The sequence below is a fragment of the Bufo gargarizans genome, chromosome 5 (genome assembly GCF_014858855.1).
Source record: "Bufo gargarizans isolate SCDJY-AF-19 chromosome 5, ASM1485885v1, whole genome shotgun sequence".
In the NCBI taxonomy this organism is placed as follows: domain Eukaryota; kingdom Metazoa; phylum Chordata; class Amphibia; order Anura; family Bufonidae; genus Bufo; species Bufo gargarizans.
The window spans coordinates 386,925,496-386,997,584 of record NC_058084.1 but is presented as its reverse complement, the minus strand read 5'-3'; the positions used below and the strand labels follow the sequence as shown (position 1 = coordinate 386,997,584).

The 72,089-nt window shown below is 45.4% G+C and overlaps 1 protein-coding gene across 1 annotated transcript; it reads right to left on the bottom strand.

The window, feature by feature from the left end:
* Positions 1-21,138: 21,138 nt before the first annotated feature.
* Positions 21,139-53,920, bottom strand: TRA2A (transformer 2 alpha homolog). The gene is made up of 8 exons (XM_044293630.1): positions 53,692-53,920; positions 44,021-44,148; positions 35,836-36,001; positions 35,549-35,737; positions 25,918-26,033; positions 23,193-23,276; positions 22,719-22,786; positions 21,139-21,488 (listed from the first exon to the last, which is right to left on the bottom strand). The coding sequence occupies exons 1-8, from the start codon at positions 53,725-53,727 to the stop codon at positions 21,478-21,480; spliced, it is 798 nt and encodes a 265-aa protein (XP_044149565.1). The 5' UTR covers positions 53,728-53,920; the 3' UTR covers positions 21,139-21,477.
* Between the last annotated feature and the right edge of the window lie 18,169 nt (positions 53,921-72,089).

Genomic DNA, 72,089 nt, shown 5'->3' with positions numbered 1-72,089 from the left:
CGGGCTTAGGTCTTGGGCGGGGCTTCGGGGGTGGGTGGGGCTTAGTGGGTGATGGTCGGCGCTGACTGATTCACGCGCATAACAAAACACAAGGTTCATGTTAAAATAGATAACTATTACATTTATTATTAAAATGTGGCTCAAAACTGACTAGGGTCTCTGCTGCACTGCTGATATTTTCAAGGTGACATGGAAAAGGAACTGCAGGTCATTCTCCCACTCACTCCCTCAGATACTATCTGAAACTGGATGCCGACAACCCCCCCCCCCCCCCCTTCATATTAATTTCCATTGGTGGGGCAATGAGACCTAACCAATCCCTCCCTCACTAGCCCTTTTCAGCTTTCATATTGGTGGCAGTGGCTGGCCGCAGTGGCGTACATACAGGGGTCGCAGGGGTCGCACTTGCGACCGGGCCCGGCACTCCAGGGGGCCCGGCCGCCTGTGGACCCGCCCTGCAGTAGTACTGTGCCTGTATAACCCGGGCGGGGCCCGCCCCCCAGTGTTGAGTTTCCCTGCTGCCAGCCCTACCCTCCCTTGAGTCTCCTCCCCCTAAGTCTCCTCCCCGGCCGCCTGTGGACCCGCCCTGCAGTAGTGCTGTGCCTGTATAACCCGGGTGGCCGGCCCGGGGCCCGCCCCCCCAGTGTTGTTTCCTTGCTACCAGCCCTACCCTCCCTTGAGTCTCCTCCCCCTGAGCAGTGGCTACCTACCATATAGGCAGACGGGGCCCCGAAGTGGAGGAGAGGCCCCGCCCCCTAATTGCTCCTATTTATCTTTCTAAAGCTAAAGGACCTTTGATGATGTCATCAGAGGTCCTGTAAGGGAACTGCACAGTGTAAAGTGTAGTTCCCAGGTTAGAACAGTGCATCTGCCAGGACCTGTGATGACATCATATTCAAGTAATTCAACATCACAGGTCCTGCAGAATCTAGCAAAGGAACTGCACCAAAAATGGTGTAGTTCCTAGGTTTCAAAGGTATATCTGCCAGGACCTGTGATGACATCATCCCAGGTCCTTCAACCCCTAACAGCAAGTATTAGAAGTTCACAATCAGCTCTGCGTTAATTCATACAGACTGGACTGGAGTGGTAAGAGGAGGTCCTCCACTTTTCATCATTTACCCCCCCTCCATGCCCTGTTTTTACTCATTGCTCACTCATATATAATACTTCAGACAGTTAGGCTACTTTCACACCTGCGTTCGATCGGATCCGTTCTGAACGGATCCGCTCCTATAATGCAGACGTTTGCATCCGTTCAGAACGGATCCGTCTGCATTATAACTTAGAAAATTTTTCTAAGTGTGAAAGCAGCCTGAGCGGATCCGTTCAGACTTTACATTGAAAGTCAATGGGGGACGGATCCGCTTGAAGATTGAGCCATATTGTGTCATCTTCAAGCGGATCCGTCCCCATTGACTTACATTGTAAGTCGGAACGGATCCGCTCGCCTCCGCACGGCCAGGCGGACACCCGAACGCTGCTTGCAGCGTTCAGGTGTCCGCTCACTGAGCGGAGCGGAGGCTGAGCGCTGGCAGGCGGATGCATTCTCAGTGGATCCGCCTCCACTGAGAATGCATTAGGGCCAGACGGCTGCGTTCAGGGCCGCTTGTGAGCCCCTTCAAACGGAGCTCACGAGCGGACACCTGAACGCAGGTGTGAAAGTAGCCTAAGGTTACAGTGACCACTACCTCATATACCTCACACACACAGTGACCATAATGTATAACTGACCACATATATCTGTAAACACTGCAGCTACAGTATTATACCTTCTATGTCTCACATCAATACACTGCTGTGTGTGTGTGTGTGTGTGTGTGTGTTTGTACACACACACACTGCATATATTACACAGTATTATACATGCAATATGTACAGATATATAGTATATACCGCAGTGCACTGATATGTGAGGTACAAGGTATAATAGATGCTGTGTGTACAGATATCAGTACACTGCTGTATATACTATATATGTGAGGTATTGGTGCAATTCTGAGCTACTAGTCTATATAATACATATGTAGCCTACATATTTATTATATAGACTAGTAGCTCAGAATTGCACCAATATCCATTTACTATTACTGCCAGAACATGTTGGGTGTAGTAGTTTCAACTGGGCAGTCAGAGGTTGTAGGCTACAGAAATATAGCAGAGTTAGTTATAAAGCCATTGATAGGCCAATAAAGTATTTTACTATATGAAGGCAAAAGAAATGCATGACAAAACCAGCACTGCTACATAATGTAGCAGAGCTGGTTTTACGTGGGAATACCGTGGGTTATACCGAATATCATCCTCTTGTATATAGTAATATACAGTGTATATATATATATATATATATATATATACACACACACATACACACACGCGCGCGCATACACGCGTGGCAGAGGGTTTGGGGGGGGGGGGGGGCCATGGATCAGTTTCGCACCGGGGCCCCGTGGATTGTGTGTACGCCACTGGCTGGCCGGCATCACAATTGGAAGGAAGGAACACTCTTTTTCCGACCCGCTGTACGGCCGCACGCTGTGTGTGATATGCGTGTCGGGCACGCATGTGTCTGGTGCAGTGGCGTAACTAGAATTAATATGGGCCCCAGGGCAACCTTTGAATTTGGGCCCCCCCCCTGTGGCAATAATAACCATGAGCACCACCGTGCCCCTCATGTGGCCGACGTGGTTATTATTGCCAAAGTTTTGTCAGGTCGCCCCCTTTCTCACTATATTTCATTTTGCCCCCACTCCTATATATTTCATTTTTTGCCCCTCTCTGTATATATTTCATTTTCAGTTTGCCCCCTCATTATTTGCTGCCCCTGCCCTCATATGGCCGGCGTGGGCCCCCCTTTCCGAATTCAGACATTAGTGCCGGTTATTATAATGTGATATGATATTAGGGCAGGGGCAGCAAATAATGAGGGAGCAATATGAAAAGGAAATATATAGAGAATGGGGGCTAAATGAAATATAGGTAGAGAGGGGCCACTGACAAAACTTTGGCAATAATAACCCAGTCATAATTGCCAATGTTTTGTCAGAGGCCCCTCTCTACCTATATTTCATTTTGCCCCCATTCTCTCTCTCTATATATATATATATTTCAGTTTTTGACCCTCATTATTTGCTGTCCCTGCCCTGCCCTCATATGGCCGGTGCAGGCTCACCCCTTTCTAAATTCAAACATTAGTGCCATTGATCATCTGCCCCCCGTACTTGCAGGCTGTGGCGGGCTTCAGTTCCATGCGCAATCCCGTGGCTCTGCCTGCGGCGCACCGCCGTGTCATTCCAGCAGTGATCCAGCGACGCGAGACCCGCCGCAGGAGGTCACGGGTCTCGCGGGATTACAACAGGTTATGCAGCGCAGGCGCACTCAAAATGTAGGGAGGGCCCGGCCGCCGCACTGAAAAAAAGCACTTGCGGGGCCGCGGGCCCTCCCCCTGCCCTGGCGTCTTCCCTCCTCTGTATGGCCGCGGCCCGGCAAACATTCTTCCAGGGCCCGGTCCCGGGCCGCGGCCCGGTGGTTGGGGACCGCTGCTTTAAGGTACTAAAAAGGGTACAGTGCTTAGTTATAAAAATGTAAAGATATAAGAGACATACATAAACGTGCACAAAACCGTTATAAAAATAAAAGGATAAAAACAGAAAGGTTCTTACTATTTTACCAATTGTGTGATAAGAGTCAATTCTGGTTCTGGGGACAGAAGAACCTCGAACACAACCCAATGTTGTTTGGATCCCGAAATTGTGTCCATGAAAGGTTCCAAATTCCACATTTTTGGCCCCCTTTGGCAGAGGGTGGAGCTGAGAGGAGTCTTCCTCCCATCCTTGACCTAGCCTTCTGGGAAGGCCTCTATTGTGGGTGCATGTACCAACACTATCCCTTGTCTGGCAAGCATAAAATATTAATGTCTTTCCATCCACGCTAATGGATTTTTGGGCCTGACATGTTTTAATCACGCATATTTCATCAGGCTGATCATTCTGATACCAAATCTGACCGCTGTATGAGGCCCCGGAATGAGAGTTTCTCAGTATGTGGGAATGCTGGCAGTCAGGGGGGACTCCTTACAATGCCCACATTAAAAGGAATACAATGATTACAATAATTAGTAGGTGAGTTGAACCAGAGATGAGTTATAGCTTATGATATATATTTTCATCTTTTGGTGGTCCATCTGAAAAACTACTGGAAGTCTGCTGTGCACCAGTGCCAATACGTCTGATGTGTCATTACCAAAAGGCTCTAGTGTCCCTTCCAGGAAACCTTGTTACCACTACTTTTGTTAGGAGGATGCTAATTTAAATCCCATGAAAGGTAAATGTGTATTAGCTCCTACTGGTATAGATTAAATGACATCATACAGACAATCTTGCAGAATGACATGAAAATATCTAGAGTCACACGACATAGATATAAAAACATACACAGATAATAAAAGTTATGAGAAAGGTTGTCCATTTCTCACAATCGGCTTTTGGGCCAAGAGTGGCAGTATTTCTAAAACCAACAGTGTGATGTTTCGACTCCAAAGAGTCAGCATCTAAGGTGTTATTCCATCAACAGGTTTTTCGCAATGTCAGCAGATACAGCAGGGGTCTGGCTGTCAGTAACTGCCAGGCTTCTGTCCTTAACGAGAGCACAGCTTTTTGTCCCCATCTGATCATAGCACCATGCATTTAATAAGGTTTGTCCTATCTGGACATTTATGACATATTGATAGGGTATGCCATAAATGTCCGGTATGCTGGTCTGTGATATCCCAATGTATTTTTTACATGGGGTGGGGGGTCCCATACATATAAATGCATGGATACATTTGGAGAGTATTCAGGGAGCTTTGCCAGTCCATATGTTGAACGCCAAGTAAAAAGGAGACATGAACAGAGTCTAAGGCTCCCTGCACACATTAGGGAATATGTGTGGTTTCTTCACACGGATTCCCATATGAAAAAAGAAATAAAAATAAAATAAAAAAGCAGCCTATAATGGTACCAACAAAGCATAGTAATAGCAAACCAATTATATTTGTGGTTTTAGCTGCAGATTTTACCCTTTTCAATGGAAGGGTGAGGTCTGTAGCAAAACCACATCAAATCCAAACCAAAAACAGCAATTAGACATTGTGAATTTTGGTGCAGATATGCTGCAGAAACAAACAAGATCCATATAAATGTCCGTTTGGATCTTGTGTGTGTTCACCCACACACGTGTGCAGGTGGCTTAAAAACTGCAGTGTAAGGCTACATGCACACGACCATATGTGTTTTGCGGTCCGCAAATTGCGGATCCGCAAAATAAACAGATAACATCCGTATGCCATCCGTTTTTGCTTTTTTTGCTGATCCATTGTAACAATGCCTAAAACGGACAAGAATAAGACATGTTCTATTTTTTGGGCGGGGCTACGGAACAGACATACAGATGCGGACAGCACACGGGTCCGCATCCTATCCGCAACAAAACAGAACGGACACGGAAACAAACAACGTTCATGTGCATGTAGCCTAATACAGTACCAGCAAAGTATGATATTAGACAAGTCTCCCATACACTTTGTTTTTTTGCTGTGTGGATTTTTTAAATCTGCAGCATGTCAATTGTTGTTGCTTTTTTTTCTTGTGTGGATTTCACCCTTTTCAATAGAAGGTTTAAGATCTGTTGCAATAAATAGTGCAGATTTGCTGCATACACATACTAATGGATTCCTGCCAGTATTGTTGTCTGAAATCTTGGACTATCGCTAATTTCTAACGATAATTTGTTTTCCCTTAGTCCTAACAGTGCCACAGATGGGGTATTTCTGACTTTAATAAGCATGCGCACCTGGCCTCCAACAGCCTCATTTACATACAATACATAGATTACTATGGTACAAGGAGAGGTGGGGTCAGACAATAGCAAGGGCTGATGGGAGGTTGAGGGGGGACACTGCAGCTAGTTTAAACAGGTTTGTCAGTGTCCCTGGGACACCGCCCTGATCTTGGGAAACAATGGAACAGGAAAGTGGGGAAGGGGAAAGGGGGTATACAGACAGTGGAACATAAAATAATATAAAAGGGTCCATCTGTTACAACATCCAGTGGAATCGAGCTTCTTTCTGCAAAGGAAGTTGCCACCGCTCGAGTAGAGTGGGCCTTTACAAACTCAGGTGGCTCAGAACCCTGAGACACATAAGACTCCCGAATTGGCTCTTTAATCCGACTGATGGAGGGCTTAGAGGCTTTCCTACCCTTGTGGGTATTGGAAAAAAGGATAAGGAGATTTTCATCTTTCCTAAATACCTTACACCGCTCTAGGTAAATCCTGAGACATCGAGGGTATGGAGCCCTCTTTCTTCTGAGGAGGGCACTGGAGCCAAAACTGGAAGAGAAATTACCTGGTTGATGTTGCTGAATGAAGGCACCTTTGGAATAAAGGTACGCAAGAACTTGAGCAGTACCTGGTCTTGTAGGAACTTGGTGTACGGCTCAAAAGCAGAAAAAGCTTGAAGTTCCCCAACTCGCTTTGCAGAAGTGATAGCCAATAAAAAAGTTATTTTCCAGGCAAGAAATTTGAACTCCACCTCCTTTAAAGGCTCAAAGGAGGGGGGATGATAACCCCCTAAGCACGACCGTTAAATCCCATACCGGGATAAGTCTGATTACTGTAGGTTTTAACCTTGAAGCTCCCTTCAGGAACCTCTTGATAAGGGGTTCTTGAGAAATGGACCTTTTGAGACAGGCCGAGATAGCAGAAGTTTGCACTCTGAGGGTAGATGGTGACAACCCCTTGTCCAGACCATCCTGCAGGAATTGTAGGATGGTAGGCATGGAAGCGTCTGTGGATGACAGTTGACGACTGGAATACCAATTTGAAAAAATCTTCCAAATTCTTGAATAAGATCTGTTAGTAGTTTCAGATGTAGAGTGCTGTAGGGTTCTCAAGACAGACCCCGATAGCCCTTCTTGGAAGGGACTGATCAACCTCCAGGCTGTCAGGTTGAACATTTGAGGAGATCTGAGTGTCCCCCGACACCAGTACTCTCTCTGGGGAAAGCCTCCAAAATTGACCCCGACTCATTTGAATGAGTTGGGTAAACCAAGCTCTTTTCAGCCAGTATGGAATGATGGCGATGACTGATGCTTGGTCCTGCCTGATTTTCATCAATACTCTTGGAATCAAGGTAATTGGAGGGAAGATATAGGCCAGCCCGAACCTCCATGGGATTGACAGTGCATCTATTGCCACCGGGTTGTCCTCCCTGTAAAGGGAGCAATACCTCTCCACCTTGGTGTTGAACCTCGTTGCCATGAGATCTCTGGCATGCCCCAACTGAGCATTATCTCCTTGAAGACGTCTGAATGGAGAGACCATTCTCTGGTTGGGAGACCTCGGCTCAGGTGATCTGCAATCATATTGTGGACTCCACGAATGTGGACGGCTGATAAATGGGTGAGGTCCAATTCTGCCCAATCTAATGTCACACCTATCTCTCTCAGGAGACTTTGTGACTCCCTGCTTGTTGATGTACATTACAGCGGTTATGCTGTTTGACTGTACTTTCACTGCTTTGCCTTGAATGCTGAGAGCGAAATGAAGAAAGGCTAGTTTGATCACCCTGATTTCTAGGAGATTCGATGACAATAGCTTCTCCTGAGATGTCTAGGTTCCTTGTCCGGAAGATGTGCTCCCTAGCCTACTAGGGATGCATCTGTGGTAAGTATGATACAAGAGGGTTCGATCAGGGACTTGCCGTCCTCCAGATGGGTCCACCATCTAGGGAGGACCGGGCATAGTAAGACAGGGAGTGCACAGAATTTAGTCCCACCGGACTGTGATTCCACTTGGCTAGTACCTCCGATTGTAGCAGACGTAGGTGCCATAATGCCCAAGGAACCGCCTCTGCGGTTCATGACATTAGTCCCAACATTCGGATGGTTACTTTCCGATGTACTAAGAGAGAGCAGGCTGTCTCTTGAACAGATAGCCTTCTTTCGGGAGTAAGATGAATAGTCATTTCCACTGAGTCCACCACGAATCCCAGGAACCTAACTGAGGTAGCTGGCAGGAGATGGGACTTGTCCCAGTTTATTATCCATCCCTAGCTGGTGGAGGAAGGCTACAGACCGCTGAATGTGTTGGAACAGGATCGCTTGGGAAGGAGCTCTGAAGAGCCAGTCGTCCAGGTATGGAATGATGCTCAGACCCTGAAGTCTTAGAGCTGCCACCACGGAAACCACCACTTTGTTAAATGTGTGTGGGGCCGAAGAAATTGTTAGGACTCCCCTGACTTGAACCGTGATCCTTAAGAATCTTCTGGACCCAGGATGGATGGGAATATGGAGGTAAGCATCCTTGAGATCCAAGGTTGCGAGGAAATCTCCTGGCAATAGAAGATTGGTCACTGACTGGATAGTTTCCATCCGGAAATGCTTGCGTTTGAATTGATTGAAATATTTTAGATCTATGATCATCCTCCAGTCTCCAGTTACCTTGGGTACCAGGAAAACTGGGGAATAGATACCTGCTCCCTGATCCTGAAGAGTCACCTCCTCTAAGGCCCCTTTCCGAAGATACTCCAGGATATAGTCTTCTAGAATCGTCTGTTTGCTGGATGGTAGCAGTCTTGTTAGAACAAATTTGTCCGATAGGGGACTGTCTAAGTCTACCAGGTATCCCTGGATCTGCCAAGATTCTAGAAAGTGATGTAGGCGACCACCTATAGGAATATAGGGAGCAGGGAGTTCTGAGAATCCAGTCAGACCGGCATGGTACCAAGAGCCTCGAGGAGGCCCGCAATCAGAGCGTCAAGTATTTCTTGGGGGGCTTAGAGGCCATGGAGGATTTCCTTCCTCTATGGGAGCTCCAATCTCTATGGGCTTTGGGCTGAGGACCAGACCTGGACCCATACATTTTGCCCCGACCATTAAAGGGCTGTTGAGGGAGGAACTTGCCCTTCTTATCCGACAATCCGTCCATAATATGGTCAAGATCTGTCCCAAAAAGTTTGCCGGGTTCATATGCCATGGCGCAAAGATTATGCTTGGAAGTTGTTTCGGCCTTCCAGGGTTTTAGCTAGAGCGGACGCCTGCCCGCGGCTGAGAGCGCCATGGTCTTGGAAGCCAATATTAGTTGTTGTGGAGCAGCGTCACACAAAAAATCAATGGCCAGACCGGCCTTCTTACAAGAGGCCAAGATGTCATCCTTAGAGACCCCCTGGTCCAGGTCAGACTGAGCTTGGGCGAACCTGGTCTTGAGAAAGTTTGCCACTTCAGAGGACGCTATTGCGACTGAGGCAGAAGCCGAAGCAGAGAAATAAATGCGCCTAAAGGCACAATCAGCCTTGCGGTCCATCGGATCCTGAAGACTTGATCCGTCGTCCGATGGTACCACGGTCCTCTTGGAAAGCTTGGAAATGGCCATATCCACTTTTGGTACTGGCCCCTAAGAGGACAATTGATCTTCTCTTAACGGGAAGACAGACTTAAATCTTTTGGTCAGCATGGGACCCTTTTCTGGTTTCTTCCACTCCGTCTTCATTAATGACAGGAGGTAATCATCCGCTTTAAAGGCCCTGGGCCCCTTAGAGGCGGAGGTAGAGCCTTCACCCTGATCAATATCCTGGTCCCCCGACCAGATGGATCTCAGCAGCTGCTGGGCCTTCTTGGGAGTACAGAAGTAGGAAAACCCATCCTCATCTTCGGAAGAAGAGGCGATAGATCCCTCTCCAGCACCCTGAGCCCCCGATACCTCCATGGCCCGATGAGGAGAGGAAGGTCTTTGGCACTTAGATCTAAAGGCCTGCTCCAGCTCCTCTATAGAGGAGTTCACCTGGTTCATGTTGAACTCCATGTAGTTCTTCACCCAGTCAACTACATCATGAACTGTAGATTCTTGCTGGGGAAGTAGCTTAGCTCTACAGGGCGGATATCACGAGAATAAATAATTGTCCTCCAGGATAATTTGACAGTCGTGGCATTGAAGATGGTGTCTTTTGCCAGACCTCTTCCTGCCCGGGTCCCGATCACCGTCCCCTGTAGATGACATGGCTGCAAGAAACAAACAGAATTAACTATTAAGTCTGGAAGGAGGAAAGGAAGTCCAAGCAAATAGGCTTTTACCCAGAAAAAAAGAGACCTGTTACAAGCAAAACCTGAAAGGGTAATTAGCAGAGGACAGCACTAGCTGATCAAAGCAAAAACGTTTGGAAGAATGGAAATTGCTTCACCAAACCAAGATAGACAGAGTAAGGATACCCATACACTTGCGCTCCAGGAGGCCGAATGACCACTGGTGCAGGATTTAAATAGCAACCTTGGCGCTAAAAAATTGGTTCCGACCCAAAAGAGGCGGAGCTAACACTAAGATCTAATCATCAATAAAAATCACTAAAACAAGAGAAAAATAGAAGTACAAGGCTAAGGGGGAGCCACTAATAGCCTAATACGCCAAAACCGGCAAAAAAAATACATTATAAAGGAGGGAAACACTCCCAAAATGGCGGTGCCCACAGGAAACAAGTGGGGCCGCCGATTTCTAGCTCTCAGCGCTCCAGGAGTGTCTAGATCCTCACCGCCCTGATACACAGCACGGGAGCGGAAGAGATTACACTGTGGACAGCCACAGGACTGAGGAACAGCCACCAGAGATAAGCAAGTTTACCCCAAAGGGGTAAGTGTTGCGTTCAATAGAACAGGGATCCCCAGAGGGGGATCTCCACGAGCCCAAACCTGTCCGGAGGACAGAAAAAAACACAAGGGGACTGGGGGTGATCCCCCTCTTTTATTGGAGGTGGGAGGGTCTAGGTAATTATTTAAGTGTCTATAAAATTTCCACCTGTTCTACCAGTCCACGGGGGGGCGAAATACCCCATCTGTGCCACTGGTTAGGACGTAAGGGAATCTGCTTTTCTCCCCCATATACTAGAGTAGCATGGTCATGCCACCTGCTGAATAATTACCAGAATGCCCTATTCTTTGGCTGGATTCACAAGTGACTGATTAGATGCAGATTTGCTGTTGCAGATTTTTGTGCAGCTAGTCTGCAGCGTTGCACAGTACCAGCAAAGTGAATAAGCTTTCAGCAATTCTGTCACACATGGCAGAAAAAAAACGTGCAGCAGAAATTGACATGTGGTACAGATTTTAAATCTGCAGAATGCCAATTTATACTACAAATTTCATCCTTTTCAATGCGTCTAATCTGCAGCTTGTCTGCCACAAAATCTGCAGCATGTGAACGCTCCCTTTGGTGTGTTTTTTTTCTGCTGCAGATTAGAAGCAGAAATCCTGCAGATTTTCTGCTGCAGGAAAGCCACAGCTAATTTAGTCACTTGTGAACCCAGCCTTTGAGTCCATAGTGGGGTTGCAAACACCAGAAGAATGCGGTCATGTGAGAAATGGGTGGTGGATTATATAACTAGGAAGGAGGGGCTGAGTAAACTGGAGAGAGAAGGAGGTTTAAGATCTTGATGTCCCTGTGTATTTGAAAGCAATCTACTCACGTCAGCAACCTTGAGTCTCCTACACTGCTGCTCTGGAGAAGTGGTCAGACCCTAGTCACATGGCCAGAGAAAAATGTCTGACGTACCTGTTGATACTGGGTTCTGTTGATTACTAGGTGTCTTTAGGATCAGATCCCCTACCAATTACACATTGATGGACTAAGGATAGGGCATACATGTTAAAACCTGGAAAACCTCTTAATGCACAATATTGTACAGGTACGGTATTGTTTGCAACTAGCTGTATAAAACCTCGTCCACACTTCTGTTTTTCACGGATGCATGCTGTCGCATTTTTTTTTACTGACAGCGTACTGATCCATTTATTAATATCTGTCCAGATATCTGTGATTTTCTGCGGTCCTTGTCCACAAAAAAAAATCCACAGATTCATGCACTACTTTTAGGGTACTTTCACACTAGCGTTGTTCGGATCTGACAGGCAGTTCCGGCAATGGAACTGCCTGCCGGATCCAGCAAACTGCATGCAAATGGAAATCAGTTTTTTCAGGATCCGGTTATATACCGGATCCGTCTCATCCAGAATAACGGTATGGTATTTTATTTTTTTCAAAGATAAAAAGCAAAAATAGCTCCTCTTATTTCCCGGCGCAAACCGGATCCGTCAACGCGGCAATTTTTCGGAACACTTAGTACTGAATCCAGCATTAATACATCTCTATGGAAATTAATGTGCAAGTGCGGTAGTGTTCCGGGATTTACCGTACAAGGGACTGAACGGAAGACATCCTAATGCATACTTTCCATTCAGAATGCATTGGGACAAAACGGAAGCGTTGTTTTCCCGGTATTGAGACCCTTTACCGGATTTCAATAACGAAAAAGAATAACGCTAGTGTGAAAGTACCCTAACCCGTGCCACGGACTGCACGCGTCCATTGAAGTCTATGGGTCAGTGAAAATCACAGACATAACATGGATTTTCGGAAAACGGGGCGAGGGTTATTTTGCATGGAAACCAGATAGAAAATGCTCATGAAGTGAATTTTCACCTGTGCAATGTCTGTAGATTATGGATGACACATGGAGAGTAAAAGCTGACAGAAGGACCAACCACGGATACTTCACAGATTATTTAAGGACATTTTAATTCAAATACTGTATGTTGTACTGACATGGAAGCGCGGACGAGGCCCAATATAGATGACTCTCGGCCACAATGACCAGGATCAGAGATAACACCGTCATTTAACCCCTTAGATCCTGCATTTAATAGCAACTGCAGTATCTGAGAGGTTAGACAGAGGGTGGGGCTCCTTCTGTTCATTCATGTCACTAAAAAAAAAGTAAAAAAAAAGCCATTAAAGTATTAAATATTTATTCAGTGCGTGCCGTAAAAACTACACCCTAAAAAAAATGGCAGAATTGCATTTTTGTTTCAAGTTCACTGCTCAAGATTTTTATTGTTCAATACATGATATGGCAAAAGTAAAAAAAAAGTTATGGGTCTTCAAAGGTGGTGTGGGAACAAAACAGACAGAAAAACAAAAATTGGGCAGACCTTAAGAGGTAAACTTCATTGCTGCTAATGCAGTGAGTTATTGCATCAACAATTATGTACTTGGGATTTCCCAAGAAAAAGAAGATAGAGGATAAGTGTTTGATCAGTGGAGGTCTGAATACATGGACTCCCACTAAGAGTGGATCCGCCCCCACAGACAGGAAACCTGCAGAATAAAAGGGCGGACACTCTTCTCCCAATTCAGTGTGATATCCAAGCATCGGAGGAAGGCCGCCAACATAATGTTAGATAGTAAAAATAAATAAATCTGTTTAACCAGTTGTTTTTTGCTACACCCATGTGAATATAAGACAACCAGAAAAAAAAAACTGCAGGGAGGGAACATAAGGGTGCTGTCATGGGCTCTGGAAAATAAAATTACCGTACCCTTCACCCATTACAGCACCATGACAGAATTACCAGAGGAATATTCAGGGTGGGAGAGTAGAAAGAAGCACCTTTTCCCCAAAGGAAGATCCTAAAGGAGAGGAGTTCAAATCAAGACGATCATGTTTAAAAATGGTTGAAGGAGAAGACCAGGTGGCTGCTTTGCAAATATCCTCTATGGAAACCGAGGATCTTTCCGCCCAGGAGGCAGCCACTGCCCTGGTACAGTGTGCGTTAAGACTCGTTGGAGGAGATAACCCAGATGAAAGATAAGACAAGGAAATAGCCGAAACAATCCATCTAGCAATAGAAATTTTAGAGGCTGCATTACCCTTATTCACTCCTTGAAAGGGTATAAAGAGTGAAGAAGATCTGCGCCAATTTTTAGTGCGAGATAGATATTTAATCAAAGCCCTTCTGACGTCTAGGCAGTAAAGGGATCTCTTCTCTTCTGACCCAGGATTTTTAAACAAGGTAGGAAGAATAACTTCTTGGGACCTATGAAATTTAGAAACGACTTTTTGGGAGAAAAGCCGGATCTGGACGTATCAAAACCTTGTCCTCTAAAATTGTGGTACAAAGAGGATTGATGGAAATGGCCCGAATCTCATTAATCCTGAGAGCAGATGTTAAAGCTATTAGAAGACATAACTTCAAGGTGAGACATTTAATAGAGCAGGTCTCTATAGGTTCAAATGGAGGACAAGTTAGGGCCTTTAAAACCAGGTTTAAATCCCAAGGAGGAGGTCTAATTGAAGCTCTCGGGGTAGATCTGTCTACTGCTCTAAAGAACCTTGATACCCACGGGCAACAATGTCCTGATTAAAAAGGGCCAACAGAGCTGAGACATGCACTTTTAAAGTATTACTTGCTAGTCCCAGAACTAGTCCCTTCTGAAGGAACTCCAATATTAGATGAATGGAAGCAGAGGATGGAATATAATTGATCTGGATATGCCCAAAATCTAAATCTTCTGCTACACTCTAGCATAGATGGCTACCGTAACTTTTTTCCTACTCTTAGGCCTCATGCACATGAACGTTGTTTTGGTCCGCATCCGAGCCGCAGTTTTTGTGGCTTGAATGCGGACCCATTCACTTCAATGGGGCCGCAAAAGATGCTGACAGCACTCAGTGTGCTGTTCGTATCCATTGCTCTGGTCCGTGGTCCGCAATTTGTCGGACCGCAAAGCACACAACGGTCGTGTGCATGTAGCCTTAAGAAGAGTTGAGATCAAGGCATTGGAGAATACTTTCCTCTCTAACAGGTACCTTTCAAGTTCCAGACAGTTAGGTGGAGATTTTTTGTCTGGATTGAATACTAGAATCTGGCTCAACAGACCCCAGATCTCTGGAAGGACCCGCGGATCCGAAATGGACATGATCCAGAGCCACGTGAATAAAGACCTTTTCGGCCAAAATGGAGCAATGAGGATAACCCTCGGCCCATCTTCCCTGGTTTTCCGTAATACACAAGGAATCAAGGGAAGAGGAGGAAAGGTGTAGGCCAGGGGAAATTTCCATTTCTGTACCAGGGCATCTATCCCACAAGGGGATCCTGTCGTCCCCAGAGGGCCGTTATCTTCTTGAAAATGGATTGGTCTAGAGTCCATACTCCATAAGAGAGAGGGTGACGACTGAGAAAGTCCGCCTGTCTGTTTTCCACCCCCCCCCGATATCAACGCACATTCTTTTTCTGCTAGTAAGAGGATTCTCTGGGCTTCCTGCATTACAGTTCTTCACCTTGTGCCCCTGTTTGTTTAGGTACGAGACTAGTCCTATTGTCCGAAGAATGAAAGAAAACCGGCACTCCCCAAAAAAATATTTGCTGGTGATGGATTTATTGGTCACTCATATGACGCACGGCGTTTCGGCACTCACAGGTGCCTTTTTCAAACAAGAAGTGAGCAGCAGTTCTTCTGATTTTGGGATTACCTCCACACAAACCGAGCACCTCTCAACCAGTACGCAGTGCCGCCTGACTTCATTACACAGTAGTCCTATTGTCCGTCATAATTCTTACATTTTTTCCTCTTATTCTTGAAAGAACAGAACTCATCACTAGCCGTACAGCCATTAGTTCCTTCGGGTTGGAGGACCCCCTTTTTTGGATACTCCCCCAATGATCCTGAAGAGAGATCTCCTGAATGTGAGCACCCCATCCCTAGCGACTCACGTCCGTAGTTAGGCAAATCAGGTCTTCCAGTTTCCACGGAACTCCCTGAATTAGATTTTCCCTCTCCAGCCCCCATGTCAAGCTTTGGAGAGTTTGAAGCAAAATCCTTATTTTTGCATCTAGGGGGTCGTTTTTCTCCCAGCAAGACAGGATTTCCCATTGGAGGCCCCATGAGTGGAGTATTGCCCATAGTACTGCTGGAATACAAGATATGAGGGATCCCAGGATAGACATTCCTTTTCCTCATTGTGATCACTGGATTCTTGATCAGGTGTCCGATTTTTCTTTCCTGGATGAGAACTACTTTTTCCTCTGGCAAAAAAAACAGCTCTGGCCGGAGGAATCTAATATCAATCCAAGAAAAGACGGTCTTCTGGTAGGATGTGGTCTTGATATTTCCAGGTTTATAATCCATCCTTATCTGCTCAGGATTTCTGTCACCACAGCTATTGCTATTTTGCAGGCATATACTGTTTTCCCTACAATCTGAAAATCGTCCAGGTACGGAATGAAAAGAAAATCCCTCTTCCTTATATGAGACGCCATCTCTGTGATTATTTTTGTAAAAACTTAGGCCATAGACAGACCAAACGGGAGAGCCTGAAACTGAAAATGCCATAACTGACCTCTTATTCTGACTGGGACACTTAGGAATTTTTGATGCCCTGCAAAAATTGGAACGTGATAATACGAATCTTTGAGATTGTGTACTGCGATGAAACAGAGAGGAGAAAGTAGGTTTATGACCGATTTTATAGTTTCCATTTTTGAAATTTTTGATCTGTAGGAAAATATTTAATTTCTTTAAGTTTATTATTGTTCTGAATGAGCCATTATTATTCTTTTACTAAAAACAGGGGGGAATAAAACCCCTCACCTTTTTCCTCCTCGGCTACCGGGACTAAGGCCTCATGCACAAGGCCGTTGTTTTGGTCCGCATCCGAGCTGTAGTTTTGGCGGCTCGGATGCGGACCCATTCACTTTAATGGGGCTGCAAAAGATGCGGACAGCACTCAGTGTGCCGTCTGCATCCGTTGCCCCGCTTAAAAAAAATAACATGTCCTATTCTTGTCCACGCTTTGCAGATAAGAATAGGCATTTATAGTGAAGGCTGTGCATGCCGTTCCGCAAATTGCGGCATGCGCGCGGACGCCATCCGTCTTTTGCGGACCGCAAAACACACCACGGTTGTGTGCATAAGGCCTAAAACAGATTTTTTTTAACTCATTTTAGAACCTAGCTTTCCATGGCAGAAATTCCTAGAGCCGAGGCCTGATCTTTTTTAGTTAGGAATCTTACTGGAGGGGCCAGACGGAATTCTAATTTCAACCCATAGAGAATGGTGTCTAGAATCCATAATCTTGAAGAAATTTTTTAATCTGCCCCCCACCTGACTTCTGGCGTCATTGCTGATCCTATTTCTTTTTGTCTCCAAAGGACCGATTGAAGAAATAACTTCTACCTCCCCTTTGGTTCCAGAACCTGACTTCCCTGGACTTTTTATCTGTTTCTTGATTACTTCTGAAGGGGCGAAAGGAACGGTTAAACCTATACTTCGAGGGGAAAAGCGCTCTGAAACCCCGGAAATCTTTTCTTTTTATCCGCAGCCTTATCTAATAAGTCGTCCAGTGTTATGCCCATAGTCTAACTAATAGCTTTCAGGAGTTATTCTGTATCTTCTATGGGAAAACGCGGTCTACCACTAATTTTACCCTCTTCAGAGGCAGATAGGGATGAATCGTCAGAATGTCCAAATAAAGAGGAGTGTACCTCCTCTTCCTCAGATAAAAAATATTCCTGTGCAGACTCAGTGTCTCATTCTAGAATCTTTCTCCCCCAAGACTATTTTAGACAGGGGAGTCCAGGCTATGAGCTGTGCGCTATGATTGGCCAGCTCTGCAGCAAGGGACAACCCTAATACAAAAACTCCACCCAGTACAACAGAGGGAGCTGCAGACACCGGAGCCTATACCGGGCGAACAGAGCAGCGCCCAGACATACTAGTAAGTGCAGGGGGACCCCTGGGCGCTGCTCAGCCCACTGATATAGTTAGTTTTTAAACTAGTGAAAGGTCCTCTTTAATCCCCAAAAAACCTTTCCACTGCATTTCATTGCTGTCATTAAAGGACCTGCTGAGATCATTTCAGTAATAGTCTTGTTAACTGTGAGAATGTTGACGAGCACAAGGCTGGAGATCATTATGTCAGGCTGATTGGGTTAAAATGGCAGACTTGACCTGTTAAAAAGAGGGGGATGCTTGAAATCATTGTTCTTCCATTGTTAACCATGGTGACCTGCAAATGTGTGTAACCATCATTGCGTTGCATAAAAATGGCTTCACAGGCAAGGATATTGTGGCTACTAAGATTGCACCTCAATCAACAATTTATAGAATCATCAAGAACTTCAAGGAAAGAGGTTTAATTCTTGTTAAGAAGGCTTCAGGGCGTCCAAGAAAGTCCAGCAAGCGCCAGGATAGTCTCTTAAAGGGCTTCTGTCACCCCATTAAACCGTTTTTTTTTTCTTTACTAATAATCCCTACACTGCGATCTCATCATACATAAGCTAATTAATGATTTTCGTTCAGTAGAATTTGTTAAAAATCGATTTTTGAAATATGTAAATTACCTTGCTACCAGCAAGTAGGGAGGCTACTTGCTGGTAGCAGCCGCGTCCTCCGATGGTAATGACGCCCCCTCTGCTTGTTGATTGACAGATCCCGTCCGCTGGCCCTGCCTGTTTTGATTCAATATCTGGCGCCTGCGCCGCGGCCGTACCTCTCTTCAATCTGCGCAGGCGCACTGAGAGGCGGCCACTCGCTCGGCCGCTCCATCCTCAATGCGCCTGCGCCGATGACGTCACATCTACACCCGGCGCAGGCGCATTGAGGAGCGAGCGGCCGAGCGAGTGGCCGCCTCTCAGTGCGCCTGCGCAGATTGAAGAGAGGTACGGCCGTGGCGCAGGCGCCAGATATTGAATCAAAACAGGCAGGGCCAGCAGAGAAAGGGCCACCGGACGGGATCTGTCAATCAACAAGCAGAGGGGGCGTCATTACCATCGTAGGACGCGGCTGCTACCAGCAAGTAGCCGCCCTACTTGCTGGTAGCAAGGTAATTTACATATTTCAAAAATCGATTTTTAACAAATTCTACTGAACGAAAATCATTAATTAGCTTATGTATGATGAGATCGCAGTGTAGGGATTATTAGTAAAGAAAAGAAAAAAATATATATATGTTTAATGGGGTGACAGAAGCCCTTTAAAGAGAATTCAGCTACGGGATCGGAGTGCCACCAGTGCAGAGCTTTCTCAGGAATGGCAGCAGGCAGGTGTGAGCGCATCTACATGCACAGTGAGGCAAAGACTTTTGGAAGAGGGCCTGGTGTCAAGAAGGGCAGCAAAGAAGCCACTTCTCTCCAAAAAAACATCAGGGACAGATTGATCTTCTGCAGAAAATATGGTGAATGGACTGCTGAGGACTGGGGCAAAGTCATATTCTCCGATGAAGCCTCTTTCCAATTGTTTGGGGCATCAGTCCTGCTTCATGCCAACAGTAAAGCATCCTTAGATCATTCATGTGTGGGGTTACTTCTCATCCAAGGGAGTGGGCTATCTCACAATTTTGCCCAAAAACACAGCCATGAATAAAGAATGGTACCAAAACACCCACCAACAGCAACTTCTTCCAAAAATCCAACAGTTTGGTGAAGAACAATGCATTTTCCAGCACGATGGAGCACCGTGCCATAAGGCAAAAGTGTTAACTAAGTGGCTTGGGGACCAAAACGTTGACATTTTGGGTCCATGGCCTGGAAACTCCCCAGATCGTAATCCCATTGAGAACTTGTGGTCAATCCTCAAGAGGCGGGGGGACAAACAAAAACCCACTAATTCTGGCATAGAATGTGTCGGCAGATAAGAACCATTTGGCCCATCTAGTCTGCCCAATATACTAAATACTATGGATAGCCCCTGGCCCTATCTTATATGAAGGATGGCCTTATGCCTATCCCATGCATGCTTAAACTCCTCCACTGTATTTGCAGCTACCACTTCTGCAGGAAGGCTATTCCATGCATCCACTACTCTCTCAGTAAAGTAATACTTCCTGATATTAGTTTTAAATTAGAGGGGCAAAGGTTTAAAAGTATGTCCTTTTGTAGCAGTTTTTCTTTTAAATATTCTCTCCTCTTTTACCTTGTGGATTCCCTTTATGTATTTAAAAGTTGACAAACTCCAAGAAGTGATTATGAAAGAATGGGTTGCTATCAGTCAGGAATTGGCCCAGAAGTGGATTGAGAGCATGCCCAGTCGAATTGCAGAGTACCTGAAAAAGAGGGGCCAACACTGCAAATACTGACTCTTTGCATAAATGTCATGTAATTGTCGATAAAAGCCTTTGAAACTTATGAAGTGCGTGTAATTATATTTCACTAAATCACAGAAACAAAGATCTAAAAGCTGTTTAGCAGCAAACTTTGTGAAAACTAATATTTGTGTAATTCTCAAAACTTTTGGCCACGACTGTAGTTTGTTAATTGTATCACAGGCGGGGGGGGGGGGGGGGGGGGGGGTTGTTTGTGTACATCAGCTGGGAGTGTCTAACTGTACAATACTGTACTTATTGGCTGCTGTGACTGTGTCATGGTAACCTTGTGGGGAAAACTATATAAGAAATGCCTTTGTGCTCATTAAGCAGTCCTGCTTTACCCCTTCATGAAGTCTTGGCTCATGTTTGGGGATGGGATTACTACACTCTTGAGGATTGCTATATCACAATACTCCAGAGTATAAGCTCTTGTAAGAGCTTGTTCCTACTCTCTGGATTTAGGAGAGGTTCACCCACTGGAAGCTGAAGCCCGGTCTTGAGTCGACCGATAACCCCAAACAAGCTGTGTCGGTTCATGGGGTCTGTGGTGGTTACAGTGTCAAGTGGAGTGCTTTGAGCCTTCAGGAAACACTAGGAGCGTCCATCAACGGAGGTACCCAGTCGGGTTGCCAGGCGCTCCGTTACATGCGGAAACGCAATGAACATGGAGTAGGTTCCGATATTTTGCAGACCGATTGAAATTAACGGTTCTACATAATATCCCCAAAAAAATAAAAATAAAAATAAATATGGAATGGAATATAAGTTTGTGCGCATGAGCCCCAAGGTTGTTTGCCTGAGCCAAAGTTGCCTTTTCTTAGAGTGGCTAGTATGACTACCTAGTTATCAGGACTGTACTAGATCGCATACAGACTCATTAAGGACTCATGCACACAAACTTATTTTCTTTTGCTTTTTTTTTTGGGCGGACCGCATGCAGAACCATTCATTTCAATGGGTCTTTATAAAAAAATAAAATAAAAAAAAGAAAGAAAGTACTCCATTACAGACAGACAAGGATAGTACTGTTCTATTAGTGGCTGTTCCGTTCCACAAAATATGGAATACACATGGATGTCATCTGTATTTTTGTGGACCGCAAAACACACTCGCACAATGTACCATTCTTGTAAGTTTCCTGCCTGGGACTCAGTGTTAAAAAAAAAAAAAAAAAAAAGGATCAGCAACACAAGTCTGTCAAAGCTTCTGCTTTATTATACATGAGATTTCCATCACAAAATATAGTTCATTGCAATCAGAACGCTGATTAAATTATCTGTTCACAGAAAAAAAAAAAAAAAAATAATCCTCCTAATATAGGGATTAAGGAAAACCATGTATTCCTGCTTAGAGATCTTGAAGACTAGATATCCTGAAACCTGGAGCTACAGCAATACCATTGGATTTGAGATTCACAGAACAGTACAACAGAAAAAAAAAAAACTTTCAAAATTGAAAAATTGTATTAAAGTCTTAAAAAAGAAGTTTTAACTGGATGCTTCAGATATTAAAAATTCTCCAGCTTCAAGGTGTCAGTAACGCCCTGCAAAAAGAAAAAAAAATGAAAAAAAAAAGTTAGACATGGAAACCATCAGCTACCCATTTCTATAGCCAATGCGAGCACATATATATATATGCAAGTACCCACTCCTCCCTATTGTCACAAGAAGGGTTTTTACTAGGCTTGTCACAACACCAAAAAAGCCCAGTGCATTCTGCATTTTATGGAACATTCGGCCCATAATAGAACAGACCTATCCTATTTTTGGGGGGGGACAAGGTGACCAAAAAAAAAAAAAAAAAAATTTGCCGAATCTTGCAGTCCATTTTTTTTTTCTGTTACGGGCGTGGCGATATAAAATATATAAACAATAAAAATAAACATATTACATATGTAAAATTGAAGATTTGAATTATTTTTTTTTTACTTTTCATTCACAAACTATTAGCCCCCTTAGGGGCTAGAACCCTAGTCCTATTCACCCTGATAGAGCTCTATTAGGGTGAATATGATCTTACACTGTCCCTGCTGCCCTGGGCTTTGTGCACACAGAAGCAGGGAGCTTACCATGGCAGCCATTAAAGGCTTCAGTAGCATCCTGGCTGCCATAGTAACTGATCGGAGCCCCGCGATTACACTGTTGGGGCTCCGATCGGGACTGCCACTAATGAGGAGGGGACCCTGTGGCCACTGCCACCAATGAGTAATACAAATACAGGAGGCGTGTGCCAGTGGCAGAATTACATAGCCGGCAGCCAACACCACATTTGTAAAGCGGCAGAACTACCACCTCTATGACAATAACCCCTCAAGTGACGCACCTGAGGGGTTAACTGCCATGGATAGTAGCTCCCTGTCAGAGAGGTCGGGTGTCGGCTACGCGATTCTGCCGCCAGCCCCTTCCCTCTTTCTCGTCATTGGCGACAGCACAGTGGGGAGGGAGAGACTCATTCTCCACTGTGCTGCTGAGGAGAACATGTTCCCCAACACTAGGCTTTGCAGTAGTGCAGCCTAGTATCGGTAAAAGGCAAATACCGGTATAGAATCGACCCGGGTACAAAAGTATTGATTGGGTAGCGATAATTCGATGCAACCCTACTTTGTACATTATCATTTATAGGAGAAAATAAAAATTCAATAAAATATCACAAAAATTGGACTGAAATTACAAAATAAAAAAGTTTTTAATATAGAAAAAAAGAATTGGAACAACGTATATTAGAAAGACTGACCCAGGTGGATCTGGAAATGGCACATTTTCAGTACACTTACTTGGACTGTACGAACGGGATCTGGACCTGGATCTGTAACGACTGTAGTATGGTGAAGGTGATCGCCTCCTGTGGCAAATATATGAAATTAATATTTTAAGACCTGTCTTATCGCATAGATACAGTATTGGAATCACAAAGTACAGCCACATTTTATAGAGCTATTCCTCAACCCCCCGACTGGCATCTCGCCACAGAATGAGCAGCCCCGGCAAGAAAAGAGCCATATACATCTTAGTATATGCAGTTTTTGCAATGGATTTCCCCACCAACACACAATATGTATATCACATCTTCCGAATACCACAGTTCAGGAACATGCCTGGAAATCAACGGCACCTTGTGAATGGAAGTAATATTCTTTAGGTTATATGTTTAGTTGCTGAGAAATCCTCTGGTAACCAGAGTGATAAAGCATGGATCCCTTTGTGAATAGTAGTTTCTCAGTCAGTAAGGAGTACAGCACACAACTTACTGGTATTTGTGCTCGTAGTCTTCGTATCTATCATTTCCCCGGTCATAGCCTCTGTCATAGTTCTCCCGACGTCTGCCACCTCCACTTTAAGAGGGAAAAAAAGAAAAGAAAAGAAAAACTTTTTAATGTTTTCAGAGTTGAACAGTGTTCAGACTGGCCTCAGCATTGCCAATTGTTATATCTGCATGCGATGCTCTCTCCACAGTGACAGACACAAGGGGACCAGATGGGCTTGGGTGGTAGATGTCCAACAATAGGTCGGAATGGAAGCCACAAGGCAAGTGTGAACACTGCCCCGAACACAAAATCCATCGGGGTGGACTTTGTCATTTTAGATGTTGAATAACAGTTTCCCAGCTTCTTCGGGCAGTAAAGGAGTTGGCTACTTTCTGCTGATATTTCTAAAATGCCATAACTATCCTGCGGCCTCTTGTGAGGACACAGACTGTTCAGCACATACACCGAGGAGGATGCACCTTAAGAGGCAGTCGTGTACAAATCAAGGGGTTGCCAACATCTTGAGGGCTATGGATGCATCAACCACCATGTCCAGTGTTTTTCTATATGGGACCCGTGGGCAGCAAGGGGGCTTGAAGTTGGAAGCTGCGGAAAGGACTGAGGAGGAGGCGTTTCCAACCCCTGGACACGTCAGTTAATGCCATTGCAGAAATGTCATCAAGTGGCTAAACCTTTTAAAAAAGGGTGTTGCTAGGGTTTTGTTTTTTAATTCACTTTTTTCATACCGCCATCACAAAAAATACTTGCTACTCCTATCCTCTTCCGCTGCTGCAGCCACAATGTAATGTTTCAGCCTCTGTGATAATAAGGCAATATACAGGAAGGGGATGCTGAGGCTAGTGACTGGCGGCAGTACAAGATTCAGCAGGATAGACTGCGGGAGGTTTGGGCGGTGGGTATATGTAGTCATTGCGCAATTTGCAGACCACACATGGCTGCAACCATAATAGAAATTGCCTATTCTTGTCTGCGATTGCAGACAAGAATGGGACATGTTCTATCTTTTCCGCGGAACGTAACCACAGATGTGGACAGCACACTGTGCTATCTGCGTCTTTTGTAGCTCCATTGAAATGAATGGGTCCGTACCCGTTCCAGAACGGATGCAGATTCATTCATACGGCCGCCTGAATGAGCCCTAAGGCTCACAGGAGTGTCGGTGCCTTCTCAAACAGCTGATCAGTGGGGGTCCTGGGGGTCAGACATCCAATGATCAGATACTGAGGACTAGTGTTAAGCGAACTTGTGTTTTTAAGATCGGCGTACAAGGTTCGGGTTATCTAAGAATTCAGTTATAGATTCCGCGACGATGGACAAGTTATGGTCCGTGGTAGTTGAATCCACAACGGAATTCTTAGATAACCCGAACCTTGTACGACGAAATTGAAAACACATTCGCTCATCCCTACTCTAGACCTTAGTATTAAAAAGGCAACCCTTTTAAAAGTAAATCCCTCTGTCATTTCTGTAGATATTAAAGGGATTGTCAATCTTCAGCCCTCATTTTCCTTTAAAGCAGGAATGGGGAACATACAGCCCGCGGGATCATTTCATGTGGCCCGACTCCCTGCCAGAGCATATAGTCCCCTTTATGGAGCTGGTCATTAGCATGTGGGAGGCACAGGAAGGTGAGAACAGCACTGTGCTGGCTGTACTCACCTTCCTTGGTTTTCTTTCGGGCCCCACTCTGTGTGCTGACACGTAGAGCGTCAGGGCGTATTACATATTCGTGCTCACTATGTTCTGATGCTGTGCACCCGTCAGGTCACACTTCACAGTGGGAAGACCAAGGACAGTGAGTGAATCTGTCTGGTGGCAGCACCATCCAAAGCTGGAGAGGTAGGTTTATCTGAAAAAGGGGCAGTGGCAGCTGGGTGAACTCCTCTGGGATGAGCTTGGCTGCCATTAATGCCAACGAAAAGAGAAAGAATTAAATATTTTTTCTGAACTTAAAAATTAGACTGCTATTTGGTCAAAATGGTACCTGCACTATATAATATACGTGCCATTTTGTGCTGCAAGAATACAGCGCTCTGGATTATTATTTTTTTATTGAAGTGAAATTTTTGTAACTTACCCTAATATGTTTGGCCAAATATAGCAGTCACGTTTTTTAAGTTGAGAATTTTGTATGGCCCGCGATAGATTACAAATATCCAAATGGCCCTCGGCAGCAAAAAAGTTCCCCACTGCTGCTTCAAGGTATATGCACACAGCAGCGTAATTTATGCAGATTTTCTGCTGTTTTTTTTTTTACTGCATTTCCGCACCGAAGTCTATATGTGTTTACTTGCAGATTTTGATGCAGAACTTCCCCAGGTCTCCCCCTTTGCATTGCAACGGGCGACATCTGCACTGAAAACCTGCATAAACAATTGACATGATGCAGATTTCAAAATCCAAATCGCAGGTCAATTTCTGTTCAAAAAAATTTCAGCACCGTGTAGGAGATTCCAAAATCTCATCTAATTAGCTGATGACATATTATGCTACAGATTTTCTCCCTGAAAAATATGCATTGAGTGCATACACCCTGAATGTTGGCGATAAATGACAAACAACCCTGCAGACACCACATAGGCAGGTGTACAGTAATGGTGGGGCGGACATTCTGAGCATAGTGCCCGGCCTCCTGTGAGCAGAGCTGACCACTCTGTACCTTCACCAGCCGCCCCCAGAACTTACGGTGAAATCAGTGTGCACTTACTGTGTAGGCCTGCCCATGTAAATGCCTGGAGTAGGAGTGTGCGCCCGCTTGGTGATGGAGAAGTCTACACGAATCCGCCTACCATCCAGCTCCATTCCATTCGCATGTTCCATTGCCTGTAAGACAACACAAAGTACATTATTGACGCTCCCCAGTCGGCAGCAGAACGTGCGTGCCCACGCGTCACCATCACCACAGAGAAACAGGTTTGTACACGAAGCAGCCAGCCCGTGCCAGTAATGAACAAGTGAAACTCCCCACAGGCCAGGCTGCCATTTCACGCTGGTCCCCGCCTCTCAGCTGCCATCTCCTGACTCGTTCCCCGCAGCCCCAGCTGCTCCTGCTCACTAGGCTAAAATGGCGGCTTAACCTGCCTGAAGGGTTGATACTAAAATACTATACTCCAAGGACCTGGTCCTTACCAGTGATAGGAAATAGCCGACTCATTGTGAGCTGGCTATTTCCTATTACTGGTAAGGACCTTTTTGCCCCCTAGTGGTCAGGTCCTGAACCGAAATCGTATGTAGCCGGTTCACAGGGAGTTGGCTAAATCCTATTACTCCATAAGGACCTGGTTCTTACCAGTAATAGGAAATAGCCGATTCTACAGGAGCTGGTCATTCTCCATCATTTGTAGGGACCATCATTTGATCTGGTTACTGAACTGTGTTAGTTAGTGACTTCTGAGTACTTGTCTCTGCAAAAACATCCTGTCCTGTGATTTTCATTGTAAAGTTCTTTGCAGAAACATCTGGGTCCTACGATCTCTGTACTTTCCTAGAAGTTAAAAAGGGGTTACCAGATAGAGAATATCCTTGCCAATGTCCCTTGTATGGATTATACTTCCCTGCTCAGTGGCACCCACGTCGCTCCGGATGCCTGCATGGCCGCTGCTGCATCTCCCTGTCACTCGGATAAAAACACCCAGTGACGAGGGAGCAGCCAATAGCAGGCCGCAACAGAGACCAGACCCAAGGGTGCTCGCCCTAGTCGTGGCCTGCTATTGCCCGCTCTCCCAGTTGCCGGATATTTTAATCTATGTGATGGGAAGAAGCAGCTGCGGCTATGCAGGAATCCGGAGCGACACTGGTGCCCCGAGTATGCAAGTATAATCCATACAAGGGGCCCAGGCCTTGGCTGGGATATTTTCAATATCAGATAACCCCTTTAACATTATTTGTTTAAAAAACAAATTAGAAATGTCCTATATCTCAAAAGGACCCTTTTCCATCTATTATGGACTAGGAAGGACTCATGAGGTCCTTTTCAAGGATAGGACACAGCCTGTGTAAATGGATGCTTTGACCCTGCCTGGCGCACACTGGCAGAAACTGTAGGAGTGACAGTGAAAATGTCTCGAGCGTCTCTCCTGGTATTGACTTTGATGTAATTTGGTTATTGATTTGGGTCTGCTGGTTCCTTGTGTTTGTCTGACCTGGCTCGTCTGTTTCGGCTTTGTTTTTACTCGATTTTGGCCAATCTGTCACTAGTCAGTCACTTTGACCCCACTGTACCATCCTCATATAGGTCCCAGCACTTCATTGAGGACTAGGAAGGATCGTGCAGTTAGGAACATTGTTAGGGTAAGTAAGCATCAGAATTTTCCTTTCTGAGACACATGATTAAAGCTTTGTACAATGCAGTGTGTACCCTTGTAGCAGTAGATGCTGCTTCCGAGTAGCAAAGGCCACCAAGGCTGTTTAATGTGTATGTGTTACATCATATATAGGCCCTGATTTAGCAGAACTTCATGCTAGAATTCTGGCATCAAAAAGTCACTAAATATGGCTTTTGCGACTTTGTTAGCGCAAAATTTTGCATTTGTACACCACTCATTCTAGTTTTGTAATATGGATGGAAAAGTGGGCATGGTTAGCTATGTTAATGAGTTTCACTAGATTTATCATTGCCACAAAAAAAAAAAAAAAAAAAAAAAAAAAAAAAGTGGCATCTCACTCCAGGAGGGAAGAATCGGAAAACTGGAGGAGCTTCACTAGACAGAAGTGTTGGGTTTAAGAACAATGATACATTTATCAAAATCATTTTTCACTTGTGCGTTTCGTGAAAAAAAAAAAAAAAATCACAGCATCCTCTATATTGTGCGTTTTCCACGCAACGCAGGCACCATAGAAGTGAATGGGGCAGCGTGAAAATCGCAAGCAAGTGCAGATGCGTTGCGATTTTCACGCATGGTTGCCAAGATGAGTCTATTCACTGTATTCTTTAATACAGAATGCTTAGTAGAAGGTCAATTGAGTGTTAAAAAATAAAAATTAACTCACCGCTTGATCGCGTAGTTACCCATCTCTTCTTACTTCTTTAATCATGAGCTGCCGGCTAAAGGACCTGTGGTGACGTCACATCACATGGTGAGCTCAGTAACGTCACCACAGGTCCTTTGACAGGCACTGAAGAAAGAACAGGAGACCGGCAACTACGCGATCAATTAGAGGAGGTGGGTTCATTTATTTATTTTTTTTTTAACCCTCAATTGACCCTGTACTAAGCATTCTGTATAAAAGAATGCTATTATTTTCCCTTATAACCATGTTATAAGGGAAAATAATTACATCTACACAACACCAAACCCAAACCTGAACTTCAGTGAAGAAGTTCGGGTCTGGGTACCACATTCAGTTTTTTATCACGCGCGTGCAAAACACATTGCACCCACACGATAAAAACTGAACAACGGACACACTCGTCTGCAAGGGGCCTAAAACAGTCTGACCAGGCATCCATGATGATTGTACAGGCGTTATTGCAACCTCCGGGCTGAAGTCATCCCAATACTCCCATATCATCAATACAATACTAGGCTACTTTCACACTGGCGTTTTGGTTTCCGTTTGCGAGATCCAGGGATCTCACGAGCGGCCCAAAACTGATCAGTTTTGCCCTAATGCATTCTGAATGGATAAGGATCCGCTCAGAATGCATCAGTTTGCCTCAGTTCCGCTTTGGAGGCGGCTTGCAGCGTTTTGGTGCCCGTCTGACGAAACCGAGCCAAACGCATTTGTGCCAGGACTGATCCAAGTCAATGGGGACTGATCTGTTTTCATTTACACAATAGAAAAATGGATCCATTCCCCATTGACTTTCAATGGTGTTCAAGACTGATTCGTTTTGGCTATGTTAAAGATAATACAAACGGATCAGTTCTGAACAGATGCATGGGGTTGTATTATCTGAACAAATGCGTTTGTGCAGATCCATGACGGATCTGCACCAAACACATGTGTGAAAGTAGCCTTACCCGATGAAAACGCAAACAGCAGATCATGCTAATCAGTCTACCACTGGCAAATAACGATCGCTGCTCCCCATACTGTGGACAAGCTCGCTGCATGTAATAATAGCAGTCTCCTTAGGAAGAGAGCAGCTTCACCACCTGTTTAATCCGATTATGTAATACAGCCTTTACACACACTACCCAACAATACAATCCCACACAAGACACCCCCTCAGCATACACACAGCTCCCCCTCCCCCCCATCTCAGCATACATGTCACAGCATAAAATGCAACACAGCCCCCCCCCCCCCATACAACCAGATACCCCCCTCAGTCAGCATCCACATCCTAATCCCCTCACAGCCCCCCCCCCCCCCCAGCATACTATGCAACACAGCCCCCCATATACAACCCAGACACCTCCTTAGAACAGAGCCCCCCCATAACCACCATCTCGGTGTACAATCCCACACAGACCCCTTCAAATACAATCCAGACACCACCATACTACACAGGCTCCCATTTCAGCATACAAACAGCCCCATCCCCACACCATCTCAGTGGACGCTCTCACAGCCCCCCCCATATACAACTTTAGAACACCCCCCCCCCCCCATGTACAATCCCTCACATACAACCCACAGCCCCCCCTCCATATACAACCAGATACCCCATTCCCTCTGCATCCACGTAGCCGTCTCCCATCTCAGTGTACAAAGCACATCCCTAGCACGTTCACAGTATAAAATCACACGTGTACACAGCTCGCCATTTTCCTCACCACGAGCATCACACAGTTTCACAGTACAATATAAGTTACTAAATTACTGCGCTGCTGACACTCGCGAGCTCCACGAGAAGAAAAAAAAATTCACTTAGAAAAAGCGCGCAGCTCGTGATCCGGGAGTGCCACGTGACCCGGTGACGTCAGCAGTATAGCATTTAGCCATTACCCTGGCGGAAGCTCCACCACGTTGTTGCGCGGGAGAAACACAAAATGGCTCGCGTGTGAAGGGAGAAGCCCGCCTCCCGCGCCCGCTCTCCAGCGTATTACCGGCCCCCGGGGTGTACGAGAGCAAGCGGCGCCGGCTAGTTGTAGGTAGCGGAGGTTCCTTTCACGTACTTTTCTAATGCAGGGACTGCTTCTAAGGTGCGGGGTGCAGGTAGAACCACACAAGCAATGGCGATACGTCCGCAGGTCGCGATACTACGCCTCACAGACTTTAGTAGTTGTGCCTCAGACTGTAAAGAAGGCGCCGAAAGCCAAGCGGAGGTGGAGTGCGGCCGAGACGACGGCCGGTCAGCCAGCTCTCTGCACTCCATAGATCCCTCGGCCTGCACAACTGCCGAGCAGCACGGGACAGAGACCACGCGGCTACACAGTGGAGCTTGGCAGCATGACACATCCACTGCTGCCACCTAGCGGCTGGCGATGGATAGCTAGTGTGCTCATCTCAGTCACATGTGCAGGAAATGTATGAGGGGCACACCACCACCAGATCCACACAGGACCCTTGGATCTACTGCTACACTTGGAGGCATGCAGCATTCATCAATGCATCACAGTCGTTTCATCGCCCTACCCATCCACCTTAAGTGACAAGTGTATGATCAGAGGGGTCCCTGCCCCCATCATGTCCATATTCACCCTGAGAACGCTAGTCATAATGTGTAACTGCTCAGACCCCCATCTGCCATCCTGTGTGGCTGGGTGATAAATAGCCTGTTCTCTTACTGGTTAAAGGGCATCTGTCAGCAGATTAGTACCTATGAATCGTGCTGACCTGCCACCTGTGTGCTTGGCAGCTGAAGGCAAAACAAAGTAAATATATGCAAACGATCCTCTAGGAGAAACGGGGGTGTTGCCACCGTTCTATAAAGTTTCCCTACCATCGTCACTTCCGGCCACACCGGACATGGCGTTACCAGCTTTGGAAGGAGCTGTGCCGCGCAGGTGCACGACGACGGGGTAGGGACATTTCATAGCACAGTTGTAGGAAAGCAACACGCTTGAGCTGTACTTCTCAGCAGGACAACGGCCGTCACTGCGCATGCGCCAGGAGCCTCAGCAGCGTTACAGGGTAGGGAAAAAATTATGGGCCAGTGCGATCTCACACCGAGCATCCATCCGATTATCGCTGAATTCTGGATAACCCAAACCTTGTACACCGAACTTTATAAACAGAACAAGAAGTTCGCTCAACACTACTCTTGTCCACACCTCTTGTTAGTTCAGAAAGAGACTTAATTGAATTACACATTCTACTGAATCTTTTCCCACAAAACTAGCTCCGCTTCTCCTGCTGAAATAACAGGTGGCCGGTTCGCCTTAAGTAGAAGCAGGGAATGCGAGTCAACAGGAAACCCAAAGCCCGAGTTCCATCTGCATTTATCTTCACATGGCTGTCAGCACCCGTGCACACCACCGTATGCATTTTGCGATCCGCAAAAAAATAAACGTCCGTGTGCATCTCATATTTTGCGGAACGGAACAGCTGGCCCCTAATAGAGCAGTACTATTCTTGTCTGTAATATGGACAATAATAGGACATGTTCTATTTTTTATGGAATGGGAAAAACATGCGGAGTAACGTCTTTTTTTTGCGGACCCATTGAAATTAATGGTTCCGCATACAGTCCCCCAAAAAACAAAAACACTGAAAGAAAATACATTAGTGTGCATGAGGACTTACTATTCACCAAAATAAAGGGGAGTGCGCTTCACACAATCCACTACAAACTTGTCAGATAGATGCAAAGTCTCACATACTGTACAACCAAATGTATATCTGTGGGGCTGAGTGCCAGGTAGGCCCCGCATTAACCACATTCCTGAATTATGTAGTGATCGCGTGCTTTACACAGCTAGAAGGTGCACTTCAACCAAGCCTGCAGACAACGGAACGCTTACTCTTCTGTGCAATTTTTCCCATACAACTTCAATCCGACAGCCAAATGCTCTTCTGCCACGGTTTTTCATTTTTGAATGCCATGCACCCACTCACAGCTTAGCTCGATTGTCTGGGTCAGGCTTTAGCAGAGCGGACAGAGGAGCTGACATAAGACAATCGCGCTTCTGCCTGTGTCTGCTCTGCCAAAGCCTGACAGACAATCTGTGCCAGGCTCATACCAGCAGAAGCAGCGATGCTCCGGCCTGTACAGCTCTCAGTGTGGCTGCAAGAGAATTCACACTACCAAACACAGCGCTGTATGGGAGTACAGATCCTAAAGTGCAATAGGCACCTGCATTTCAGGTGCCTATTGCACTGGGAAAAATATACAGCATATTAGAAAAATGTATTTCACAGCAACAGTATAATAAAGAATACATAAAAAGGTTTTAGGTACCTCCCGTCCACCCATAGACTACAAATGTTCGGGAGGTGGTTCTCTACCTCTGAATGGATGTTCTTGAACGTCCATTCAGAGACTGAAGCTGCAGATCGGGTTGCCCGCTGTCAGTGACAGCAGGGCAACCCTTAGAGAAGGCAGGGACAGTTCCCAGGTGTCCCTGCCTTCTAGATCGCTGTATACACAGCACTCACCAAGCACGGTATATACAGAGCACGAAGCGCTATCTGTTGCAGCCCGGCGGTCATGTGACCGCCGGGGCCGGAGAGTGCAGGAGCTGACGGGTCTTTCACAGACCTTGATCTGGCTGCACTGAGGCTCTACTGCGTTGTACAGCCTCTCTGGGGGGTGTATTTCTCCTGTAACCTGGGCTACTATAATAAATAAGAAAATCTCACATGACCTAACCCCTCAGGCGAACGCTTTAAAATAAATAAAATAAAAACTGTGCTAAAACAAACCAATTTTTGGTCACCTTGCCCCATAAAGTGTTATAATGAATGATCAAAAAAAATAAATAAAAAATCTTATGTACCCAAAAATAGTAACAATAAAACTGGCCCTTATCCCCTAGTTTCCAAAATGGGGTCATTTTTTGGGAGTTTCTACTATAAGGGAGCATCAGGGGGGCCAAAAACCATGTGGCGCTCCTTTTCTTCTGCACCCTGCCGTGTGCCCATACAGCAGTTTATGACCACATGTGGGGTGTTTCTGTAAACCACAGAATCAGGGTAATGAAGAGTTTTGTTTGGCTGTTAACCCTCAATGTGTTAAAAAAAATAATAATTAAATAAAAATAGAAAATCTGCCCAAAAAAGTGAAATTTTAAAATTTTATATCCATTTTCCTTTAATTCTTGTGGAACGCCTAAAGGGTTAACAAAGTTTGTAAAATCAGTTTTAAGTAACTTGGGTTTAGCTTCTACAATGGGGTCATTTATGGGGGTATCCACTATGTAAGCCCCACATTGTCACTTCAGACCTGAACTGGTCCTTAAAAAAAAAGTGGGTTTTGGCAATTTTTTCTTTTTTTTTAAGAATTGCTTCTAAAATTCTATCTCCTATTATAAAAAAAAATTCCCAAAATGATGCCAACAAAGTAGACATATGGGGAACGTTACGTAATAAATATTTAATCAGGTATCACTTTGTTCTAAAAGCAGAGAAATTGAAATTTTGAAAACTGAATTTTCCAACATTTTTGCTAAATTTGGTATTTTTTCCCATAAATAAAAAGGTGAACTATATAGACTCAAATTTATGACGGTCATAAAGTACAATGTGTCACGAGAAAACAAATCTGTGAATAGCTTGGATAAGTAAAAAAAAAGTGTTCCAAAGTTATTACCACATAAAGCGAGATACGTCAGATTAGCAAAATTAGGCCTGGTCAGGAAGGAGGCAAATGGCCCTTATGTGAAGTGGCGATTTAAAAAAAAAAAAAATTGGGATGGCCAGTAAGTTGTTAATCCCTCTCCTTGCCCCAATTAGCTTGCACTCGTCTCACCAGTCCCCACTGTGCTCCCCTTTTGCTCCTGTCTCACAACGGCAGGAAATGTTGCTCAACCAATGACTGGCTGCAGCATGCCCAGTCATGTCAAGACAGCAGGAAAACATTTTATTTTATTTTTTTACCATTTCATAGCCATTTGACATTTTCCAGTGGAAAACCTCTTAATGCGTCACTTTTTGTCTAATTTGGCAGATCAGTTACCAGCTTATATTAGACACCAGGGGTGAATGTAAAAACAGACAGTCCCAGTTTTTAGACAATTAAATGGCAGACGGTTGGCACAAGTTACACTGAGGCTACATTATGGCAGTTGTCCGGTTTTAGGGCTGAACCCGGATATCCCTTCATTATATATGAGCTGAGCATCGGAGTATTTCCTTGCTCCGATGCTCCTCTTTGCCTGGTACTACCACTAGTACCCACCTCTAAAACATCCTAGGGCAGCGTTATACACTGCCCATTTATGCCAGTGATGTCACCGGGCTCACTGGTAGGTTGAAGCCTACACCTAGCATAGGGTTAGGAAGCCCAATACGTCACCAGCTCAAAACAAACTGGCTCACGCTGCAGCCTAGCAAATGGGACCATTGGAGCAAGGAAAGTAGTAAGGGCATACAGAAGAGGTGGGGTCCTGCCCTGGGCCCAGAAAATCCCTTTAATAGTTAAAATCATCTTTGCAGCACTACAAAAAGTGTAGATGAAGGATTACTTCATGTTACTAACTAAAGCTACTTTCACATCTGTGGCACTGCAATCTAGTAGAGAATGCCACAAACAGCGGCAGTGGTTTGTGTTTGGCCAATTCTTGGCATTTTTGCGACAACACGGCCGGATCTCCACTGGACCCCAATTATATTTCATGGGGCCGGCGGTCATTCCGTTTGCATACAGCAGTGCCAGATCTGGAGAATACCAGTAGGCTGTTCTCTGCTGGAACAGCCCGCCAAAATACACACCACATGAAACATAAATCAAGGTATCGTCCATTTAGGCAATAACCTCACTCTTTGCATTCTTAGAATGAGATATGCAATGGTCTCAAATTTGTTAGTTCAAGCCGTGTAACAGGCAGGTTGTACAAGTGTACAAAGTAGTAACATCTGTAAAACAAGCTCGGCGTTAAACAGTTACTGATCCCAGGCCAGAACAGATCAGGGCACTTTTCTACCCGTTCTTTTAAACTGCAGGCCCTGCAAAAATCCTCCAGGTACATATAAGTGCTCATGCACACAAACTTATTTTCTTTCCATGGCCGTTGTGTTTTTTTTTTGTAATCCGTAGACGGAACCATTCGTTTCAATGGGTCCGCAAAAAACAGAAGTTACTCCGTGTGTATTCTATTTCCGTTCCACAAAGAGGAAAAACAACAAAAATAAATTATACTGTTCTATTAGGGGCCAGCTGTTCTGTTCCACAAAATACAGACTGCACACGGACGTCATCCGTTTTTTTTTTTCAGAATGGAAAATACATGCGGTCGTGTGCATGAGGCCTAAGACATACACAAGAAAGAAAACTTTGTTCTGACAATTACCTCTCTGGAATCCTCTACGCGTTCAAAATAGACAAATGCAAATCCCCTTGACCGTCCAGTTCGCTGATCATAAACCACCTTCACACCACTGAGAGGTCCATACCGAGAGAACACATCTCTTAGCTCTCGTTCAGTTGTGTACAAGCTCAGACCAAAGACTCCAACGCAGAGGTTTGGATCTGGATTTGCCTAATAAAGTGAAAAACAAGAAATTTAATGTTTGAAAAATTGTCCAGATCTAATTTTCCCCCATATTCAAAAATGAAGCTCATATACCGACAACATACCCTGCTACCATTGTGCCTCCTTCTGTTAGACATTGGAGAGCGACTTCGGCTTCTTCTGCGTCTGTATTCTGGGCTGTGGGATCTGCTTTTTGATCGTCTTCTGCGCGAATGTGATCGAGACCTGGAGCGAGAATATCTTCTATGGGAGCGTCTTCTAGACCTAGTACTGTAAAAGATCAATGGGATCACTTAAGTATTTTAGCAAGAATATTAGTCAAAACAGTTCACCGTAATATAAATCAGCTAAAAGATGTGCCAAAAATCTGTGCCAACTTTTCTGCAAATCACAGTCCTTAATGCTCAGGCACTGGCCATGTGCACTCCATATTGCAGTGTGGACCCATTGACTTGAACGGATCCCTCATTCACAAAATACGGCCAAATATAGAACATGTTCTATCTTTTTGTGGTGCGGAGGCACGAACCCGAAAGCCGAAGCAAGCTATTTGTAGTGGTTTGGGCTTCCGACCTGTGCCTCCACAAAAGATAGGTGAAGTCCTATAGCAAGTTGTATCTTGCGGATCACAAACCTATTCAAGGCAGTGGGCCTGCATCTGCAGCACTGAGTGCAGTGTTTTGCTGACCCTACTGTTTGCGGACCGCAATAAGGGCACCATGGCTATATGGTCGTGTGCATGAGCCCTTTTCCTGAGGATAGGTCATCAATACTGTACTCAGAGGAAAAAAAGGTTTTATTTTTAATTTTTTTTAAAAAAAGGACATCTTCAGCATCATTATGTTCTTTCACACGAGCGTGACGGATTAGGTCCGGATGCGTTCAGTGAAACTTGAACCATTTTGCAAGCAAGTTCAGTCAGTTTTGTCTGCGATCGCGTTCAGTTTTTTCCACGCGGGTGCAATGCGTTTTTCACGCACGCGTGGAAAAAAAAAAAAACTGAAGGCTTACAAACAGCTCCTAGCAACCATTGAAACACGCATTGCATCTGCACTTGCTTCCGGATGCAATACGTTTTTCACTGAAGCCCTATTCACTTCTATGGGGCCAGGGCTGTGTGAAAAACAAGGAATATAGAACATGCTGCATTTTTCACGTTGAGCTGGAAATGGAAAAAAAAAAAAAAGTGTACACAGACCCATTGATATGAATGGGTGAGGATTCAGTGCGGGTGCTATGCATTCACGTCATGCATTGCACCTGCGCGGAAAACTCATTTTAAAAAGGGGCCTAACACTGTCTACTGCCAGCCATTTTTCATATTATGTAGTCTGCTCCGACTCCTCCACGATGAAATCAGTCTCAGGAGTGTAAAGAGAAGGACTATAAACTGAGCAGTCGGGCAGCTCTTCTGACAGATTTCATTGTGAACGAGAGAGCACATTACACAATATCTGAAAAGTTACTGGCTGCAGAGGAGAAACCGTTGTCTAGTTTCCCATAAGGCCTCATGCACACATCCGTTCTCTGCATTGGTGACCCCAATTTATGGTCCCCAACGCATGGGCAATGTCCGTGCGGCGGCCGGGACGGAGCGAGACCCATTCAATTTAAATGGGTTACTGATCCGTCCGCACAGAAACACCACAGAAGAACTCTAGTGCTTCTGTGCCTTCACTCCGCACCGCAGCTCCAAATTGGGGACCCATTCAAGTGAATTGGTCCTCATCAGTGATGCGGGGAGCACATAGCTGGTTCCCGCATATTGTGGACCCGCTGTTTGCGGGCTCCAATACTGCCACGGCCGGGTGCATGAGGCCTAAGGCCTCATGCACACAACCGTTACTTTTTTTTGTGGTCCGCAAAACACGGAAGCCGCCCGTGTGCCTTCAGCAATTTGCAGAACGGAACAGCCAGCTCATTGTAGAAATGCATATTCTTGTCCGCAAAACGGACAAGAATAGGACACGTTATATTATTTTTTGCGGAGCCACGGAACAGAGCAACAGATGCGGACCAGAACAACATTAGTGTGCATGAGGCCCAACAATCTTTTCTCAGGATTGGTCATCAATATCAAATAAAATAGATCAAAATATTTTTAGAGTGTTAACACTTACATTTTTTATTTGAAAGTTTAGGTACACCTGAAGTAAAATCTCATTTAATTTGCTTTTACTCAAACACTGCAGAATTTCTGATTACATTTCAGCTCCAGTGTGTCCAATACGTGTGAACTAGGGCTGCGTGATCAAATCAATTAAATTATAGTGCACAATAATAGTGTTGAAAAAAGTGTCCCCCCCCACCCTTCTCTTCTCTTCTGGGCCACTGTATCAAGCACAGCCTGTATGCTCTTCAGTCCCAGCCACCAAGGCCATTCATCCTGGCCTAGGCTGCAAAGACTGAAGAGCTGGTAAAGAGCACCAGATCACTGCAGGAGTCCGGTACTGACTGTACTCTGGCATCGGAAATAACTGATGCTGGCTGCTTAGCTCCCTAGGTTCAGTGGCCCCTTTCATCACTGGCCCCCTGCAAACACATCCATGGGGCACCAAAGTTTTGCCACAGCAGTCTGAGGCGTTGGTGTCTCCCGACTGAGGGGAGATCTAATTACGATGTATAAATATATCAGGGGTCAGTACAGAGATCTCTCCCATCATCTATTTATCCCCAGGACTGTGACTAGGGACATCCTCTGCGTCTGGAGGAAAGAAGGTTTGTACACGAACATAGAAGAGGATTCTTTACGGTAAGAGCAGTGAGACTATGGAACTCTCTGCCTGAGGAGGTGGTGATGGCGAGTACAATAAAGGAATTCAAGAGGGGCCTGGATGAATTTTTGGAGTGTAATAATATTACAAGTTATAGCTACCAGAGAGGGGTGGTTGAGCCAGGGAGTTATTCTGATTGCCTGATTGGAGTCGGGAAGGAATTTTTTATTCCCCTAGACAAATGTCTTTTCGGCCTTATGTACTATGATGTTGGGGGCACATGCGGATACACTGCTTCCAGTTTGGTATCCTTATCCTCTTTTACTCCATGGCACACCCTCTGCTGACTAAGGCTGGGTTCACACTTGAGCGTTGCGCAAACGCGCGTTTTAGACGCGCATTTTTGTAATAGTAAACGCGCGTTTGACGCGCGTTTGTGTGATTCACTACAGTGTCCTATGGCCACAAACGCCCCAAAAGTCGCTCATGTACTTTTTGGAGCGTCGGGCGTTTTACAGCGCGATCGTACGCGCTGTAAAACGCCCAAGTGCGAACCATTCCCATAGGGAATCATTGGTTTCTCCTTGTTGAGCGTTTTACAGCGCGTAGGAACGCGCTGTAAAACGCTCAGGTGTGAACCCAGCCTTACACCAACTGGCTTCAGTCTTAGCACCCAGGGAAGGAGTTAGCATTCTTCAGTGCTCCGCATCCAGCTCAGCTCAGAATGGCTGGCTTTCAAGTGGACCAACTACATTAAAAGGGGTTATCCGGGAATAAGAAAATTTAAATACACAAAATATTACTTTATTATAAATATATTACCAAATACGTTTCATTAGTTATAATGGCTCGTTTTGTCTGGGGAGCAATAATTTGAAGAAACTAGGGCTGCAGCTAACGATTATTTGAATAATCGATTAGTTGCCGATTAATTTCTACGATTAATCGGCAAAAACAACAAAATTACAAAACAGAGGTTTATATGATCTTACTTGAAAAAATATGTTCAAAGGCCATATTAAAACAAATTGTGGGCGGCGCAGTTATGGAGAGGGGGATCTGTGGGCGGCGCAGTTATGGAGAGGGGGATCTGTGGGCGGCGCAGTTATGGAGAGGGGGATCTGTGGGCGGCGCAGTTATGGAGAGGGGGATATGTGCACTGTTATGGGCATAACAGTGCACAGATCCCCCTTCCCATAGCAGTGCCATACACAGACCCCCCCCTCCTCCCCATAGCAGTGCTATACACAGACCCCCCCTCCCCATAGCAGTGCCATAGACAGATCCCTCCCCATAGCAGTGCTATACACAGACCCCCCTCCCCATAGCAGTGCCATAGACAGATCCTCCCCCCTCCCCATAACAGCCCCGGCCCCGATGCTTATAAGTCGGATTAATCACGTCTGCATCTTTAATTTTACCTTTTTACAATGACGCTCCTGTAACAGCCAGGCAGAGCGGACGGCGGCGTAACGTCACTCACGTGACGCACCTGCTCCGCCCACCTCATGAATGAAGGAGGCGGAGCAGGCGTGTCACGTGAGTGAGTGACGTTACGCCGCCGTCCGCTCTGCCTGGCTGTTACAGGAGCGTCATTGTAAAAAGGTAAAATAAAGATGCAGGGACCGCCCGCCCGCATAGCAACGAATCGGCGATTATTCGATAACTGGATTTGTCGACAACGAATCCAGTTATCGAATATAATCGATTACATCGATTAATCGTTGCAGCCCTAGAAGAAACAAAATGGCTGCAGTCCTGTTAGTATACACAAAACCTGTCCTAATCACACAGGATAAGTTACTTCACAGCACTGAGGTAAAGAGCTGCCTCTTCCTCCTCTCTGCTCTGCTTGTCAGGGATTATGATCCTGAATACAGTTTAATATGATATTTAACTGAATCCTTGTGGAAATGGATCTCATCAGGAGACATGAAGTAGAGAGGACAGACTGCAGTAATGGAGACTGCATACAAGTGCTGCTGCTTATTAGCCAGATCTGCTCATAAACTCCATTATTACAGAGATTCAGCTAAAGATCTTATCTGTATTCAGGATCATCATCCCTGGGAAGTAGGAGGATTTTTTATTTTATTTTTTATTCAGACAGCAAAACACATACGGTTGTGTGAATGTAGCCTTAAAGGGGTTCTGCACTTTCAATTAACTGATGATCTATCCTCTGGATAGATCAGCTTCTGATCGGCGGGGGTCCGACACCCGGGACCCCCGCCGATCAGCTGTTTGAGAAGGCAGCGGCGCTCCAGCAGCACCGCGGCCTTCTCACTGTTTACCGCCGGGCCGCCCGCCCACTGACATCACGACTTGTATCAACTAGAGTGGGCGCGGCTAAGCTCCGTTCACTTGAATGGAGCTTAGCCGCGCCCACTTTAGTTGATACAAGTCGTGACGTCAGTGGGCGGGCGGCCCGGCGGTAAACAGTGAGAAGGCCGCGGCGCTGCTGAAGCGCCCCTGCCTTCTTAAACAGCTGATCGGCGGGGGTCCCGGGTGTCGGACCCCGGCCGATCAGAAGCTGATGATCTATCCAGAGGATAGATCATCAGTTAATTGAAAGTGCAGAACCCCTTTAACTGAAACATGTTGCAGTGATTTTTATTTTCCATTTCCTGCCTTCCTGGAGCCATAAAACTTATTTTTCTGTTCAAAGCTGTATGAGGTTTATTTTTTGTGGGACCATTTAATATTTTATACAATGCAGTGGGAAGCTGGGGGAAAAAAAAAAAATTAAAAAAAAATATCCATATAGGGTGAAACTGTAAAAAATTTAATTCCACCAGGTTTTGTTTTTACAGCATCATCTATGAAGTAAAACTTGATTGTTAACTTCATTCAGTGGGTTGATTACAATATAAAATTTATATTTTTCTTGCATTTTAATACAAAAATATAAAACAAAAAAAAACATTTAAAGTTATTTTCTCTTTGCATTGCCGTATTCTGACTTCCAAAACGGTTTCATATTTTATGTAGCCCTTAAAGGGATTGTCTAAGTATTTTTATTTAATCCCCTTCTTCCCCAGTGAACTTCCTGCATTTTTAAAAACAGGGCAGCATGTCACTGCTGGATCATGTGCTGCTTGGGTATACCACTTAGGCCAATCTTTGAGAATATCACACAGTCTGTGTGAACGTTGACAGGTGTGGACTTGAAGTCTAGTAAAAACAACCACAGAGCTGGCAGGGAGCAGGATAGATCTCTTCAAAAGGTCCTGCTGGGTGGGGAGGAATTTAAACAACCCCTTAAAGACCCCGCCATTCCTCACCTTAAGGACCAGGACATTTTTAGCAAATTTGACATGTGTCACTTTATGTGGTGATAACTTTAAAACGCCTTTACTTTTCCAGGCCATTCTGAGACTATTTTCTCGTCACATATTGTACTTCATGGAAAAATTGAGCCCAAAAAATTAAATTTTTTTTACTTGTATTTTCAATTTCTCTACTTTTAGAATACATAGTAATACCTCCAAAAATAGTTATTACTTTACATTCCCCATATGTCTACTTCATGCTTGAATAATTTTGGGAATGCCATTTTATTTTTGGGGACGTTAGAAGGCTTAGCAGTAAATCTTTGTGAGGCTTACATAATAGAAACTACCCAAAAAAATTGACCCCATTTTACAAACTACACCCCTCAAAAGGTATTCAAAACTGATTTTAAAAACTTTGTTAACCCTTTAGGTGTTCCACAAGAATAAATGGAAAATAGAGAAAATTTCACTTTGTCAGATTTTCCACTTGAAACCATTTTTTCCAGTTACAAAGCAAGGGTTAACAGCCAAACAAAACTCAATATTTATGGCCCCGATTCTGTAGTTTACAAAAACACCCCATATGTGGCCGTAAACTGCTGTACGGGCACACGGCAGGGCGCAGAAGGAAAGGAATGTCAAACTGTTTTTGGAAGGTAGACTTTGCTTGACTGGTTTTTTGACACCATGTCTCATTTGAAGCCCCCCCTGATGCACCCCTAGAGTAGAAACTCCCAAAAAGTGACCCCATTTTGGAAAATATGGGATAGGGCGGCAGTTTTGTTGGTACCATTTTAGGATACAGATGATTTTTGGTTGCTCTACATTACACTTTGTGAGGCAAGGTAACAAGAAATAGCTGTTTTGGCAGAGTTTTTATTTTTTGTTATTTACAACATTCGAGACAGGTTAGATCATGTGGTATTTTTATAGAGCAGGTGGTATTTTTATAGAGCAGGTTGTCACGGACGCAACAATACCAAATATGACTTTTTTATTTATGCAAGTTTTACACAATGATTTTTGAAAATAAATAAATAAATAAATAATTATGTTTGTGTCTCCATAGTCTGAGCGCCATAGTATTTGGGCGATTATCTTAGGTAGGGTATGATTGGCAATATTTTAGGGTGTGTATGACTTTGATCGCTTGCCATTATACTTTTTGTGATGTAAGGTGACAAAAACGGCTTTTTTTTTTTACAGTTTTTATTTTACGGCATTTACCTGAGGGGTTAGGTCATGTGGTATTTTTATAGAGCAGGTTATTACGGACACGACAATAGCTAATAAGGATTTGATGTATAGAGCTGAGGACATGGGTTGCTAGATGGCCGCTAGCACATCCGCAATACCCAGTCCCCATAACTCTGTGCTTTTATTGGGGGGGGAACTGATAGGGATGTACAAGCTGCCGCAAACCCCCTGTATGCTGTGGACCGCAGCATACAGGGGGTTAATCCACTGGCATCAGTGTTTTCACTGATGCTGGCAGATACAGCAGGGGCTCGGCTGTCGGTATCAGGTCCTAGGTCCTGAAGGGGTTAAGAACAAATTTGACTGGGTATAATGACATTCACTGAACCGTCACAAGGAGAACTGCAGCCAATCATTAGCCACTTAAGTGGCAACAACACCATAAGGTGTTATCCACGTGGTGTCACCGCTGCAGCCAAGAAGACAGCCATGCCAGGGAGGGAAACTGGTACTACGGTGCGAGATCTGTCAGGTAAGTAATTAACTATTCTTTACTACCTGCAGATTTTTTCTTGAAACTACACCTTTAGAGCCATAGAGTTAACAAGTTAGGCTACTTCACACTCACGTTTGGTGCAGATCTGTACAGACTGATCCGTTCAGATAATACAAACGTCTGCATCCATTCAAAACGGATCCGGTTGTATTATCTTTAACATAGCCAGCCTTGAAAGTCAATGGAGGACGGATCAGTTTTCTATTGTGCCAGATTGGGTCAGTGAAAACTGATCCGTCCACATTGACTTACAGTGTGTCCATTTGGCTCAGTTTTGTGAGACAGACACCAAAACTGAATGGAGACAGAACGGAGGCAAACTGATGCATTCTGAGCGGATCCTTTTCCATTCAGAATGCATTAGGGCCAAACTGATCCATTTTGGACCGCTTGTGAGAGCCCTGAACGCTTCTCAAACGGAATGCCAAAACGCCAGTGTGAAAGTAGCTTTACGCAATTAATCTTTACTGCTATAATAAATGTATTTTTTTTAATTAATTTTTGATTTAACAGCACCATCAACTTTGAACAAAAAGTTACTACATACCGAGATTTTGACCTGGAGCGAGAACGGGACCGCTTGGAACCTCTTGATACACTACGAGAGTGAGACCGACTGTCAGATTTTGCACGTGGAGCACTTTCTGCCGCCGACTTGGAACGAGATCGTGACTCCTAACAGAAAAAAAGTACATTAAAAAAATGGAGCAGTGTTAAGAAATTCCTACCTTAATACAAAACAAGAATTATATAAAACCTGGAAAACAAAGGTTATGTGTTACAGATTACTCTGCCCTCCAACTGACTGCATATAGCCCATAAAGATACTGGTCTCTAGGAATACCCTATTTGATCCAGGTGACCAAACCCAAATTTTCTTTTAACTAAAATCATGCAGAGTCATTAATTTGATCAGACACTGGAACGTAAACCATACATTTACTTAACCTAGGACCCATTCATTCTTCCAGATTCTTTTAATTCTATGACACTCTTGAGTTAAACTTTTCTTCATTCTTCATCTTATTTTATTTTTATTTATTTTTTCATTTTTCAACTTCGTGTATTCTTCCCCCAATTCAACCAATTCATTAAAGCCTTAAACATATTCAAGTGCTTCTATCTGAACAGTCTTCTGATTATTTTTTTCCCTCATTCAATTGACATTTTCTGAGCTTTACAACTTTTCATTAGCCTTCTTTTATCTTGCTTTCTCTTCAACATTCTTGGAATAAACTCTTCAATTTCTTCACGAACATTAACCTTAATGGAAAAACAACATTTAGTATATTACGAAAACCTGGGCTAGATACTCTTCTGTGGCACTAAAATTATAAAAAGCCAGCAGGTAGAGAGTATACATAGAGTCTGGCAGGATCTCCCTGCAGCACCTTTTCACAACCTCCTAGGACATCGGCCATAGTAATGCTCCTCAACACAAGGCCTACTTACATTACCTAGCCCGTCAATCACCTGAACACCCACTACTCTTTATTTACTCCATACATTGATTACAGCAAACTAAAACAAGATTGGTTCTAAAAACATATTAGAACCAAGTTGGAAACCCATCAGCATTTGGGCCCTGCAATAGCAGTTTAAGGGAACATTCACACGTCCGCAAAATGGGTCAGCAATTTTGCTGAACAGGTGTGGACTTCGGACATGTCCTATTCTTGTCTGCAATTGCGGACAAGAAAAGGCATTTTTTATGAGAGTGCCAGCGATGTGCGGTCCGCAAAACACATACGGACGTGTGAATGGACCCTTAAGTTCTGCAGACTTAGAAATAGGTGGAGCTTCTACACTAACAGTAGTTCTCTTGCTATAATTTTACACTACAATGAGTCTTAATACCTATAGTTCTTCCTCAGAGATAAATTGTCACTTGAGTCACGAGTTGGGAGCACTGTATTAAAGGGTATTTTTCATAAAGACACCCCTTTTTATAAAAACAGCTGGCTTTGCAATCAGTCGATTGTTGCAGATTCTGAATCCCAGCACAGAAATATTTCCCCTGCAGCGATTGGCAACCTTCGGCACTACAGCTGCTGTATCTACAACTCCCAGCATGCACACTGACTCAGCTGTTCTAACTCCCACAGAAGTGACAGGAAGATTCTGGGACTTGTAGTTTCGGTGCTGGAGGTTGACGATTCCAGATGTCGTGCATGGACATGCTTGGCCTGCCACAGCAGGAGATGCTTTTTCAGAGGGCAAGGACAAGGGTTGTCCAACTGGGAAAACCCTGTTACTCCTTTGCATCCTCCGCCATACCTGTACAGTGGAGGTCAGCACTTGACAGTTCCCACTCGCAGAGGTCGCACTACATTTTTTCCAGAAGAGTAAAAATACTCCTCTCAACAATTTTGAGGAGTATTTTTAGCCGGGGAGGAGTACAAATTATGCAGCAAAAAAAAAAAAAAAACTATGAGGCTGCTCTAATTCTTCTACGCAGAAATAGCAATAAGAAAAAAAAAACATAAGACCACTGCCACCATAACACAGCAAGATACAGGGCCTGCCTGACGCTGCCACACACATATTACATACACAGCTCTACTACATAATCATTACAGTTAGCTTAACCATATACACACCTCTGCTACATGTCCATTACATAAATAGAACTACTGTGTGCCCTGCTTTATACACACCATCCATACATAAAGTACCTCTGCATTCTCCACCAGCACAGTCCTACACCAAGCCTGTGTTCTCCTAACTCCTCCCACACACATGGCTGATCACATGACTGACATCACCACAGGTCCTGTAACCACAATGTAGTGTTTAGTCCGTTCTCTGGAGAAAGATGTCTGAGGGGCGGGGCTTTTTTCAGGGAGTAAAACGGCCTGGACAGGTGTCTATGATGCTTCTACAGGTGTTATTGTGACCTCCACCCACTTGTGTGTGCTGCGGGTGCCATAGCCACTAGGTTTCTACTGTTTCAAACAGCAGAGACAAAGGGAGAAGGTGTGCCATCAGCCAGATCACGTGCAATTAACCCCCTAGCTGCAGTGGTCAAATGCGACCACGGCATCTGAACGGTGAAGACGCAGATGCGATGAGCTCTGGTGCCTGTAACAGCATTCATCTGCTGAAAATCAGGGAAGCCGTAATATGCCTGTGATGACTCAAAGTCTCAATCAAGCAAGCTACAATACCCATCACTGGTATATACCAATACAGGCCTGCAGGTGGCAGCACTGTATTATACCCATCACAGAAAACAATTGGCAATCTGATGACTGCTAGTTATAGCTACCAAGTGTTTTTATTTAACAATATTTATCCCATACGGTGAATGGTGTAACTGGGAGGGGGGGGCGACAACTTACAGGTGGTCAGAATGTGGTGATGAAAAAAATAAATAAATGAAATACGCTATATTAAATGGTGCTATTTAAAAAGTACAACTGGTGCCGCAAAAAAACAAGCCAAATACAGCGATGTGAAAGGGAGGAAAAAGGCATTGCCCTGGCAAGGCAGAGATAATTGCAGGGTCCTCTAAACGATGGATGCAATTAGACAAAAGATCTGCGTAAACGTACAGACTTACATTAAAAGAAGCATCTGTGCGTGGCAACAACAGACCAAACCAAGGAGCAGTCACTACTGTCCATCCTCACCTTTACACACGTGTGCTGTCATCGCTTCAAGGGGTTCTCTGGGACAACACGGACACCCTGTCATTGTGTGGTACTAAGCCCACCACCTATTTAAACAATGAAGGGCAAGGCCCATCCCAGGGAACCCCTAAAAGGAACTTGCCATCTAATAAGGTCCCCATTGCCAGAGAATCCATTTAAGTCCCATCCACTTGACTAATCCTGGCTCCAGTTATTCTTAGAGGACCTGTCACCGCTCCTGACATTCCTGCATTAATAGCTTCTTGCATTCCCCATGTAATAATTCTGGAGCATCTAGCGTTATGGCTCTATGTTGTGCCATTCCTTTATTATTTCTACCAGAAGTTATGAATGAATTGCTAGCAGTCTACAGTAAGGGTACAGAGGGGAGGAAACCAGTTGAGGGAAGTCCCTGCACAGTCTGAAAATGACAGCACTGATTGGATAGAGCAGTGGTACCCCCCCCCCCAACTGTTTACCTCCCCTCTGTACCCTTACTGCCGGTTAATAGCAAATTCATAACTTCTAGTAGAGATAATAAAGGAATCGTGTAACAAAGTCATAACAATAGAGGCTCCAGAATTAATTACATGGGGAATGCATGGAGCTATTAACAGTCATGTCAGGACTGGTGACAGGTTCTCTTTAAGCGATTAAGCTGGCGGACCAGTGGATACACCCAAGTCCTCTTCAATAAAAAAAAAAAAGTTTGCCAGACAGCAGGATAGTAGACATGTTCCTAAAAAAACAACCCCATGGGAGGTAAGATGACTTCCTGTAATGTACTAATAACATTAATTTCCAAGTTAAATAAAATGAAGCCAACACTCCATATCCACGTATTAAAGAAGCGGTCCCAGTAAGGCTACTTTCACACTTTCCCTTTCCACTATTGAGACCAGTCATAGGATCTCAATAGAAGGGAAAACGTTTCCGTTTTATCGTCAATGGGGACAAAACTGAACGAAACAGAATGCATTCCGTTACGCTTGGTTGCGTCCCCATTGCAGACAGAATAACGCTGAAAGCAGTGCGTTTTTGTCAGCGACGTGGTGCAGAGCAAGACGGATCCGTCATGACTCCTAATGTAAGTCAATGGGGACAAATCAGTTTTTTCGCTGACACAATAGAAAGTGGATCCGTCCCCATTGACTTTCAATGGAGTTCATGACGCATCCGTCTTGGCTATGTTAAAGATAATACAACCGGATCCATTCATAACAGATGCAGACGGCTGTATTTATCATGACGGAAGCCCTTTTGCTGATCTATGACAGATCCAGCACAAACGCCGGTGTGAAAGTAGCCTAAACCGAATGCTTCCCCAGCAGCACAGTGATAAAGAGGGTCTGCAAAGGGACTGAACAGTTGCTGTTCATAGGGGACATAAATCACTAAGGTTTTTAAAGATCTTAAGTGCGGTTTCTTCACTGAACTTATAATACAAGCCGAGTCACACTTACTATTCTTTTCCCTAGTCACTTCTGCTCTCTGGTCCTGCAATGCTGCAGTCACTTTCCTGGCTGCAACAGTGAAATCTTGTGCACAACCCCATCACTGTCGCCAAACACTGGCCCCAGCAGTGTACAGCGTGTGACTTAAAGCCAGGGATTGGCTGTAGCAGCGACGCTGTTCGCACAGAACGTCATTGCTGCAGCCAGGAAACCAAACAGACGGAGAGGATCAGGGCATATGAGTGGTAGATGGGACTGTGGATTATAATCACTGCTGCAATAGTTAAACTTGGACAATACAGCACATAACTTCTATTCAATAACTTGTAGCATATCTGAAATATTCAGCCAAAAATCAACAAGTAAAAGCCAAGCAAGATAGTTTTATAGTCGCCGGCTTGCTCAATTTACAGTCCATAGAACAGTCACTCAGAGCACACACAGAAAACCTATCGCTCCGCCAGCCCATTCACACAGCTCGGCGGTATTCCCTATAGCCTGTTCAGGAATCTGAGGGCAGTCTAAAGACATTTATCTGACTATTAAAAGGGGTATTGCAGCTAGGGTTGTTTCGATACCAAAATTTGATTCGGTTTCGATACCATAACACACCCAAAAAGCCAGGTGCATTGCGCATTTTATGGAACATCCAGCATATAATAGAACAGTCCGATCCAATTTTTTGGGGGGACAAGGTGAAGCTGGTGACCATGCGGTCCGCAATGCACGGGTACCGTCCATGGGGATCGCAAACCTATTCACTTGAATGGGTGTGTGATCCATCTGTTCCGCAAAAAGATAGAACTTGCTCCATTTTTTGGGCGGTGCAGAGGCACGGAACGGAACCCCAGAAAGCACTCTTATAGCGCTTCCGCTGTGTCATGTTCCGCATCTCTGGATTTGCAGACCCATTGAAGTGAATGGGTCCGCATCTGTGATGCGGAATGCACAGAACGGTGCCCATGCATCGCGGATCCGCAAATGTGGTCTGCAATACGGCAACAGGCAGCACACCAGCCCTTAGGGCTGTTTCACACGAGCGGATTGACTCCTCCTTCCCTGTGCTGCTGAGAACACTGAGCACGCCCCATGTTCTCCGATACTAGACTGCGCAATAGCAAAGCCTAGTATCGAAAAAAGGAAAATCCCAGTATTGAGGTCGATACCAGACAAAAGTATCGACTGGGTATAGAAAATTCAATACCCTGAAACAACTCTAATTCCGGCTGGTTAAAGTTATCCCCTATCCACAGTTTAGACTATAGCTATCAGATCAGTGGTGGTTCTACAGCTGGGACCCCTACTGATCAAGAGAACGGGACCCCTACCCCCCAGAAGAGAACGGAGCAGCCGGTCAGACATGCGCACAGCCGCTCCATTCATTTCTATGGGAGTTTTGGAGCTAGCTGAGTAGAGCGCACCTATCTTCAGAACTCCCACAGAAATTAATGGAGCGGCGTGCATATTTGCGACCAACGTGTTAGTTACTCTCTAGTTATCCTGTGGATAGGGGATAACTTTAACCAACCGGAATACCCCTTTAAGTTGGACTTAAAAGGGACACCGTCAGGCCTTCTGAACATAATTAGATCTTTATATGCCCTCCTAGGTCTTGTAATAAGTTTCTAATTCATATAAGTATTATCCATGTGCGCATTGTAAAACGTGAAAAATAATCTTTATAATCACCTGTCCTTTATGTCCAAGGGGCGTTCTTTGTGCCGCATTTGTGCCCGGCCGCACCCCAACTGCCAGATCCTTAGACATGCCCATCTCATCAGTATTCACTTCGCTGGGCGGTATTTTCCTGTCCCTGACATTCGGAGTTCCTGCGCATGCACCCGGCACCCTTGTTCACCGGGATCACATCATCCCCTATTGATGCCGATGACCGTAACTTCGTATTGTGCATGCACAGGATCTCCGAATGTGTATCAAATTGTTTTTTTATACAATCAAAGCACAAAGAGCTATGGGGGCTGGATATTGCAGATGTGCTAGCGGCGATCTAGCAACCCATGTCCTCAGCTCTATACCCAAAATCCTGGTGACAGGTTCCCTTTAAAGTCCGGACCCATTTAAAATCCTCCCATCAGTGGTGGTGCAGTGCGCCCACCCCTCTCTCCTCATTGGTGGCAGCAGCAGACTGCTTCCTTCTTCCCTGTGCTGCTGAGGGAACATGAGCGCGCTGACAGCAGCGCAGCCCAGTATTGAAAAAATGGAAATCCAGGTATCGTATTGATACCGGGAGAAAGGTATCAATTGGGTATAGAAATGTTGATACCCGCAACAACCCTATTCTGAATGGAATAGGATCTGCTTAGAATGCATCAGTTTGCCTCCGTTCCGTCTCCATTCTGCTTTGGAGGCAGACACCAAAACGCTGCTTGCAGCGTTTGAGTCCGTCTGACAAAACTGAGCCAAACTGATCCGTCCCGGCACACAATGCAAGTCAATGGGGACGGATCAGTTTTCACCGACAATAGAAAACAGATCCGTCTCCCATTGACTTTCAATGGAGTTCATGGCGGATCCGTCTTGGCTATGTTACAGATAATACAACCGGATCAATTCATGACGGATGCATGCGGTTGTATTATTTTAACATATCCAGGGTTTTTTTGCAGATCCATGACGGATCTGCCCAAAACGCAAGTGTGAAAGTAGCCTCAAGTGGTTACAGAGCAAGAAAAAAAAAAATAATATATATATATATATATATATATATATATATATATATATATATATATATATATATATATATATATATATATATATATATATAGTGTACACTGGGACAGAATTGGGTTTGCCTTTTAAGAGTAAAACCATATTTCGGCCTATTTTACAGGTCAGTGAATCACAGATGTGTGCTGTCCATGGTCTCCACGGACAGCACACATACCCATTGACTTTCATGTGTGCATTCACACATCAGTGGTTTTCCTAGGACAGTGCCAATACGGAATAATGCCCTATTTTGGTCCCCGATTATGGACTCAATACAAATGCCATCCATGTTTGGTTGGTAGGAGATTCTCTGGAGAACAATTTCCAGCCTAGCAACGAGACGCACACAGCAAAAAAATAATGCACAGTCCAAACTCAGATAAACCGCTGTCCATCTTGTCGTCATGGACATGTAAAAGAGACCTTACTTACGTCACTGATCCACTGCCGTTCTGACACATCCTCATCATGTCCTGGTTCAACCCACAGGAGATGGCTACTCAATCACTGACCACCTGTGATATGCTGAGCAGGCATCTCCAGACATTTACTATGTCTCAAGCTTGGTCCCAGCAGCACAGACCCCTTTGTGTATGGCGGCAAATCATTCCAGGGAGCAATATTATTATTTTTTTACATTCTGCCCCCTACATAAAACGCTTCTCCTGCCAGACCACCTCCTTCTATAAGTATCTACTTCTACATATATCAGCCCCAGCACCTTCTGGACTATGGCTACTTGGTGACCTCTACTCCTGCAGTCAGGTTGTCCCTACGTCTTTTTGCCTCACTTGCCTATGATACCATCAGCATTAATGCAGAATGGCCATGCCTGTCATACACAATATTGCTTTTTTCCTTAAAGGGGGTTCTGCAGTTTTTTTTAAAACTGATAATCTATCCTCTGGATAGATCATCAGCATCTGATCGGCAGGGGTCCGACACCCAGGACCCCCACTGATCAGCTGTTTGAGAAGGCAGCAGCGCTGGCAGTAGTGCTGCGTCCTTCTCGCCATTTACCGCAGGCCCAGTGACGTCACGACTAGTATTAATGGACTGGGCGGGGCTAAGGCTACATAATACAACCGTCTGCATCTGTTCAGAACGGATCCGTTTGTATTATCTTTAATATAGCCATCACTGGCACAATAGAAAACTGATCCGTCCCCCATTGACTTTCAATGGGGTTGCCATTTGGCTCAGTTTCGTCAGACGGACACCAAAACGCTGCAGGCAGCATTTTGGTGTCCGCCTCCAAAGCGGAATGGAGGCAAACTGATGCATTCTGAGCGGATCCTTTTCCATTCAGGATGCATTAGGGCCAAACTAGACCGTTTTGGACTTCTTGTGAGAGCCCTGAACGGATCTCAGAAACAGAAAGCCAAAACGCGAGTATGAAAGTAGCCTTAGCTCCATTCAAGTGAAAAGAGCTTAGCCGCGCCCAGGCCAGTGATACTAATCGTGATGTCACTGCGGTAAACTGCGAGAAGGCCTCAGCACTACTGCCAGCGGCACTGCCTTCTCAAACAGCTGATCAGAAGGGGTCCCGGGTGTCGGGCCCCCGCCGATCAGTTGCTGATGATCTGTCCAGGGGATAGACCCTCAGTTTAAAAAAAAAAAAAAAAAAAAAAAAAAAAAAAAAAAAAAAAACACACAACACACACAACACGCAGAACCTCTTTCACACGAACGATACGGATCAAGGGAAACCCGCACCATTTTGCAAGCAAGTCAGTCAGTTTTGACTGCAATTGCGGTCATTTTCTTTTCCGCGCGGTTGAAATGCACATTGATGTGTTTCTCACACACCGAAGGTTTACAAACAACATCTCTTAGCAACCATTATTTAAAAAAAACGCATTTTTCACACAGCCCCTTTCACTTCTATGGTGCCAGGGCTGAATAAAAAACAAAAAATATTGAACGTGCTGCGATTTTCACACGATGCGTGAAAACCAACACTCATGTACACAGACCCATTGAAATGTCCAGATTCAGTGCTGGCACAATGCGTTTGCGTCACGCCTGCGCGGAAAACGCACTCGTCTTATGAAAAGGGGCCTAAGAGTGACTGAGTTTTCAGAAAAAACGTATTTCATAGAGACATATCAAAGGTTTTGATTAGTGGGGGTCCAAGACCCCGCGATTACTAGAAGGAGAGAAGGGCTGGTATATGGCGCTCTCCTCCATGTGGAGGACAGAATGGAGCTAGGCCCATGCAGTGCTGCCGGCTCCATCTCCTGGACAGAGTGAGATATATGGCGGCGCCTCTCCTCCTTCTCAGCACTCAGACCCCAGCCGACCAGAACATTTCATAGGTCTCTATTGCTTATCAAAAGTTTTCTGAACACTCAGTGAAACTTTAAGCTCATGCACACACAGCGGCTTATACGTATACTTACTCTGCTCTCGAAGTGACTCTTTTCTACGTCGCTCATGGCTGCTGCTTTAAACGTCACCGATAAACGACTTAGGGACAGGTAGTGTCAGGTAAGCGATGGCCGGCGCCGTCTAAGTCTCTCTCCTCGCCGCTCTTTGTCCGATAAGACCGCTCCTCTTGCTGCTTTTGTCTTCCTCAAACCGCTTCACAAAATGTCGTCGTCGTCTTCTCGCGGTTCATAAGGCGGAGGGCGGGGCTTGCGAGCCCAGGATGGCGGCTGGCGCGAATGACGTAGTGAAAGTCAATATTCTGCGGCGGGGTATAATTATACAGCAGGACACAGAGCGGTTCTGAGGGGGCACTGCAGGACCTTATCCGTGCTCCTCAGCCCTCACACAATGGTCGCCAGGCAATAGCCTTCAGCTAGTTTGCGTTTCGGCGACGTTTACTCGTCCATCCTCGCTTCTGGGAAAGCTGGATGGCCACTAAAATGGCCGACAGTGCTATCTCGGCTTTCCCTACCCTCAAATCTTCGGAAGTCAGAAACAGTTGAGTGACACAAGAAAATAACTCGAGGACTATATATTTTTAATGGCGGGAATGCTTTACGTATTTTATGTCCCAAGTATGGGGCTGTAGACGCCCGCACGGGGTCGGTCAGGTAGCTGAGGACAGGACTGGGCGGTGGCGACGCGGGAACGGGACCCCACGTAGTGATGGTAATGAAGTCCAGAGGCGGGAAAGGTGCTGCTCTGCGTGGACCCCTTTGTCTCTCGGTTCCTCAGTCTGTCACGTACAGTAATTACCACAACTGATGGGCGGCTGTAGAGCTGGGCAGCCCCTGTGGAGTGCTCTCCTAGTACAATTAGCACTTCTATCATCTGCTGCTAGTATCCTCAGCCATGTACACTATGGGGCTCATTTACAAAGACAGCTTTTTATCCCTTTGTTTCCCACCTAAACTGCCGTTTGGACGCGCCTAATTTTATGATGAGGTGTGCACCTGGAGACGTTTTTACTCCTCTTTTATGCCTGTTTCAGATGTAAATGGTACATTGGCTGCAGCCGGACCCCTGGCCCCCAGCCATAGCCACTTTTTTACGCCAAAAGCTGGCATACAATGTTAGCAAGTGACCCCCCCAAACCTCCTCTGCCATTAAAGAGGTTATGCAGGAATTGATAATGGTGACAATCCTCAGCATCAGCTGTTACAGAGAGACGCTGCACTCACTGGAGCTCTGGTCTGGTGAGAGCTGCGGGCTTCCAGCACCTTTCAAAGCACAGCACCCCACGTTGTATAGTGGTTGTGCTTGGTATTGCACCTCAGCCCTATTTTGTTGAATGGGGCTGAGCTGCAACTAGGCCACATGACCGATGTATGATGACATCACATGGCCTAGGAAGAGGCCACAGCTCTCATGGAGCACTGCCTTCTTCTAGCAGCTAATCAGCGGGGGCCTGGGTGTTGGACCCCCAGTGATCTGATATTGATGACCTCTTCTCAAAAACATCTCCAGAATTCACTGATTTCTTACAGTGGAAGCAGCAGACACTTTTATTGTTTCCCTGGTCCTTTCTCCTCTTCATTACTGTAACTCCTTACTAATCAGTCTTCCTCTCATTAAACACTCCCATCTCTAATCTATTTTGAATCCTGCAGCCAGGCTCATCTACACTGCCCGTCCAAGAAAAAAGTTGCCAACAAAAATATTTTGTTGGACCGCCTTTAGCTTTGATTACGGGCACTGTTGGCGGCATTGTTTCAATAAGCTTCTGCAATGTCACAAGATAAATTTTTCACCAAGATCTTGCACTGATGATGGTAGACTCTGACTGCTGCACAAAGCCTTCTCCGGCATATCCCAAAGATTCTCAATGGGGTTAAGGTCTGGACTCTGTGGTGGCCAATCCATGTGTGAGAATGATGTCTCATGCCCCCTGAACCACTCTTTCACAATTTGAGCCCGATGAATCCTGCATTGTCATCTTGGAATATGCCCGTGCCATCAGGGAAGAAAAAATCTATTGATGGAATAACCTGGTCATTCAGTATGTTCAGGTAGTCAGCTGACCTCATTGTTGGAGCACATACTGTTGCTGAACCTAGACCTGACCAACTGCAGCAACCCCAGATCATAGTACTGCCCCCAAAGGCTTCTACAGTAGGCACTAGGCATGACGGATGCATCACTTCATCTGCCTCTCTTCTTACTCTGATGCGCCCATCACTGGAACAGGTTAAATCTGGACTCATCAGACCACACAACCTTCTTCCATTGCTTCAGAGTCCAATTTTTATGCTCCCTAGCAAATTGAAGCCTTTTTTTCTGGTTTGCCTCACTGATTAGTGGTTTTCTTACGGCTACACAGCTGTTTAGTCCCAATCCCTTGAGTTCCCTTCGCATTGTGCGTGTGGAAATGCTCTTACTTTCACTATTAAACATAGCCCTGAGTTCTACTGTTTTTCTTCTATTTGATTTCACCAAACGTTTGAGTGATCGCCGATCACGATCATTCAGGATTGTTTTCCCGCCACATTTCTTCCTTGAATACGATGGGACCCTACTATCCTTCCAGTTTTTAATAATGCTTTGGACAGTTCTTAACCCAATTTTAGTAGTTTCTGCCATCTCCTTAGATGTTTTCTCTGCTTGATGCATGCCAATGATTTGACCATTCTCAAACAGACTAACATCTTTTCCATGACCACGAGATGTGTCTTTCGACATGGTTGTTTAAGAAATGAGAAGTAACTCATTGCACCAGTTGGAGTTAAAGGGTTTATCCCACTTCGCCTTTTTATACTTACCTGCTGCCACCTTGCCGTTCACTTCCTGAATTCTGGCTGGGGGCGGGCTTTATCTTGATTGAAGTCTTCTCCTGGCCGGGCCACGTGCTGGACATAACGTGCACATGGGCCATGGTGACTTATTTCTGGCCAGTATAGTACAGAGCCGGCATGCGCATTCGCAGCTCTACTATTCTGGCCTGGAAGAAGTCACCATCGCGCATTCAGGACAGCGAGCGGCCCGGCCGGGAGAAATGAAGGGGTCTTCTGCGCAAGTGCGGCCACCGTGATTCTGGAGAAGAGCAGTGGCCGTAACCACGGGAGACCAAGTCACAACAATGAGGTAAGTGGGGATGAATTTTATCCTAAACGGTGGGAATTTGTTAATCAAGTATATTTACAAAAATGATCACTGTCAAATCATTAACCGATTTAACAGTGATTAGGATGGGATAACCCCTTTAAATAATTTGCTGCCAGCTGAAAGATAATCTCCCATGCAGTAATTATCCAATAGAAGGCTCATAACTATTTGCTTAGTTAAATCCAGGTGGCGACTTTGTTTTTTGGACAGGCAGTGTATCTAACCTCTACACAGTGCCATTACAATGATATATCCACCCTGTACCCGTCATTACACTCATACCTCCACCCTGTGCCTGTCATTACATCGATGCCTTCTCCCTATGCACTGGTTACTCATACAGCAGAGTATAGAGTTTAAATGTATCAGTCTCACACACAAAATTCTCCACAATCCTACACTGCCTTATATTTTCCCCTTCATCACTGCCTACCACTCTACCTGTGCTCTCTCTTATGGCCTAGCATCTTCAGATGTTCTTATTGGTTCCTTCATTTCAATTGTTGCACAAAATTGTCTCCTTATGCATCCATCATTATCACTTTTAATGACGGGCATTTAAGATGCAAAGGAAAACTTAAAATATTCCATGTCAAGCGCAAAATAAGGAGGTAAATTTATCAGACCCTTTACTCCAGAATTCTGGCTTCCAAAATTTAAATAAATATTGTTCTGCAATGTTTTTGGGGTTACTTATGAAAAAAGTTCGCAACTTTTTGAATGTTTACATCATTTCAGTTTTGAAAATTAGATGAGAAAGTTGTTATGGTTTGCTTTACTCCATTAGGGTGGTGGCGTAAACAAACTGGAGTAGCATTTTTAGGACACCATTGTAAGGCTACATGCACATGACAGAAAGTGGCAGATAAAAACTGACAGTTTTTCATGAACATTTTTCAACCATTTGTGCATCCATTTTCTGGCCCTCTGTCTTTTTTAATGGCTGTTTTGCATCTGTTTTAAACCTCTGTTGAAAACTAATGAATTTCATAGGCTTTTTTATTAAAAAATCCCAAACCTTGCAGTGTTCACAGTATACAATATCTCACAAAGGTGAGTGCACCCCTCACATTTCTGTAACTATTTTATATCTTTTCAGAGGACAACACTGAAGATATGACACTTTTTTTTTTTTTTAAATACATATTTTATTTTCTTCAGTGATAATTACAAAACTTTTAAACAGAGCGAGAGAGAGAAACGCAAAAAAATAACTTATAAACATATAAAAAGAATATTACTATAATTTTAACATCATCACAGACAATAACATTAAATCCAGCTCTGTAGACTCAAACATAATACCTTTAATCCCACCTATTCCCCCCCCCTTCCCTTGGCTGCCGTCGCTGATAGCCCAAACCCCATACCCCCCCCCCCCTCGTACCAGTCCACGTACTACACCCATCAAACCGGCATTGTCAATCCACCTTGCTTCTATGGGACAAACGCATATCACGTGCCTCCTCTTCTCCGCATCCCAACCTCCTCATATAACTTTATTTGGGACATAATCCGTCTCCACTCCACAAATGCGGGAGAAGTGGAGAAGCCCCATCTCTCGATTATCAAAACCTTTGCTATCAAGCAGCCCTTCAGCCAGATTAATTGATGTCCAGGAGAATTAGAATTTTCTGGTACATACAGACCCAAAATCACAGAAATCATATCCGGCTCACAAGATTGGGGAAGATCCCCCTGCAGTGCTGTAAATACAAATCAAATAAATTCCGATTCTCCCACAACGGGGTGAAATAAAAAACCTGCAAAATCATTTTCAATTTATCCCAGACCCTCTGCAGAGTTCTCGGGATTAAACATCTAGTGTCCAAAGCTCCAAACTGTCCTGTTTCTAAGTGCATAAAAATATTCTCAAGTGACCTACCTATTACCCTGGAAAGATACTGCCCAAGTGCATTCTGTCTAAAATTACAACATCTTTGTAGAAAAAATAATAATAAATACCTTGAAAAAAAGGAAGTGATAGTCCCCCTTCTGACTCAGCCAACCATAGATACCTCTGCTTTATACGGACCCTCTTCCTCCCCCAAATTAGATAATTTATTAAAGTTTCCAACCTATAAAAAAAAAAGCATCCTCTATCCAAATGGGGGAAGGAACAGATCGGATACAAGACCAAAGGTAGTATGATCATTTTTACTAATTCCAGTCGATCAGATTGCGATATTGACAGTTTTTGCCAGGCTCTAATTTTCCCCTTCACTTTGTCAATTACCTGGGAAAGACTCATAACTCACCAATCTTTATCCCCAGAGAGTCATCCAGAGACAATATCCGGACCCGGGAGCCACCTTCGGGGGCATTTCGATTTAGTAGGAGGAGTGAGGACTTAGCCCAGTTGATTAAATAACCCGACAGTTGACTAAACTCCTCTATCACCTGCATAACATACGGGACAGCTTTCCAGCCCTCGTCCAAAAAGAGTATGACATCATCTGCATAGAGCCTAATTTTATTACTCTCTCCCGAACCCCCAAATCTGACCATTCAAACGAATCCTACAAGCCAACGGCTCCATAAATAGCGCAAATAAAAGGGGAGAGAGGGGACACCACTGTCTCGTGCCGCGTTGTTGCTCGATAATAGAGGAATTAACCTCATCAATATTAACTCGGGCTATTGGTTGAGTATATAAGAATTGAGTCATTGTGATAAAAGTAGTCCCCAATCGAAAATGCGCCATGGTCCACACTGTTGAAAAGTGGATGAGAAAGTTGTTATGGTTAGCTTTACTCCAGTAGGGTGGTGGCATAAACAAACTGGAGTAGCATTTTTAGGACACCATTGTAAGGCTACATGCACATGACAGAAAGTGGCTGTTTTGCATCCGTTTTAAACCTCTGTTGAAAACTAATGAATTTCATAGGCTTTTTTATTTAAAAATCCCAAACCTTGCAGTGTTCACAGTATACAATATCTCACAAAAGTGAGTGCACCCCTCACATTGCTGTAACTATTTTCTTTTCAGGGGACAACACTGAAGATATGACACTTTGATACAATGTAAAGTAGTCAGTGTACAGCTTGTATAACAGGGTAAATTTGGTGTACCCTCAAAATAACATAACTAGGGCTACAGCTATTGATTATTTTAGAAATCAAGTAATCTATCGATTTATCGAGTACTCTATGTCATGGAACCATGAACCAGACGTACAACAGAGATAGGTGGAATAAGAAGGCTTTATTGAAAATCAAGCCGTAGCTAAAGTCCAAACGGATGGCTAAACTGAAGCAGGGTCTTGCGTAGACGGAGGTCAGGAACCAGGAGGGTAGTCAGACGTAGCCAGGATCAGGAACCAACGGGGTAGTCAGACGAGGCCAGGATCAGGAACCAGAAGCAGCAGCAGTCTTTGAAGCATGTGCACACAGGAGAACCAAGCAAGGAACTGAAGCCACAGACCTTCTATATATATGAGCTAGGCATCCAGCTCCTCCCAGTGGGAAGGAGGAGCCGCAGGGTGGGAGGCTACAAGAAACCCAGAAACCAAGATGGCCGCCAGCACATGTCAAACGAAGGAGAACAGTGAGAAGGTAAGACCATGACAGTACCTCCCCCTCAAGGGCCCCTCCTCCGCGGAGTAAGGAACGGTTTCAGAGGGAAGCGTGCGTGGAAGGCTCGGAGCAACGCAGGAGCATGGACATCTGTGGAGGGAACCCAGGAACGCTCCTCTGGACCATAACCACGCCAATGGACCAAAAACTGCAACCGACCGCGGACCAGGCGTGAGTCCAGGATATTGCTCACCTCATATTCCTCACGATTGCCCACTTGGACCGGACGGGGCCGAGGAACCGAGGAAGTGAAACGATTACACACCAATGGCTTCAACAGGGAGACATGAAACACGTTGGAGATCCGCATGCCAGGAGGAAGCGCAAGGGCATAGGCTACCGGGTTTACCCTGTGAAGCACTCGGAAGGGACCAACAAAGCGAGGCGCCAGCTTGGGAGTGGGCACTCGAAGGTTGAGGTTGCGGGTGGACAACCATACACGGTCTCCGACCTGGTAGGAAGGAGCGGGCGCTCGTCTGCGATTAGCCTGGAGTCTCTGGCGTTGCGCAGAGACCTCAAGGGACCTCTGGATCTGTACCCAAGAAGTACGTAGGACGGAAAGGTGATCCTCCACAGCCGGAGTATCCTGGGGAGAGAATACCTCCGGTAACACGGCAGGTTGGAACCCATAATTGGCCATGAAGGGAGACGTCCCAGAGGAAGAGTTCACCGCCGTGTTCCTGGCAAACTCAGCCCAAGGCAGGAGGTCAACCCAATTGTCTTGGTGATCGGAGACATAGCAACGAAGGAATTGCTCCAAGGCCTGATTGGATCGTTCTGCGGCCCCATTGGACTGAGGGTGGTAGGCCGAGGAGAAAGAGAGATGAATCCCCAACTGGGAGCAAAAGGCGCGCCAGAACCTGGACACAAACTGACTCCCCCGATCCGACACAATCTCCTTGGGCAAACCGTGCAACCGGAAGACCTCCCTGGCAAAAATCGAGGCCAACTCTTGTGCAGAGGGTAACTTCTTGAGAGGAACACAGTGGCACATTTTGGAAAACCGATCCACAATCATGAGAATGACCGTATGGCCTCGGGATGCAGGAAGGTCCACAATGAAATCCATCCCCAGGTGTGACCATGGACGCTCCCCGGTGGCTATGGGTTGCAAAAGGCCCAACGGAAGGTGCCGAGGGGACTTACTCTGGGCACAAACGGAGCATGCCGCTACATATGCGGCGATGTCGGAACGTAGAGAAGGCCACCAGAACAGACGTGAAACCGCCCAGGACAGCTGATTCTTTCCAGGGTGCCCCGCGGCCTTGGAGTTATGGTAGGTTCGCAACAACCGAGTGCGCAACTCCTCAGGCACAAAACATCTGCCGTTGGGTCTCCCAGAGGGAGCACCAGATTGAGCCGCCAAAATCTGCTCACCCAGAGGAGAGGTCAGGCTGGTGCGAATAGCAGCCAGGATCTGATTCGGGGGTATGACCGTAGTCGGAATCGACTCCTCCCCGGACAGCTCGGAGTACTGCCGTGATAAGGCATCCGCTCTGATGTTCTTGGAGCCGGGTAGGTAGGAGACCACGTAATTAAAACGTGACAAGAACAGAGCCCATCTGGCCTGACGTGGTGTCAATCTCTTGGCCTCAGAGAGGTAGGTCAGATTCTTGTGGTCCGTCAGGATGAGAACCGGAACCACCGAGCCCTCGAGCAAGTGCCTCCATTCTTTAAGGGCCTGCACGATGGCCAATAACTCCCTGTCACCAATCTGATAGTTGCACTCCGCGGAAGACAGTTTCCGGGAGTAAAACCCACAAGGAAGCAGAGGACCCTCTGGTGTTCTACGCTGAGACAGGAGGGCGCCTACTCCCGTCTCAGACGCGTCCACCTCGAGGACAAAAGGCAACCCAGGGTTGGGATGCGACAGAATCGGAGCCGACACAAAGGCGGACTTTAGAGCCTCAAAAGCTCGGATGGCCTCGAGCGGCCAGACCTGAGGATTACTGCCCTTCCTGGTCAGATCCGTGAGAGGCTTGGCTAGCATGGAAAAGTCCCTGATGAACTTCCGATAATAATTGGCGAAGCCCAAAAAGCGCTGCAGGGCACGAAGCCCACTGGGCTGGGGCCACTGTAAGACAGCCGAAACCTTCTCAGGATCCATGGAGAACCCCTCAGCGGAAATGATGTAACCTAAGAAGGTTACCTGGGATCGGTGAAATTCGCATTTCTCAAGCTTACCGAACAGCTTGTTCTCTCGTAAGCGTTGCAACACTCGTCTGACATCCAGAATGTGGGCCTCCATGGATGCAGAATATACCAAGATGTCATCCAAATAGACCACCACACACTGCTGCAACAGGTCACGGAAAACATCGTTGATGAATTCCTGGAAGACTGCGGGCGCATTGCACAACCCAAAGGGCATAACCAAGGATTCATAATGACCGGTCCTGGTGTTAAACGCGGTCTTCCACTCATCGCCCGCCTTGATCCTTACCAGGTTATATGCTGCCCTCAGGTCGAGTTTGGTAAAGACCGTGGCCCCTTTGAGGCGATCGAACAGCTCGGAAATCAAGGGTATCGGGTAAGCGTTCTTGATCGTGATGCGATTGAGACCCCTGTAGTCGATGCAAGGCCTCAACTCACCGCCCTTCTTTTTCACAAAGAAAAATCCAGCCCCTGCCGGGGACGAGGATTTGCGAATGTGTCCGCGTGAAAGCGCCTCCCTCACGTACTCCTCCATGGCCTCATTCTCCGCTACCGACAGTGGATAGACTTTGCCACGAGGAGGAACGGCACCAGATTGTAACTCTATGGCACAATCGTATGGGCGGTGCGGAGGTAGGGCAACCGCACGCACCTTATCGAATACATCCCGGTACTCCTCGTATTCAGGAGGCAACAGAGAGTCCGAGGAAGTACACAGCAACTTGACAGGCCCATGGATGCAACTAGCCCCACACTGCGGTGACCACGAGAGGATCTCGGCCGATCTCCAATCGAAAGTCGGATTATGCTTCTGGAGCCAGGGGTACCCCAAGACCACCGAGTAGTGTGGAGACGAAATAACCTGGAGACAGACCGACTCTCTGTGAACGGCACCAATGGCCATCCCCACTGGAAGGGTCTCCTGAGTCACGTGTGGCGGCAGAAGGGGTCTGCCGTCTATCGCCTCAAGAGCCAGTGGGGAACCTCGAGGCTGCAGAGGAATGGAATTGGCGGCGGCGAACACACTATCAATGAACAAGCCACCAGCACCAGAGTCCACCAACGCCTGGGTCGTCACCGAGCCCCCGACCCAGGAGAGGACAACAGTAATCAGTGGTTTGTCAACACGGGAAACCGGGGACGAGGAGACTCCACCCAAGATCTGCCCCCGACAGGATCTCAGGTGCGAGCGTTTCCCGGACGGTTCGGGCATGCCAACCGAAAATGCCCACCGAGACCACAGTACATGCATCGGCCCTCGCGTCTCCGGAGTACCCTCTCCCCCTCGGACAGGCGAGCAACCCCCAGCTGCATGGGTTGACCCCCAGACCAGTCATCCCCAGGAGGCGTGGGAGGAGAGGGAGGCACGGGTGGGACAGCAAACGTAGGCGCGAATCTGTTAGAAGGCCTCCGCAGGCTCTCCTTAAAGGAAGGTCTCTCCCTGAGTCTGGTGTCAATCAAAATCAGGAAAGAAATAAGGGACTCGAGCTCCACTGGTAGGTCCTTGGCTGCAATCTCATCCTTCAAGGCATCCGAGAGACCATGAGAGAAAGCAGCGACCAGAGCCTCATTATTCCAGCCCACCTCTGCTGCCAGGGTACGAAACTCAATGGCGTATTCAGCTACGGATCGTGAACCCTGTCTGATGGACATAAGGAGCTTCGCAGCAGAGGCAGCACGAGCCGGCACATCGAATACCTTCCGAAGAGAAGCAACAAAACCGGAAAACTCGGCAACCACCGGATTGTTGTTCTCCCATAAAGGGCTGGCCCAGGCCAAGGCCTTGTCCGAGAGCAGCGAGATCAAGAAGCCCACCTTTGATCTCTCAGTAGGAAAGGCATGTGGCAGCAACTCGAAATAAATGGCCACCTGGTTAAGGAAACCTCGGCACTGAGTTGGCTCTCCCCCAAAGCGCTGTGGAAGGGGGGCAGAACCGGTCATACCCCGAAACACCGCAGGTGCAGCAACAGGTGTCGGGGTAGACTCTGGCGCAACAACCGGAACGGCAGTAGGAGCGGGCCCAGGAGCGACAACCGACCCATCGGCAACGGAAGCTAAATGAGCCGTGCGTTCAAGCAGGGTTTGTAACGCCACAGCGAACCGACCCAACAGGTGATCCTGCTGATCAAGTCTGGCAACCAGCGTAGGTAGCGAGGATGGCCCTGTACCGTCAGAATTCATGGCTTGGTTCTAATGTCATGGAACCATGAACCAGACGTACAACAGAGATAGGTGGAATAAGAAGGCTTTATTGAAAATCAAGCCGTAGCTAAAGTCCAAACGGATGGCTAAACTGAAGCAGGGTCTTGCGTAGACGGAGGTCAGGAACCAGGAGGGTAGTCAGACGTAGCCAGGATCAGGAACCAACGGGGTAGTCAGACGAGGCCAGGATCAGGAACCAGAAGCAGCAGCAGTCTTTGAAGCATGTGCACACAGGAGAACCAAGCAAGGAACTGAAGCCACAGACCTTCTATATATATGAGCTAGGCATCCAGCTCCTCCCAGTGGGAAGGAGGAGCCGCAGGGTGGGAGGCTACAAGAAACCCAGAAACCAAGATGGCCGCCAGCACATGTCAAACGAAGGAGAACAGTGAGAAGGTAAGACCATGACACTCTAATAAGAAAAAAGTAATAAAAAAAGAACGTTTTCCTTTAGAAAATGTCATCACACCCCCCCCCCCCCCCCGTGCCATCAGTCCTTTGTGCCATCAGCTCCCCCCATGCAATCAGCTCAACCCCCTCCCCTGGTTGCCATCAGCTCCCCCTCAATGCCATCAGTTCTCTGTGCCATCAGCCCCCCTCAGTGCCATAAGCTCCCCCTTGCCATCAGACCCCCCCCAGTGCCATCAATCCTCTGTGACATTAGCTCTATGTGCCATCAGCTCCCCCCATGCCATCAGTCCTCTGTGCCATCAGTCCCCCAGTGCCATCAATCCTCTGTGCCATCAGCCCCCCAGTGCCATCACCCCCCCCATGCCGTCAATCCTCTGTGCCATCAGTCCCCCAGTGCCATCAATCCTCTGTGCCATCTGTCCCCCAATGCCATGAGTCCTCTGTGCCATTATGCCCTCCAATGCCAGCGTGCCCTCAGCTCGCCCAGTGCCACCATCTCTGCTCCTAGTCTCCAGCAGCCCTTTAATACTTACTTCTCCTGTAGGGACGGTGCTCCACAACCCCTCTGTCTTCTCCGCGCTGCGCGTCAAGCAGCGTCAGGTCAGGAGGACAGTTGAGCGCGCAGGCCGGCGGATGACCACAGAGCGGTGAGTAGTAGCAAGCACTTCACTCCCGCTCTGTGGTCACACGACACAAACGAATCCGCAATGCAAAAAATGTTTTTTGTGTCGAATTACTTAATTCAATCAAGTAATCGTTTCAGCCCTACACTCAACACACAGCCATTAATATCTAAACCACTGGAAATAAAAGTGAGTACACCCCCAAGTGAATATAGCCAAATTGTGCCCAATTAGCCATTTTTTCCTCCCCAGTGTCATGGGACTCGTTAGTGTTACAAGGTCTCAGGTGTGAATGGGGAGCAGGTGTGTTAAATTTGGAGTTATCACTCTCACACTCTCTCATACTGGTCACTGGAAGTTCAACATGACCCCTCATGGCAAAGAACTCTCTGAGGATCTTAAAAAAAAAAAAAAAATGAATTGTTGCTCTACGTAAAGCTGGCCTAGGCTATAAGAAGATTGCCAACACCCTAAAACTGAGCTGCAGCACGGTGGCCAAGACCATACAGCGGTTTAACAAGACAGGTTCCACTCAGAACAGGCCTCGCCATGGTCAAACAAAGAAGTTTAGGGCATGTGCTCAGCGTCATATCCAGAGGTTGTCTTTTCAAAATAGACATATGAGTGTTGCTAGCATTGCTACAGATGTTAAAGGAGTGTCAGCCTGTCAGTGCTCAGACCATACGCCGCCCACTGCATCAAATTAGTCTGCATGTTGTCCCAGAAGGAAGCCTCTTCTAAAGTTGTAATGTGTAAAATGTGGACAGGGAACTCAAAGAAATCCGGGCCCATGTAGTTATAAACAAGATTATATTTATTTATGCTATTTATTCAGCAATCGATAAAAGAGTAAAGGGCAGCAGCATAAATGTTAACAGCATAAAATAGTTGCCTCTATATGTTAACAACAATTGATAGCAACACAATAAGTCAATAGATACAACAGTCAAAACAGCAACAAATTGATGATAATTTCGAATGGAGGCAATCCCAATGGTCACCATGGAATGCCAGAATTCGGCATAAAAATCTTTAAAATAATCAACCCAATATATGTAGAAAAGATAAATGTCCACTGTGAAAAATCGATACTGTAAAAAATTGATCAATTAGCTCTAGATAATTATCGAGACCGATCTGTCCTGGAACATGGATGAAAGTTCATGTCATTATGTGCCCACACCTGAATACAGCGGCATCCCGCTAAAACAGGGTAGGTAGCGGCGTCCCGCTACTAAACAACTTGCAAGTAATTATTTACCTCTGAATCGACTTCAAACTTCTGCCAGACCTAAGGATATTTCCACTCCCTAATCGTGCCTCCGTTGTTGTAGCACTATATTAACAGGAGATTCTTGCAGATGAAGACCACGCTGATGAACTTTTAATTGACACGTGGGCCAATAGTTACCGTCCCTCTGTTTGTTTGTCCTCGAAAAGACTGTGTTGGTAACTTTCGTCGATATAAGGTAGCGCACTTCTGGTCAATGGCAGTCTATAGTAGGTAATATATCTCTAGGCACAGAATAGTGGGGGATGTGGCACCAGACGTGTTTCGGGGTACTAGCGTTCACCCCTTCCTCAGTGGTAAACATCCCCCTCTCAGATCCCCTCTTTTATAATGGAACTCTTGCGTGATTCATGGTCTCATTGGCTAATTGTCGAACTTCAGATCCGGTTTGTAGAGCATATGGATTCACTCAGATTGGTATGTTAGTACAGGTGATTATAATTGCTATCCAATAACATACATAGGGATGAAAATAGACAATATTCATCTTTTAGCAATTAGCTAAATGTCTATAATTCCGTACGTTTGTTCATCATGGGCCCATGTATGGTCTATGAAAAAAACACACACATGCATGTTGCATTATTGGTGCGGCATATGTGCGTTTTTTTTTATGTGTAAAATGACAAGGCTCCTCATATACCGTTGGTTTGGTGAACAATATTATGGATAATTAATAGAACTTTGGATATGCACGGTCTGATTACACTAAACTCAACCGATCCTGTGTAGAATGCAAATCAAGGGTACAATAAAACTAATATAAAAATTATACTTTAAAATCAAATATAGATCAATTTAAAAGCAATAAAGATGACAAAAATATTGAGGGTTGTAAGAAAAGTAGGAACCCATCTGTGAAGGAGAAACCGGACACGGTACAAAACAAAGGTCCGGTTAATCATCAACAGATGGTGTCACGGCTGAGGATGGGGAAAACCCTCAGCCGTGCGATGCCAAAAGATGTTAGTGGCTGCTCGTCCAGGACGACAGATTTAGGGAGCAGGTCACCTCCTATCGCGTCCCTAATCTGACCCTGACTCCTAATCATATGAGCCAACCCTGATGGGAGGGCTCATACACCGGAAACCTTGAGGTCCCTGCTAGCCTTCATGATTGCCCTGGAACAAGGAGCAGGGTAAGACGACCTGTTCCTCCTAGGCACGGAGGAACAGGAGTCTCAATGGCCAAGCTGCAAGGGGATAAGAACATAAACAGCCTATGGATATGGCAGGAGGATGAAAATAACTTCCACACCTACCTGCCACACACACTGACTGGATCCCGTGCTATACAAGCTAGTGTCCACACCCAAACATAAATGGACACAGCACACACACAAACACACAGGAACCCAGATCGATAGGTGCATAAAATATGAAACGGAAAACAACATCAACTAAACATCACATATAACATTTATGACCACAAGGGTGGCCCTCACTGGCAGATGGTATACAAACCAGGAGGATGACTCCAGCAACATGCCTGGAGTACCCCTCAGACCACTGCTCTCAACTGAGGCTAAATAGCCCATGTAGCCACACAGACACACCCAGTGTTCACACAAAGAGGAATTACATTTCCTACACCAGGCAAGGGATGGAAGCCACTTAAAAGGGGAAAGTGCACATATAACTAAAACCCTGTGCACACCAGACATACAAAAGACACGCCTAACAAAGACAGGTTGCCAGGTGCAACCGCATGCACATTGCAGCAAGCTGCCTAGCACCAGCTCAGGCTGCTATACTGCGACACACAAAATAACAACATGTTGCCCGCGGCAACCACAAGTGAGGCAACATACTAGCGGCCCTCACCTGTGGTTGAACAACTAAAGCAAACCGCAGGCAACAGCATGTGGTTCAGGAGTCACGACCATGACCATGGTCGTGATAGATGGGTGCCCACTCTAAACTCATAAAAATCCAAAGAGCTCAAGTTCTGCATTGAGGCCATTTGGTAACAGGGTGTCAAGTTTAAAAATCCTCTTAGTTTCGAGCCTGGACATCTTTTCAATGTGATTACCACCCCTCCACTCTTTATTCACTTTCTCTATTGCTAAAAACCTCATTCCCGAGGGGTCCTAATTGTGACTAATTTTAAAATGATAGGATAGCGAGTGGTTCTCAAACCCTTTTCTTATATTATTAATGTGCTCTGAAATCCGTTTTTTCAGGGATCTTTTAGTTCTCCCTACATATTGGAGTTTGCATGGACATTCAATCACATAGATTACATTTTCAGAGCTACATGTCAGACATTCCTTAATTACATGAAGATAACTATTGGTGGTTGATACTAGTTTGTTCGTTCTTTTTTGGAAGGATGTTGCCTTACAATTGCCACACCTAAAAAAGCCTTGCAGGCCCATCCAACTGGAAATAGTAAATTCCCTATTTGGATGATTCTTAACTGTTGGAACCACTTTGAGACCCAAGTTAGAGGCTTTCGAAAAGGAAATTTTCAGATTGGGCGGCATTAATGTGCCTACCAACTTTTCTTTTTGTAGTAGAAACCAATGTTTTGTGATGATATGGCGTATCTTCCTATAATCGTCACTGAAGGGTAAAATCATCCTCAGGACTTCCTGATTAGACTCAGGTTTGTGGATTACCTTCTCCTCGAAGAAGGTCTTTCTGTCCATATCCTTAACCCGCTGCAGTGCTTTATCTAAGATCACAGCTGGATAATCTTTTTCTAGGAATTTATCCTTCATTTTGTCCGCCTCTATTCCAAATTGTGCCTCTGGTGTACAGTTGTGTTTGACCCTCCGAAATTGTCCCTGAGGGATATTAGTTAGCCAACTTGGGAGGTGGCAACTGTTGAACAGAATATAGCTATTCCTAGCTGTGGACTTTACGAAAGTTGGGTTGAGTGAGGAACAAATACATATTGAGTGAGCTGCTGTTAACCTGCGATTTCTGAGGCTGGTGACTCGGATGAACTTATCCTCCGCAGCAGAGGTGAATCTTGGTCTTCCTTTCCTGGGGCGGTCCGCATATGAGCCAGTTTCTTTGTAGCGCTTGATGTTTTTTGTGACTGCACTTGGGGACACTTTCAAAGTTTTCCCAATTTTTCGGACTGACTAACCTTCATTTCTTAAAGTAATGATGGCCACTCGTTTTTCTTTACTTAGCTGCTTTTTTCTTGCCATAATACAAATTCTAACAGTCTATTCAGTAGGACTATCAGCTGTGTATCCACCTGACTTCTCCACAACGCAACTGATGGTCCCAACCCCATTTATAAGGCAAGAAATCCCACTTATTAAACTTGACAGGGCACACCCGTGAAGTGAAAACCATTTCAGGTGACTACCTCTTGAAGCTCATCAAGAGAATGCCAAGAGTGTGCAAAGCAGTAAACAAAGCAAAAGGTGGCTACTTTGAAGAACCTAGAATATGACATATTTTCTGTTTCACACTTTTTTGTTATGTATATAATTCTACATGTGTTAATTCATAGTTTTGATGCCTTCAGTGTGAATCTACAATTTTCATAGTCATGAAAATAAAGAAAACTCTATGAGAAGGTGTGTCCAAACTTTTGGTCTGTACTGTACATGGGCCCATGATGAACAAACGTTTGGAATTATAGACATTTAGCTAATTGCTAAAAGATGAATATTGTCTATTTTCTATTTTTATCCCTTTGTATGTTATTGGATAGCAATTATAATCACCTGTACTAACATACCAATCTGAGTGAATCCATATGCTCTACAAACCGGATCTGACGTTCGACAATTAGCCAATGAGACCATGAATCACGCAAGAGTTCCATTATAAAAGAGGGGATCTGAGAGGGGGATGTTTACCACTGAGGAAGGGGTGAACGCTAGTACCCCGAAACGCATCTGGTGCCACATCCCCCGCTATTCTGTGCCTAGAGATATATTACCTACTATCGACTGCTATTGACCAGAAGTGCGCTACCTTATATCAACGAAAGTTACCAATACAGTCTTTTCGAGGACAAACGAACAGAGGGACGGTAACTATTGGCCCACGTGTCGATTAAAAGTTTGTCAGCGTGGTCTTCATCTGCAAGAATCTCCCGTTAATATAGTGCTACAACAACGGAGGCACGATTAGGGAGTGGAAATATCCTGAGGTCTGGCAGAAGTTTGAAGTCGATTCAGAGGTAAATAATTACTTGCAAGTTGTTTAGTAGCGGGACACCACTGTATTCAGGTGTGGGCACATAATGACATGAACTTTCATCCATGTTCCAGGACAGATCGGTCTCGATAATTAACTAGAGCTAATTGATCAATTTTTTACAGTATCGATTTTTCACAGTGGACATTTACCTTTTCTACATATATTGGGTTGATTATTTTTAAGATTTTTATGCCGAATTCTGGCATTCCATGGTGACTCCACACTAGAGCCAATACCATTGGGATTGCCTCCATTCGAATTATCATCAATTTTTTGCGTTTTTGACTGTTGTATCTATTGACTTATTGTTTTGCTATCAATTGTTGTTAACATATAGAGGCAACTATTTTATGCTGTTAACATGTATGCTGCTGCCCTTTACCCTTTTATCGATTTGCTGAATAAATTGCATAAATAAATATAATCTTTATAACTGCATGGTCCCGGATTTCTTTGAGTGGCCTGTCCACATTTTACATATTTTCCCTTTTTTCGAGTGAGTGTCCTTGTTTGGACAGGAGCACCTACTTTGGTGTCCGGGTTTCCTAGTGCGACATCTTAACTGCTTATTTTTCCTCTTCTAAAGATGATGCACAAGAAAGCCCGCAAACAGCAAAGACAAGCAGACTAAGGACATGGATTACTGGAACCATGTCCCGTGGTGTGATGAGATATACTTATTTGGTTTAGATGTTAAAAACCTATAACAACCGGCTCAAATAAGGCTCAAGCTAAGTATGTGTGCAATGCCAACATACCAAATTAGCAACACCAATAAATAAGCATAGCACAGCTAATAATGAGTAACTTTATTTCAACAATAGAATAGATAAAAATATAAT

Bases quoted from the DNA above. Each gene is read 5' to 3' on its own strand.
- TRA2A (XM_044293630.1), bottom strand. From the start codon at position 53,727: ATGAGCGACGTAGAAAAGAGTCACTTCGAGAGCAGA. The intron at 36,002-44,020 runs GTATGTAGTAAC...GATCTTTTACAG, and splicing joins CGCTCCAGGTCAAAATCTCG to TACTAGGTCTAGAAGACGCT. The intron at 35,738-35,835 runs GTATGTTGTCGG...TCACTTTATTAG, and splicing joins GGAGGCACAATGGTAGCAGG to GCAAATCCAGATCCAAACCT.